The 55825-nt window shown below is 32.8% G+C and overlaps 1 protein-coding gene across 1 annotated transcript; it reads left to right on the forward strand.

The window, feature by feature from the left end:
- Nucleotides 1-5173: 5173 nt before the first annotated feature.
- Nucleotides 5174-50207, forward strand: LOC123657714. Its single transcript, XM_045593236.1, has 13 exons — nucleotides 5174-5416; nucleotides 12700-12969; nucleotides 13229-13380; nucleotides 31202-31454; nucleotides 32639-32754; nucleotides 33806-33938; nucleotides 34682-34855; nucleotides 43559-43692; nucleotides 44212-44380; nucleotides 46004-46111; nucleotides 47214-47322; nucleotides 47672-47826; nucleotides 49987-50207. The coding sequence occupies exons 1-13, from the start codon at nucleotides 5174-5176 to the stop codon at nucleotides 50050-50052; spliced, it is 2082 nt and encodes a 693-aa protein (XP_045449192.1). The 3' UTR covers nucleotides 50053-50207.
- The last annotated feature ends 5618 nt before the right edge of the window (nucleotides 50208-55825 follow it).

The raw sequence follows: 55825 nt of genomic DNA on the forward strand, positions 1-55825 counted from the left end.
TAGATGAGATCATGAAATTTGTTTTCCATGTGGCCCATTGCATAAATGTACATACATGTTTTTAAAACAAAGATCTTGTTCTAAACGCATAATTAATTAAACAGTACAGAGATTTTCAAATCAGAGTACCTCCTATTTTAACATAAAGCATTATACGAACAATAATAACGAACTTAATTCTAAAGTTTAATTATAAATATATACTTTTATTTCATTTTGATTTGATACGAAACGTTGAAAGAAAAATACACGTCCTTAAAGAGTTACTGGGGTTTTTCTACGTAAATACGAAGTGTGCAGGGAAGAAAATGGTCAACAATAATTTTAAAGCAGCAGGGCGACGACCTTAATTCCACATTCGTAACAATCTAGGGCTGGACATTTGGATAGTCAAAAATATAAAAATCGGCTTTATCTACATTTACGTACCTATGTATTTATATAATCTATACATATAATAAAATGGCTGGAAAGTCAAAACTGTACATTGAATATTTTTTTTAAAAGAATACTTGGGGTGTGATCTACAATCGATACCAAAGCTAAAAATATAGTTTTTAAAATTTTTGTCTGTTTGTCTGTATGTATGTCCGGGATAAACTCAAAAAGTACGGCATGGATTTACTTCAAATATTATTAAGCGCGAATATTATTAAGAAGTCGGGTCAACATATAGGCTACATATTATCATGCTATCACCTACGGGGAACGCGCAGTGAACCTTTATTTCTTCAACGCATTCTGTAACAACGTGTAATCTAACGACGCATATTTGAATGTTGTTGTTATTATGTTAATAACCATGCTATAAGCTAGCTTCACAGTATAAATAAAGACATTCTGTAGTATATTTAATATCAGCATTACACCCGTGCGAAGCCGGGGCGGGTCGCTAGTTATTTATAAAAAGGTTTGACAAATAAACTCTGAATTAAATTCTACAATCAGACAATACCAATATAAGACGTACCTATTATGCGGGTTTTACCTAGGAGATGTTTTAATTAGTTGGACGTGTTTACATAAAACTATTTTTTTTAACTGTAAAACCTTTAAAATAAAATCGTGAAAATGCAGATGAATGACACCCCTGTGTAAACCTCACGTGCTGAAACCTAATGTAATACATACCAACTAAACCTTTAATAGAACTTTTGATATTAAGAAACGAGGCACAGCTTGCTTGTTAATTAAAATTTTCGTTCTATTTGAAACTTTAACCGTTAATCACATTTAAAGCGCGTCTAATATCTCTTTACTCTGTCAAATAAGATATATTTGATAATTAGATTTCAATTTTGCCAAATATACAAAATTACAGTAATAAATGTATTCTCTTAAGAATCGTAAGATATTATCGTAGATATTATAAGTCATGTCTATAAAACTAATAATAATTCGACAAAATTTCTTGCTTAAGGACGCTATCACATTTTTCTACAAATATCAGTGTTTTTCACGTACCATTTTAATTAATTAGGAGTCACCCTGAGAGGATATCTTGGTTTCAAATGAAAGATAATATATTCATCTCCGAGTGAGACCATAAAAATTCTATAGCCCCATACAAACTTTTCACACAAATACAGTTTAACCATCACAGAAATCGCAAAAAATTAAAAAAAGACGGGTCTGAATTGGAACCATTATAGCCTAAATACACTGCACTAAGAAAAATAAATACACTAAGAAATTGTTGCTTATTTAGTCCTCTATGCGTAGCGCTAGATATTTTATATAAAAATAAATAATATTTCCATTTATGAGAAAAATAAGAAACGCTCTCAAATTTCTTCATACATTTTTTACAAGTGAACCATCGTCGTTCGTCATTCCGCGCCGAAACGCGCTCATGGAAGCACGCCTGTATCGCTTCAGCGCAAGTAATAATTACGTAAAAAATGAGTTCCTTGTGTGTACTGTGCTTGGACTAAATTGATACTTCACAATCGATTGTCTTTGCTATGCATCTGGTTTATATATAATAATCAATAATAATAAGTAATCTTCGCAATTTGTCTTCTTTTCAACCGACTTCAAAAAAAGGAGGAGGTTACTCAATTCGACCGTATATATATATATATATATTAATGTATGTTCGGAGATAACTTTTTCGTTTATGAACCGATTTTGATAATTCTTTTTTTGTTGGAAAGGAGATATCCCTAGTTTGGTACTATGATAAGGAAACTAGGATCTGATGATGGGATCCCAGAGAAATCGAGGGAAACTTTCAAAAATTGTACGGGTGACTAGTAAATTTAATCATGTTTTCATTAATTACTGTAAAGCACTACTATTTAATAAAGGTCTGGAGTCGATCTGATGATGAAGAAGAAAGATAGTCGAGGGAACTCTTCAACAATTTATAGCAATTACCTGCTTTTTGATCTTAATTCGTTTCTATTGGTGAGAACTTTGCACCTGTATTAGTTATAAGTGCCATTACAGTCTGATGATGGAGACAAAAGATAGTCGAGGGAACTCTTTAACGATTTATAGCAATTACCTGCTGTTTGAACTTAATTCGTTTCTATCGATGAGAACTTTGCACCTATATGAGTTACAAGTGCCATTACAGTCTGATGATGGAGACGAAAGATATTCGAGGAATTACCTGCTGTGTGGTCATCTGTGTCACAGGACCAGGTTTGATGATGGAGCCCATAAACACTCGAGGGAAGTTCTCAACAATTTACAGCAGTTACCTTTTGCTGTTTGACGACCGCTTTGATATAATGGTGCATGTGCCGCGTCGGCGGCGTCTAAACACTGACGGTCGCGGGTTCAATTCCCGCTTGGAGTGGATATTTATGTTTATATAAATATTTATTTTCAGTCTAGTTGTTAATCCTTGTGGTTCTCCCAACCTAGCCTCAGAGAACACGCTAGGCTGTCAGTCCCGGTTGTTATTACGTAGACCTGATAGCGAACTTTACTCATAGTATGTCAACGCGTTAGCGCAGCGGTCACAGAACTGGCTGTTGCGCTGGCGTTAGTGGGTTCAATCTCCGCGCAGGACAGATATTTGTATTGGCCATTTAAGATGTTTGTCATGATCTGGGTGCTTGTGCTTGTGTATTGTGTATGTTTCCGGACCCCCGACACAAGAGAAAAAGCATCCTTGTTAGGTCTACCCATCATTAAAAATTGTAAAATAAAATAATTTTTAACAAAAAAAAAACTGACTTCTAACAGGAAACTAAAAAGTGAAAAATAAACTTACTTAGTACAAAGTAATTCGTAATTTGATTTAGTTAATCAGAAATGATTAAATAAATATTTTATAATATTGAAGAAGTTTCCTGTTTGAAGTCGGTTTTTTTTTTTTGTTAAAAATTATTTTATTTTAAATTTACATTCATCATCATCATCATTGTTCCGTTTGCAGAGTTATAAAATAAATAAATTTCTAAAATAGAAGCAGCCTATGTTACTCCTTATTGCATAAGATATACCCGTTTCAGAGATTAGCCGGAACATACCGACAGACAAAAATTGGAAAAATGTTATTTTGGTATATGGACCGTGTATACATCCGTATGCATTTAGTAAAAAGCAGTATTTTAATATAACTAAAGGATACTCCAATTTTATTTATTTGTATAGATTGTTTACGTAAAATATGTTATGTTTATATTATTATAATGTTAAAACTATAATAATATAACTTAAAATTGTATGTGATTTTAAATTATAAAAATAAGCTTATTATTATCTATTATATTTTATTGTATAGTACGACGAACGAGTAGTAGATACCCTGACGCCTTAAGACATCGTCATAAACAGAGTAGGGGAGAGGTTCCGTGAATAGTAGGTACTTAGTAACAGTTACCAAGTTCGACTTTAAACTTACAACTAAATTTACTAATCAATACCAGTAAAATTAAAAATTAATACTTTCAAGTACCAAGATTAGTTACGTCGGTACAAAATCGAGCAGATAGCGGTATCAATGTGTGCGTACGCGTAAAGTTATTGTGTTGCGATTTAAATACCTAAACTTGAACGAGTGAAAAATGTGATAGCGTCCTTAAATGAAAAACCGATTCGCCTGCAATAAATAAACTAACAGTTATCACGGGTGTTTATTATGTGAAGAGAGGTCCAATTAAAAAAAAAAAATATATTGTTGTTAAGTGCAAATGTTAATCGCTGTTCATAGTATAAATACATTATTATGGGCTAGATTAGCTAATGTTGCCTTATCTTGAGGAGCTTCAACCTTTTTTATATTTCCATTATTTTATTCTTCAAGTTTGAGAAGTGTACGATCCACCTGATGGTAAACAGTTACCGTAACGTATGGACGCTGTAACACCAAAACCAGCCAACTCGTAATTACAAATCTAACTTTTTCATGAAGAGTTCCGTACCAATGGCATGTTCAATAATGCACAAAATTCAATATTTGTTAAGGTTGAGTCGTACATATGTTTCTTGTATGTTTGGGACCCATTTAATTTTTTACTTTGTTTTATCGTTTTTATCATTACAGCAGCCTGGTTTTAGGTTTTAAAAACCGTAATGTTTAATCATTGTAAAAGCTACTGTAACACAAAACTAGAGTGTGATTGTTTAGTATTGTTTCATTGAGAAACTAGCAGTTCAATCAAAATATGTTTACACAAAACAGAACACAAAGGTAGTAAAAATATTTGAACCTTAGACTGAAATACTCGTAAAGTCAATGGCGTCGATAATCTAGGAAACGTGTGTTAAAATTATATTCAGTAATTTAAAAACTGTTTTTGCTAAAATACGTTTACGTCTCTTATTCGTCAAAAGAGGTCGCATTAAATTGCTTTGCATGTGAATGCACGTGACACATTTTCGGTCCGTAGCTCGTTTGAGGAATAATGTTTGTACCAATACAATATTTTTCGTGCGAACATTTACGACAACCTTATGTATATAAGTTATATTATAATATATGTAATATTAGTCGTCTCTGCTCAGTAAGTATATTTTTATGTTTTTCACTACAAGGTAATATTTTATTGTCTACTTTGTAACCAGATTACAATTGAGTGAAAGCCAGCCGCATAGAAAACGATTAAAAATAAAATATCTGACAGTACAGTTAATCGAATGTCACCTGTCAAATTTTCAGTGTATTCCAACAAGCGTTAGGTATTGCAATTATTTTTGTACTATCTATTAAATCGCAATGTCGTCAGCTAAAACATCCGATCTCGAAGTAGATGACATAAGTGATATCGACATAACACTGCTGACTCTCAGGAAACCTACGGAATTGAAAAAAGTCATCGAGTCCATACCGAAACCCAATCGTGCTGTTCCGAAGAATGGATTGCCACTCTGGTATAGACTCGGACTCGAGTGTAAATTGCCAGTACCGAAAATGCCGGAAGGAAAAATCGTATTTTCTCGCGGGAAAATCGGCGAAGACGTAAGTTTAAATTTATTGCATATTACTGCTTTCTTTAGTGTTTTTATTTTTCTTTGGTTGTAGTTTGAAGAGCTAAACGGATTTATTTAATTAAGTATTAATTAAATTAACATTAAATAAAATCTAAAAACATTGTTTATAATATGTACAAAAACCACATGTAATATTTATTTCAATATAGTTATTTATTAGAATGTTTGTATAAAAAAATAGTAAATATAATTTACCTGGATACTATTTTCTTTAACAATTTCAAACACTGCAAAATAATATTTTTTGTTCAAATGAGATTAGTGGTAAAATAGACGTCGTCTCTTTTTCCAAATAAAATATTTTTTTTTTAATAAAAATGATCACGATAACATAAGTATTCCTGGAATTTGATATCGAAATGTTTATTCGCCGATCTATGCTATTTGTTATTTGCTATCAAGTTCCACGCGAATGATATTGTACTTATTCGGTCCAAATATTTACATTCATTACCATTTATTTTTCATTTACTTTCTATAAACATTTCTTTTCGTAATTTGAAGAGCTACTTTGTAATCACATAAATTTGTGACTACGAAATCGCTAATGGTGGTATGAAAGTAAGCACCTTACCTTTGATTATGTAAAAATATCATCGATCAACCTCATCTACATGCAATACCCAAACAAATTATTTTGATTTTTTTTTTTTTTTGTAAAAAGTTATTAATTACGTGTTTAGTCTTTATTTCAGTTTGAATTATTAGTTAAAAACAGAAGGCTGTGTAATAAATTTTCTACAGCCTTTTTTGAAAGAAATACGATATTTGATATGAAGGAATATAACATTTTTAATTTATTCTCTCCAAAATATCCCAAAGGTAATCAGAATATAATACTATAAGGTACCTAAGTCAACTCAAACGATGTCTTAGAAACAAACCGAGCAAATACTCTTATGTTGATATGGCATTTTACAGGTATTACGAGAATTAAAATTAACAATTGGCGGATTAACATTATTGTTCCAAATTTATTTTGCGCTACTGTTGTTTATTGCTTACTTTCCCAAAATACCTAAAACCAACATTTATTCTACGTTTATTGGAAGTGTTCCGTTTTCCATATTAGTACTTTATACACTTGACGTACGCCCTTGAAACGTGCTTGGAAAAGCTTAAGTATATTCATTTTAGAGCCTTTTTCGCTTATTATGTAGGTAACTAATTTATATATATACTTTTAATGATTACATTTGATATATTTAAATGAGAGGAAATTATATATTTGCATAATTAAATAATAAGAAAGCTGTACGTGATATGGCTGTTTTTGTTTAAACCTTAATTATTTACAAGGTTTAACCCTCAAGATTTGTATTATCTTTGGCTTTTAAAATTCATTTTTTTTTATATTTGCTCTTATACTAATTTCGGAATATGGAATGTTACCAATAAATTATTTAAAAATAATAATAACTAATAATCGGTGTAGTGATAGTGTCGTGTATGCGCTCAAAACACCAGCGATTCTGGGTTCGATTCCCGCTCGTGTCGGATATTTGTATTTGTATCGGATGTTACAAGCTAAAAAAATATGTCTCTGTATATGTGTATATGTTGCAGTCAGAACTCTTAACCAGTCAAAAGTACTATTGACTAGCGAAATCAGTCACAAGTACTTTTGACTGGACAAGTTGGTCAAAAGTGGTTTTGACTGAAAATTATTGGTTATTAGTACTTTTGACTGCAAATTCGCGGTTAAAAATACTTTTGACTGACGCTCTCCGTCAAAAGTAGTTTTAACTGCAAAAAAGCGTCAGTCAAAAGCACTATTAACTCGAATGTGAATAAATTTAGTCAAATGATCCTGATAAACCATAATAAATTTATGCCCGCGATCTTCTTGCGACTGCATGTCAATCAGATCGACTTGGCAGCGGCTGTTCATTTCAGTGTGCAGGGTCGGTTTCTAAACCTGACCCATCCTTTCTTGTTTTTCTTCCTTTGGCATACTTCGCACATTGATAAATATACATTAATCATTTCTTTTGTAACATTAGCGTACTTTTTTGCCGTTTCATTCTTAAGTCTATCGCGACCACCATGCCCTATAGAAATATGAGCAGCATCAATAATGTCGTAGATTTCCTCAGCCGGCAAAAATATTTGACAGGTTCTGTGTTTGTAACTAATTTTTTTATACCACAAACTTCAATGTGTTAAAGCGTTGTAGTCTCCTGTACTGTAATGGTGTTTCCTTTTCATTAAATTTCGCGTCTTCCACATCCATTGCAAACTTTTCAAATTTTTCTTTTGTCATCACATTGAAATGACTATCTTTCATATCTTCCATCGCTCCACTAATAACCACTAATAATGAGTAATATAAAAATTTTTATATGTGCGTTTGTCGTTATTTTTATTGACCACCTTAAATTTTTAAGAGTTTTGACTGATACAACCAGTCAAAACCACTTTTGACGGAATCATTTAGTCAAAAGTACTTTTAACCAGCTCCACTGGGCAAAAGTACTTTTAACTGTTATTTTAGTCAAAAGTATTATTGACTAAAGCAAACGGTCAAAAGTACTTCTGACTGATTTTGCTAGTCAATAGTGCTTTTGACTGGTTATGAGTTTTGACTGCAACATATATACTTATTTCTACGGTAAGTCCTTACCGCAATTGTTATTTTGAAACTACCAATATTTCGGCGACGTTTTAGGCGACATGGTCGCGGCTGAGTCACCCCCCGATAAAAAGTGTTATCTTAGTGTATATCGTAATTGGTAAAAATATATAGAAATTTTTTTTAGTCCAAACCGTTTTGTTCTAAGACTATACTTTATGTTAACCGTATATTTTATGATTTCCATTTCAGTCTTTTACAGTGTACCTTTGTAATTATTAATGGTCTAATGTTACACATTTTTAAAAGGAACCAGGTTAGGTTTACACAGGACTATGTCGTTCTACAATCAATCGCCATAACATTAAAATCATAATATAATTTTTTAAAATAAAAACACAATAATTATGTAGGTAATATAAAAAAAAGAAACTCCTGAATAGAATAGTGCGATGGATAACGCACATTGACGCAGTGTATTCTAAACATTTAAAAATGTATACGAACTGCTACAATTTCTTTAAAAAATGCTGTTAAGTTTATCTAGTTATATATGTCCGCTGGTAAGATTAGGTGAAACGTACCACTAATACTCAATATCACTTGACATTTTCAAGGATACCATAGGTACAGAGATATAGAAAAAGTTATGGACTTATTGAGGGGTGCAGAATTTCAGGGAATTATAGTAACAAATAGTAAATAACAAAAAGAAATAATGAAAAATATTGAGGCAATTCTACTGAACCCTTATTTTTACATTTTGTTTGTAATAAAAAAAAAAAAATTGAGTTTTTATGTATATTTTTTCTGAATTTGTTTATTTTCATTGTTATTTATTCTTCAATATTATTGTAAGTATTGAATTTGGTTGTTGCGCTGGTGGTTGCGGTTTCGATCCCCGCACATGACAAACATTTGTAGTAGCCATAAAGATTATTACCATGATCTGGGTGTTTGTGCAGTCCTTGTGGGTCTCTCCATCATGCTTCGGAGAGCAAGTTAAGCTGTCGGTCTCGGTTGTTAGCAGGTACCCCTGATAGCGATCATTACAAAAATCACTAAAAAAATCATTACTCATAGTATATATATCCGTCTACCCGCATTGGAGCAGCGTGGTGGATTAAGTTCTGATCCTTCTCCTACATGGGGAAAAGGTCTTTGCACAGCAGTGGGATATTACAGGCTGAAGCGTATTGAAATTGGTCCACATGTTTGATTGTAATTTGTAGTGTTTTGTAACAGTTGTTTCGTTGTTTCACACGATTTCATTCCCCATATATTTTCATACTGCGCCCCTCATACCGTTTCTTTAAGAGCAATCTCATCATCATCATCCGTCTGTGTATAACACGGGTTTTTGTTTGTAAGTAGGAACCACTAACACATCAATTTACATACGCAAACGGTTCCACATCGTCAACGTATGAATGTTTGATCGTATAAGCTATTTAAGCTACAAAATGTAATGCACACATACATCTGGCTTATACCCAAAGCCTGCGGTTAAACGTTAAGCTAAATTGTACCCTCAAATTCTGTGTCGACTTAAGTACATAATTCTCGTATTGTTAGAAATGAGAAATGTTTCTAAGGGAATTTCTAGGGACTAAAATGATAATTTTCTCTGCGAAAGTTTGTGAGGATTGATGGATGCTTATTCATGCTTCTTTCATATAAAAACTACTGAAATTATTTTAATAATACTTGCTACTTAAATATCGTGATATTCAAAATATACATGATATACATTTCATCCCGAAAATCTCACGGGATCGATAGTTGTGTGAGTTAATCCGCGAGGCGCATGTATTTTTAAAAAAAGTTTATTTTCTGTACACATATTTCAAATTTTGTTATCTGTATTACTAATTACTATACAGCTGCGACATTTGTTTGCGTAGACGCGCTAATAAGTAACCTCGGACTTAAAACTTTATTTTTTACTTTAAAGTAGTCGTAATCACGAGACACAAATTTACATAAAATTAGGTATAAGTTTAATTTAACGACAGTCTAGAATAATAAAATGTGAAATTAACTTAAAACGAAGTTCTAAAACCATAACATGCAAACCATTATTTTGGTCTTTTTTTTCTTCTTACCATTACTGTAATTTTATTAGGTTCTCACAATATTAGAACACGACATAGGTACCTAAGCTTTGATAATAACAGTAAAGTCAATTATGGCAAGGACATTTTATCTTTATTGAAACGTAAATGTAACTGATACTTTTAACGTTACTTAGTCTACTTCCGACGCAATTTCCTCTCACTTTTACTGTTTATGTATATATTTTTAAAGTATTTTTTCTTGCTTTTTTTACTATCATGGCCGAGAAGTTAGAAAGAAAGTTTATTAATAGTCTAAGATACGAACGTAATCGTCAATTCGTAAGTTCGTCTCTAGTTAGTATCTCCTACTATAAAATTATGATATATTTTTTTTCCAAATATGTTTTGTTGATGCTTAGTTGTTTAGTTCATGTTTTATTCGACGTTGACATTGGAGTTAAGACAATTAAGGTTGACAGATAGAATTACATTTTCATCCATATGCCATCACAATCATAGATTAATATTTCAATATTTCGACCCAACTAAACAATGCCAAGACGAGCATCCGTCTACAATGCATCCGCATAGAAATGTCATAGCACAAACGCAGAAATTAATTCAACTAGATGCACTGAAACTAATTAAATTCAGCAGAGCTTTGATTAATTATTGCTTTCCGATGTTACGAGTAACTGAGTTCGCCTTCCCGATGTTTCATTGTACTTACTAAGTAAATGTACTCGTTTTAATATCAAACCCTATGTTATAAAACAATGAAACTTGCCAAAAAATAAACACATCTTTGACATTACCTCATCACTGACCTTATTCAATTTTATATGTACGAAAATATGCAAACGGTATAAATACGACTGTCCCTACGTATAATATCGAAATTGAAAAAAGGCACTTTACATTTTTTACGCTGAATGATTTGTTACGTATCGATACTGAGTATAAAAGCTCATGAAAAATGTGATTTTATGTGTATTTTATAGCACTTTCTCTTTTTTCTTTGAAAATATACATAAAAAGTAGTTTTTTCATGCAATAAAAAAAATAGGAAATTTTCAGTTTTGATACTGTACGTAGGGGACAGTAGTATATATAATATTTTTGAAAGACATAAATATATTACTGCTTTGTTCAAGAGTCGATTTTAAGCAATATGAACTTGACAATAGAAGTGAATCTAGCATGAAGAATAATAATAATAGCACCATTATTTTCCTTTAATAAATAATAAAGTCATCTACGAATCTTACGGTAATGACCTAGATACGGAACCTCGGAGCAATGAAAGGGTGTCATTTCTACGTTTAATGAGGAACTTTATAAAAAAACTAGGTTTTTCACCTTTTAAGTTTTGACTCGCTCATTAAGTAATTATATTCCAAGTGTCGATGTTTAAAATGTTTTGTTTATACGCATTTATGCAGCTTTCATATTCCTTTTTAACCGACTTCCAAAAAAGGAGGAGGTTCTCAATTCGACTGTATTTTGTTTTTTGTATGTTACTTCAGAACTTTTGACTAGGTAGAGCGATTTCGACAAATTTTCTTTTAATCGAAAGGTGGTGTGTATCATTTAGTCCCATTTAAATTTATTTGAGATCTAACAACTACTTTTTGAGTTATATCTAATAATGCGTTTTTACTTGACGCTTTTTTTGTCGACTTACGTTGTATTATACCGCATAACTTTCTACTGGATATACCGATTTTGATAATTATTTTTTTGTTGGAAAGGGGATATCCCTAGTTTGGTATCATGATAAGGAAACCAGGATCTGATGATGGAATCCCAAAGAAATAGAGGAAAACTCTCGAAAATCCGCAATACCTTTTTACTGGGTGTACCGATTTTAATAATTTTTAATTTAATCAAAAGCTGATATTTGTCATGTGGTCACATATAAATTTTATTGAGATCTGATAACTACTTTTTGAGTAATCTTTGATAACGCGTAGTTACTTGACTATTTTTTCGTCGATCTACGTTGTATTACTCGTCGATGTAATTGAAGTCGGGGTTTTTTTTTCGTTTGCGAGCAATCACAATAATTTTATTACATGTTTCCAAAAAAAAAATCTTCTGGTTAAGTATAGTTATAATTGTTAAAATATTTTTAAGCCCCACGATGGTCTGATACTATTACGAAAAACTATATTTTTTGATTAAGTTTAAAGTAAAAACTTAGTTAAATCTATTGCTCTCCACTCGATCATTTGATTAATTTTGTGAAATTAATATAATCTAATATATAAAACTCCTCCTCTGAAACGGCTTGACCGATTCTCATGAATTTTTTTGTGCATATCGGGTAGGTTTGATAATCGAACATCTATTTTTCATACCTCTAAGTTATAAGGGAGGGGGGGGGGGGGTTAAGAGGGTTAGTAAAATATTATGAAATTTGTGTGCATATCGGGTAGGTCTGAGAATCGCCCAACATCTATTTTTTATTCTCCTAAGTTATAAGGGGGGGGAGGGATTGAGAAAATTAATAAAATATATGGCAAAAGAAAGTTTGCGGGGTCAGCTAGTTTTAATATAAAATAAGCAATTCTTATTGAAATTTCTTACATTAGTACTGACTAAAGTTTTTTTATTACCCAGGTACGTCGACTCGGCTTGGGCGGCGGACCGCGTCCTACATTTAATTTAGCGGACCCTTATTGTTACAATGTCTCGTACGATTATGTCCCTGAACACGACCCGCATTTAGCTCACCATTTCGCACAAAAGCCAGCCAGGAAAAGGATGAAAATATTAGGCTTTTGCACTAAAGATGGTAGGGCAGTCTGTTCCTTAAAAGAATTCAATCAGTATAGAAAATATTTGTACAATCAATTCATGGATCGGATTCATATGGAAATGAAAAAGTTGGTAGGTAAAACTTACTCTTTAAGGAAAGACGTGTATCTATTGGTCTATATCTATATCTGTGTCCCAATTATATTAAGTTTTATGCCTCGATACATTTAGGCTTAACTAACAGTATTAATTAAAGTTACCTATAAACTTGTATGATATTAATATTGTTTATCGATATTCTGCTCATTAGTTTCCAGAGAAGTAAGCAATAATTAAACCTAAATCTGCTTATACGATTACCAATGATAGGTAAATAAATTTATGTGACAAGGATGAGCGCGCTCGCGATGATCTTACCCTCAAACGCGTGGACGTGGATGTCGCTCGACGGCAGCAGATCTTCACAAAAGTGGAGCGAGCGAGGGAACACCTCGAAAAAGTCGCAAAGGAGCACGCTGATGAGTGGGCTGAGAAGAAGAGACTGTGAGTAAATGTATAGCTACTAGTTCTATTGCATTTGTAAAATCGTTCCAGGAAAATTTCAATTTTCAATTTTATTCAAATTTCATTTCAATTCCAGGAAAGTAGGTTCTTAACATTTATTAAGTCAGTGAAATTCAGAATATAGGAATGGAGGAAAGTATTCGTTACACCATCACAAAACATACACATAGAAACGCACACACGCACCCAAACATACACTTATGCATACGTATTTAAACAAAAATAGCACATTGTTTTATACTATTTAGTAAAAATGTAATTATTTATTGACGTACGTACATTTTTAAGGTACTAATATTTTTTTAAGGCAATCTCTCAGAATAATACGATTTTGTTATGTTAAGCAAGATAGTATTAATTATGTAATTACATTTAATTCAATAAATTGATATTGTTGTCAGTAATCACATTTGTTAAGCTAACAAAAACTTTGGAATAGTAATGTAGAATGATTGATTTAATACTATTAAGTTATCAATTATTCCTTTATTAAAAATACCAGGGTGTCCAAATGCCATTTCGAGGTGGATCAAACAAAACTCGCACTAGGCACTCAGATATCCTCCTATTGGCTTAGTAAATTTTCTGATCAAAAAGTGTTCTCAATCTTTTTTACTGCATAATATATCATAGCATATAAGGACATCAATATTTGAGTATTGCATGGTCTTTAGTTTTAAATTTTTTATTTTAAACATTCTGATAAGGTTACTTTTGTGTTACTACACAGACAAAAAAATTAATGACTTTTTTCACGTCTTCTACATCTTCCTTAATTTAGAAATTGTTTCTCTATATTATTCTATATATTTGTTTCTTCAATTTATCTATCATAATGACAAATTGACAACCGATCTGGTAAGTAATACGTGGAATGTCCTAAATACCGGTGCTGAAGTTTTCGATTTCCTCTTGCTATCGTAGGTGCGATCAATACATTAACATTAAATTAGTCGTAAATAAATACGAGTACATTTTTAACTGACTTCAAATATCAGTAAAAAAGTAAATATATATATATATATATATAAGTAAAATATATATATATATATATATATATATATATATATATATATATATATATATATATATATATATATATATTAATGTTTGGTCGGGGATACCTTCGTCGCTTATGAACCGATTTTGATTTTTTTTTGTTGGAAAGGAGATATCCCAAGTGTACCATGATAAAGAAACCTATTATTTATATATTATTAACTTTATAATTAGTTAACGTTTAAAATAATATAATAAAATTTTAAAATCAATTATATATTTCATAAAACGCGTTCTATAAAGTAGTTTAGCAATTATGGCAACATAATACATAAGGATACTGGAGCTATCCGTAACTACGTCCTGAACTCCTGAGGCAAATTATCAACGTGAATCAAATTCTGCCAGGCTTTCGCAAAGTTATGCTCGTCACTACTAATAGAACGGTCGCAAACCAACCGAACAAGATAACTCCTTAACACACTTAATAGTTAACTGTGTATATTATTTGTTCAAATGTACATGTAAAAGTAACCGATCGACAATAATATAAACGTAATGTAGTTTTTAAGTACACAAAGTAGGTAAGTTTTATTAAATAAAAATATAATATACATGAAAAATGTTAATCATCATAATGTTTTAACTGATAAATAATACAAAGTATTTATTGTCAATAATATTTCATTCAGGACCTAGTTGAAAGCTGAAAAAAGGCATGCTTTTGTGATTTTTTTGTCGGAAAACGATTGCTGGTACGTAGCTGTTATTTTTAATAAAATAATAAAAAGTGTTTAATTTCGACTACGTTATATATTTTTTTTTATTTTAAAAATTAAACTAATAAACGAGATATAATAAATATCTCGCGGAGCACTGTTCAAACAGGCCTTTTGTGGTGACCACTGCAATAATCATCTAAAATCAAAAACTAAATGAATAATACGGTTTTGTATGTAAGTTTCAGGTTAGCAATCCTGATACTGCCTATAAAAGTATAGCAAAATATGGTCTGACACTGGAATTTTTATACTAAGAGTGGTAAATAAAAATAAGACCCAGCTTAAAGCTACCTTACAGACGCCTGCAACACCGAAAGCATCGCAAGCGCGTTGCTGAACCTACCACTGACCCTCCATAAGAGCTCTAACTATCTTAGTAATCACTGGAATACAACACCACTTGAGAGGAGTATTATTTGGCTATCATCGTCTATATCTTCTATATTCTGTCTTATTATTTAGTTGCGTCATCTGTAAGGTTGAGATACTACCCCAGATGAAATTCTCCAGATTTTGAGTAGAATATATGAATGTTCCCCCCTCCCTGCTCCCTACCTCAATGTCCTATTTGTAGCTTACCTTCACACCCTCAGCTTGGACCGTGGTTACAAAGCCTCTCAAGCCACTTTATACCGACATATATTTTTTTAACGTGTCATATCGTTATTATATATGGCTGCCTCCATGTCATTGTGCTTCACCTTCAGCGATTTTTCGTTTCTTCGGTAGGTTTTTAACTGAGGTAGGGCACAGCAAGAATTTCCTGCTCAAAATATGGAGCAGCCCGACTGGGGTAGTACCTCGACCTTACAGAAGATCACAGCTAAATAATACTGTTTTCAAACAGTATTGTGTTCCTGTTGGTGAGTAAGGTAACCAGAGCTCCTGGGGGGCTTGGGGATTGAGTCGGTAACGCGCTTGCGATGCCTCTGGTGTTGCTGGCGTCTATAAGCTACGGTAATCTCTTACCATCAGGTGAGCCGTACACTTGTTTGCCGACCTAGTGATATAAAAAAAAATGTCATTTGGGCTTTTTTAGGCGGCCGTGTTATCTTTTCAACCAGAAAGTTAACGAATGCGTTTATAACATGGTCTAATTAGTTCAACGCCAATCTCAGTTTATTTGAAATAACTTGCACTTTGTGAGCTCTGATCCTAGCGGTCCTTGGTCTATACTTATTCCTTGGGAACCGTCAGTTTTCAATCCTTTCATGTCGAGCGTCTAGGACCAAGGCTAAGTAAGTTAGACGCCGTTTTGCAATTGCAAATCGATGTTTCCCTCGAGATTCTATGCACCACCTTTCTAATGTTAGGTCCTCGATATGTTATTTTTGTAATTTCAAGTACACTTTCATAGGTTTTATTTTTCAACGTCTTATTTTGGAACCTTTATATATATATATATTTTTTTTTCTGTATATATATAGAAAAAAATATAAATTATTTAAATAGAGCGATCTAAAGCTCCTTTCGAAGCGCGTATGTAAACAGATATATATGTACTTTATGCCCGGGTCGCGCGGCTTATGTTGACATGCTGGTAAAAACGAACGATTGAAAACGAACGGTTTGAAATCTTTAGAGAATATTTTTAAAATCTAATACTTTATCCGTTAAAATTATATAATAAAAATGTTAACATCAATGGAGCTTCAGTATCCTTGAATAAATTATTGCTCATACACGAGACTATGAGACTTTTGAGACAACCTTTAAAACAACAAAATGAAGGTATATAAGTTAACAGCTTATTATCTCTCATTCCGAAGTGGGATCGTTAAAATGACTTGACGAATAAAGAATAATAATAATAAGTAGAATAATTACAAATTTCAAAACCTCTTATTTAGATATTTGTATTTAAATATTATTTTCTGTTTCTTTCGTTTGCCATGAAAAAGATTCAGGCAGAGTGGCGGACTAAAATTGATTATAGAATATTCATTTCACTGTCTCATATCGTCCCAGCGCTGTCACTTTACATTTACTGAAACAGGAGCAGTAGGGGATTTTAAATTTTATACCAACCGAATCACAGTAGCCGTATCATTATCTAAATAAAGATGACTAGATGGGTTTTCTAATAAGTTATTTCCACCATAATATTTTCCACACGAAGTAAGGATAAGTGTGGAAATAGAAATAAGTTATAGAAAGTAATAAAACTTATAAACCGTCACAGTAAAAATGCTATATGCGGGAATCGAATCTGTATTTTTTTTTTGTCGAATAACCATTAAACAAAATAATTATCGTGCTGAAACAATTTAAAAAAGAGGTACTGGATTAGGTTTCCTAAAAGGATATTTAAAAAAAAATAATGTAGTGAAGTTCATTTAACTTTGTAGATTTCTCTCTTAAAATTTTCCTTTATAAAATAATAACAGATTGAATTTATTATTATTCCTTTACAAAGTGACCTTTCAAAAAAGGTTTCGATAACAATACAGCTTTGTAAAAAATTCACCTTCCTAAAAAGTCTTTCATAAAGCATTTTGTTCCATTTTGTTAAAAAAGAAAATTCAAACAACAAATTTCTTGTTTGTTCGTCTTTTTTTTCATAACTTTTTTGGAAATTTTTAGATTTACATTTTTTTTACTTTTTTTTTTCTTGATGATATAGTTTATTTTTGTAGTCTATATTACTGGTCTTGTAATTTTTTTTTCTATATGTACTTATTTATTAATTATTATTATTTCTATTTCACTGTATTTTTTTGTGTAAAAACTGTCTGCGATTTGTGTGATGTTCCGAATAAACGTGTTTCTTTTCTTTTTCCTTTCCTAAACACAGAGGGTCTTGTATCGGAAATATAGTTAACAAATAACACCAATTCAATTGATTATTAAAACGTAGTATGTAGGAAAACACTAACAGCTAACCTATAGATTTGTTTAGTTTTGTAATTTATTAAGGAACTAGCTGTACCTGCGCGCGTTGCTACGCCTTTTTTTATTTTTATTGTTTTGATCGTACCGACTCAGAAACCTTTGTGGACTCATGCACAACACTTTGCTGAAGATCATGATCAAATGCATAGTTTACGATTCTATAAATGACATACAGACAAACGTTCATTTTTATATGATCTGTTTCATAGTTCTAGAGATTTACCTCTATAAGCCCACAAACAAACTACCTAACACAGTTCACGTTTTTATAACAGCAGTATCGATCGATATTATCAAAGCTATTAAATATACGGATGAGCACGTTAGGATTAGTTAGAAATACGTTTTAAAAAACAATAAAAACAATACACGTTAAATTTTCCACCATTCCAATGTTATATATTCAAGTGTGTAAAATGAAAATTGTAATATTTAAGCAACATAACATGAGCGGCGTCCAAGTGATTAATAGCCCCAATTCGTTACTGTTCGCCTTTCAACGTGGGATTTGAATAATTATCTATTATTTTGAGCAATTAAGCACAAACTCGTGTTTGTGTTCTCTATTTACGTATTAAAAATGAATGTGAGTATAGAATTTGCAATAACGAGAGTAATAATTGGCATACGTATGCATTCAGTCTGTAACATCCCACAGTTGGGCCTCTCTAGCCCTCTTTCTCCATGTAGTAGAATGATTAGAGCTTAATCCACCACGCTGCTCCAGTGCGCGTTGGCGGATATATTACCTACTATGAGTAACGAATTAAGTATACATGATAAAAACCGGGACCGACGGCTTAACGTGTTCTCCGAGGCACGGTGGGGAGACCCACAAGGACAGACACCCAAACCGGAATGAAATATTTGTACAAATACAAATATCCATCCCGAGCGGGAATCGAACCCGCACCTTCGGTGTTTTAGGCGACTACTCGTACCACTACACCAGAGCGGTTGTTATATTGACATTATCATTTGTTAATCGTAGTACTCCTTGTGTACAAAAGTAAAAGATATTATATAGAAAAAAAATTGAAATGAAATTTACAAATCTATCGTATGGATGCGAATTAAACGATAAAATTGTTGAAACAGTTCGAAAAGGCAAATTTTAAACATATATATATATATATATATATATATATATATATATATATATATATATATATATATATATATATATATTATTTCTAGTGTTTTTAGTTCACGCGTTTAAAATACGCATAACATAACAACAAACACACTCAAAAAAAAAGTTTAAAAAAATCTGTAATAGAATTATAATAGTCAGAACATTTACTCGCCGGACTAGTTTCTTATATCATTTACATTATACCCGCACTTACCTAATCTGAGCGAAACGCTCAGCTAACACAAGTAGTTGAAAGGATTTTAGGTTAAGATTTCAGTCTAAGTAAAAACAAACGTTTGAAAGGAAACATTTGCTGGTGCGATTTTCGTTTCAAAAAGCAAAATGGTCTAACGACTGATATAAATTATGCAAAATAACTGCATTTAAAATGTATTATGAGTAGTCGTAATCGATAACGGTATGAGGGTACCAAGGCCGATTGCAAATTGGCACTGTCATGGGTACACGGCTTTACGTTTTTCTTGTTTTCTTTTTATTATATAGTTTTATATGCTTCTACCATATGACAATTTTTGTTCCGGAGATACCTAGTCTTTGGATGAATTGAGAATAATACTATATCAATAACTAATAATTTTTCAAAGTAGTTTAGCAATTATGGCAACATAATACATAAGGATACTGGAGCTATCCGTAACTACGTCCTGAACTCCTGAGGCAAATTATCAACGTGAATCAAATTCTGCCAGGCTTTCGCAAAGTTATGCTCGTCACTACTAATAGAACGGTCGCAAACCAACCGAACAAGATAACTCCTTAACACACTTAATAGTTAACTGTGTATATTATTTGTTCAAATGTACATGTAAAAGTAACCGATCGACAATAATATAAACGTAATGTAGTTTTTAAGTACACAAAGTAGGTAAGTTTTATTAAATAAAAATATAATATACATGAAAAATGTTAATCATCATAATGTTTTAACTGATAAATAATACAAAGTATTTATTGTCAATAATATTTCATTCAGGACCTAGTTGAAAGCTGAAAAAAGGCATGCTTTTGTGATTTTTTTGTCGGAAAACGATTGCTGGTACGTAGCTGTTATTTTTAATAAAATAATAAAAAGTGTTTAATTTCGACTACGTTATATATTTTTTTTTATTTTAAAAATTAAACTAATAAACGAGATATAATAAATATCTCGCGGAGCACTGTTCAAACAGGCCTTTTGTGGTGACCACTGCAATAATCATCTAAAATCAAAAACTAAATGAATAATACGGTTTTGTATGTAAGTTTCAGGTTAGCAATCCTGATACTGCCTATAAAAGTATAGCAAAATATGGTCTGACACTGGAATTTTTATACTAAGAGTGGTAAATAAAAATAAGACCCAGCTTAAAGCTACCTTACAGACGCCTGCAACACCGAAAGCATCGCAAGCGCGTTGCTGAACCTACCACTGACCCTCCATAAGAGCTCTAACTATCTTAGTAATCACTGGAATACAACACCACTTGAGAGGAGTATTATTTGGCTATCATCGTCTATATCTTCTATATTCTGTCTTATTATTTAGTTGCGTCATCTGTAAGGTTGAGATACTACCCCAGATGAAATTCTCCAGATTTTGAGTAGAATATATGAATGTTCCCCCCTCCCTGCTCCCTACCTCAATGTCCTATTTGTAGCTTACCTTCACACCCTCAGCTTGGACCGTGGTTACAAAGCCTCTCAAGCCACTTTATACCGACATATATTTTTTTAACGTGTCATATCGTTATTATATATGGCTGCCTCCATGTCATTGTGCTTCACCTTCAGCGATTTTTCGTTTCTTCGGTAGGTTTTTAACTGAGGTAGGGCACAGCAAGAATTTCCTGCTCAAAATATGGAGCAGCCCGACTGGGGTAGTACCTCGACCTTACAGAAGATCACAGCTAAATAATACTGTTTTCAAACAGTATTGTGTTCCTGTTGGTGAGTAAGGTAACCAGAGCTCCTGGGGGGCTTGGGGATTGAGTCGGTAACGCGCTTGCGATGCCTCTGGTGTTGCTGGCGTCTATAAGCTACGGTAATCTCTTACCATCAGGTGAGCCGTACACTTGTTTGCCGACCTAGTGATATAAAAAAAAATGTCATTTGGGCTTTTTTAGGCGGCCGTGTTATCTTTTCAACCAGAAAGTTAACGAATGCGTTTATAACATGGTCTAATTAGTTCAACGCCAATCTCAGTTTATTTGAAATAACTTGCACTTTGTGAGCTCTGATCCTAGCGGTCCTTGGTCTATACTTATTCCTTGGGAACCGTCAGTTTTCAATCCTTTCATGTCGAGCGTCTAGGACCAAGGCTAAGTAAGTTAGACGCCGTTTTGCAATTGCAAATCGATGTTTCCCTCGAGATTCTATGCACCACCTTTCTAATGTTAGGTCCTCGATATGTTATTTTTGTAATTTCAAGTACACTTTCATAGGTTTTATTTTTCAACGTCTTATTTTGGAACCTTTATATATATATATATATTTTTTTCTGTATATATATAGAAAAAAATATAAATTATTTAAATAGAGCGATCTAAAGCTCCTTTCGAAGCGCGTATGTAAACAGATATATATGTACTTTATGCCCGGGTCGCGCGGCTTATGTTGACATGCTGGTAAAAACGAACGATTGAAAACGAACGGTTTGAAATCTTTAGAGAATATTTTTAAAATCTAATACTTTATCCGTTAAAATTATATAATAAAAATGTTAACATCAATGGAGCTTCAGTATCCTTGAATAAATTATTGCTCATACACGAGACTATGAGACTTTTGAGACAACCTTTAAAACAACAAAATGAAGGTATATAAGTTAACAGCTTATTATCTCTCATTCCGAAGTGGGATCGTTAAAATGACTTGACGAATAAAGAATAATAATAATAAGTAGAATAATTACAAATTTCAAAACCTCTTATTTAGATATTTGTATTTAAATATTATTTTCTGTTTCTTTCGTTTGCCATGAAAAAGATTCAGGCAGAGTGGCGGACTAAAATTGATTATAGAATATTCATTTCACTGTCTCATATCGTCCCAGCGCTGTCACTTTACATTTACTGAAACAGGAGCAGTAGGGGATTTTAAATTTTATACCAACCGAATCACAGTAGCCGTATCATTATCTAAATAAAGATGACTAGATGGGTTTTCTAATAAGTTATTTCCACCATAATATTTTCCACACGAAGTAAGGATAAGTGTGGAAATAGAAATAAGTTATAGAAAGTAATAAAACTTATAAACCGTCACAGTAAAAATGCTATATGCGGGAATCGAATCTGTATTTTTTTTTTGTCGAATAACCATTAAACAAAATAATTATCGTGCTGAAACAATTTAAAAAAGAGGTACTGGATTAGGTTTCCTAAAAGGATATTTAAAAAAAAATAATGTAGTGAAGTTCATTTAACTTTGTAGATTTCTCTCTTAAAATTTTCCTTTATAAAATAATAACAGATTGAATTTATTATTATTCCTTTACAAAGTGACCTTTCAAAAAAGGTTTCGATAACAATACAGCTTTGTAAAAAATTCACCTTCCTAAAAAGTCTTTCATAAAGCATTTTGTTCCATTTTGTTAAAAAAGAAAATTCAAACAACAAATTTCTTGTTTGTTCGTCTTTTTTTTCATAACTTTTTTGGAAATTTTTAGATTTACATTTTTTTTACTTTTTTTTTCTTGATGATATAGTTTATTTTTGTAGTCTATATTACTGGTCTTGTAATTTTTTTTTCTATATGTACTTATTTATTAATTATTATTATTTCTATTTCACTGTATTTTTTTGTGTAAAAACTGTCTGCGATTTGTGTGATGTTCCGAATAAACGTGTTTCTTTTCTTTTTCCTTTCCTAAACACAGAGGGTCTTGTATCGGAAATATAGTTAACAAATAACACCAATTCAATTGATTATTAAAACGTAGTATGTAGGAAAACACTAACAGCTAACCTATAGATTTGTTTAGTTTTGTAATTTATTAAGGAACTAGCTGTACCTGCGCGCGTTGCTACGCCTTTTTTTATTTTTATTGTTTTGATCGTACCGACTCAGAAACCTTTGTGGACTCATGCACAACACTTTGCTGAAGATCATGATCAAATGCATAGTTTACGATTCTATAAATGACATACAGACAAACGTTCATTTTTATATGATCTGTTTCATAGTTCTAGAGATTTACCTCTATAAGCCCACAAACAAACTACCTAACACAGTTCACGTTTTTATAACAGCAGTATCGATCGATATTATCAAAGCTATTAAATATACGGATGAGCACGTTAGGATTAGTTAGAAATACGTTTTAAAAAACAATAAAAACAATACACGTTAAATTTTCCACCATTCCAATGTTATATATTCAAGTGTGTAAAATGAAAATTGTAATATTTAAGCAACATAACATGAGCGGCGTCCAAGTGATTAATAGCCCCAATTCGTTACTGTTCGCCTTTCAACGTGGGATTTGAATAATTATCTATTATTTTGAGCAATTAAGCACAAACTCGTGTTTGTGTTCTCTATTTACGTATTAAAAATGAATGTGAGTATAGAATTTGCAATAACGAGAGTAATAATTGGCATACGTATGCATTCAGTCTGTAACATCCCACAGTTGGGCCTCTCTAGCCCTCTTTCTCCATGTAGTAGAATGATTAGAGCTTAATCCACCACGCTGCTCCAGTGCGCGTTGGCGGATATATTACCTACTATGAGTAACGAATTAAGTATACATGATAAAAACCGGGACCGACGGCTTAACGTGTTCTCCGAGGCACGGTGGGGAGACCCACAAGGACAGACACCCAAACCGGAATGAAATATTTGTACAAATACAAATATCCATCCCGAGCGGGAATCGAACCCGCACCTTCGGTGTTTTAGGCGACTACTCGTACCACTACACCAGAGCGGTTGTTATATTGACATTATCATTTGTTAATCGTAGTACTCCTTGTGTACAAAAGTAAAAGATATTATATAGAAAAAAAATTGAAATGAAATTTACAAATCTATCGTATGGATGCGAATTAAACGATAAAATTGTTGAAACAGTTCGAAAAGGCAAATTTTAAACATATATATATATATATATATATATATATATATATATATATATATATATATATATATATATATATATATATATATATATATATATATATATATATATTAATTCTAGTGTTTTTAGTTCACGCGTTTAAAATACGCATAACATAACAACAAACACACTCAAAAAAAAAGTTTAAAAAAATCTGTAATAGAATTATAATAGTCAGAACATTTACTCGCCGGACTAGTTTCTTATATCATTTACATTATACCCGCACTTACCTAATCTGAGCGAAACGCTCAGCTAACACAAGTAGTTGAAAGGATTTTAGGTTAAGATTTCAGTCTAAGTAAAAACAAACGTTTGAAAGGAAACATTTGCTGGTGCGATTTTCGTTTCAAAAAGCAAAATGGTCTAACGACTGATATAAATTATGCAAAATAACTGCATTTAAAATGTATTATGAGTAGTCGTAATCGATAACGGTATGAGGGTACCAAGGCCGATTGCAAATTGGCACTGTCATGGGTACACGGCTTTACGTTTTTCTTGTTTTCTTTTTATTATATAGTTTTATATGCTTCTACCATATGACAATTTTTGTTCCGGAGATACCTAGTCTTTGGATGAATTGAGAATAATACTATATCAATAACTAATAATTTTTCAAATACTTGCCTATAAATGGTAAAGGCTATTGACCTGGTTAATATTATGGTTTGCTTAACCAATTGGTAACAATTCTACTTGCTGTATAAACGTATTGAACACATTAAAACTTCAGATATATGTTCTTTTTACTATCAGACTTCACTTAATCAGTCAATTCTCTGTATTCATAGGCTAAAAATTTGTAGATAATCAGCCGAGGTGAATTATCGTACTGATAAAAGTTTCGATAACTTATGTAGAGGTAAACTTCTATCAGTAAAGATGGCCTTTACGACATCGCGGTTTCGATTCCCACTCCAAGCGATTTGTATTTGTTCTAAAGCTTCTTTCGAAAACTTGGATCAAGGTTTTCGTCCTAGCCCATTTAAATAAGTGGTCGTAAACAGAATGTTAATGAGCAATTTACATACGATAATTATTATAAATCATGTAAGATATAGGTTTTCTGATTGATTCTTACCATATAAGTTCTTATATATAAGATCATATGTCAGCCACTCTATATATTCAATAACCTGTCAGATTCAGACTCAAATAATTTGCAGACGCTGGTCTATCGGCAAAATGCCTACCTTTTCCGTCTCTTTTATCGTATAAAAATATCTATTTCGTTTGACCTTGCTAACCTTTTTTATTATTATTTTACATATTCATCATTACAGCCTATACAGTCCACTGCTGGACATAGGCCTCCACAAGTTTACGTCAAAAATAACGTGAACTTATGTGTTTTGCCCATAGTCACCGCGCTGGGCAGGCGAGTTGGTGACCGCAGTACGGGCTTTGTCGCACCGAAGACGCTGCTGCCCGTCTTCGGCCTGTGTATTTCAAAGCCAGCAGTTGGATGGTTATCCCGCCATCGGTCGGCTTTTTAAGTTCCAAGGTGGTTGTGGAACCTTGTTATCCCTTAGTCGCCTCTTACGACACCCACGGGAAGAGAGGGGGTGGCTAAATTCTTTAGTGCCGTAGCCACACAGCACATTACGAGTATTAAAAATTACACATGAGCGATAAGCGACGTGTTTTACGTTTTTGCTTTCTACAAGCTATTAGGGTCTTTTAAAACGTAACAAGTTACTACTGCATACATCATAGTATAATATTATTATTTTTTATTAATAAACTAGCTTTGCTCTGCGGTACCACCAGCGTTAATTTCAGGACAATAAATAGCAATTCGAACGAGTAGACCCTGAGGTTAGCACGTTTATACAAATAAACAAACTGTTCAGTTTTATAATATTAGTATAGATGTATAGATTTTCTCGCAAGAATTATCGTATTTAGTTAATAGAAAACGTTTGACTATTTCATATCTAACTGGGTTTTAACTCGGGCGCGGTAAACACGGTTTTTCCAGCGTAATAAGTAACCTATATGTTTCTCCACAACCTCCTCTATCTTCTAGTGAAAGTCTCATAAAGATCGATAAGCCGTTCCATAGATTAGCCTGGACAAAGAGAAAGACAGACAGACAGACAGAAAGACAAAAATTTTAAAACCGTTTGTTTGTGTTTTCGTATTGCGTAAATAACTATATGCACTTAAAAAAAACACAGTTATTTTAAAATCACAAATAGACAATTCAATTTTATTTATAAGTATATATAGATTTTATGCAATTTTACGTACTTTAAGTACATAATACCTTTATTTATTCGATATAAAACTTTCTTAACATAGTTTTACAACATAAAGAAAACAGGAAAAATCCCCGTTTAGAATTTTATGATTTAATAGCAAAATGCAGTATTCAATAACTTGAATTATCGAAGCATTGATCGGACAGTCTCGTGATATCGAATTAATGCTCGTTCGAGTCTTATCGTAATAACCTTAAGTTATTTACTCGATAGATGATACTGTCGCTTCGTAAAGAAGAATTGTTAAAAATATTTGATTCTTTACAAAATAATTTTGGCAATCTTGTTTTAAAATTTTAATGAATCTTTTTTTTTGAGATTAACGTTTTATTTGTATTGGTATTATAAAGGAGACTATCAAAATATAATACAGATATTAAGTGTTGAGAATTTTGAAGTCAACTTTGACTGAAATATTTCGACAGATAACTACATCATTTACAATTATGTTTGGTTACCTTTATATATATTGTGTACTATACTTATATTCTACTTTTTGTATTTCATATTTTCATCACCACTAAGCGCGAATTAAAATTTAAATACAAATTCAGTAGGTACCTTAAAACTCAACGATATTACCTGGTACATGAAACCGCGTCCTGTGACGTATGCAATAACTATTTGAAAATGGAATAATTACCATCAAATAATGACTGGAGAAACTTTTAACATAATTTCAACAATAAACAGATTTAAAAAACGAGTGTCCTTTAGACCACACGACAAGTAAAACTTACGAAACGTAACTCTCTCTTCCTATCTTCACTAACTTTTATATCCCTTTCAAGTTCTGTTCGCCTCTCGCGATCACATTTTTCGTAACGCTCTCATAACGCATTCAACAGCTTACTCCCCAATTCAAGCGTGCATAAAGAAGGTTACTTCAAAAAAACTACGGGCCATATGTATGTATATATATATTACTATATATATTCGCTGATAAGTATACTCAGGACCGGCTTTAAACAAACGTTAGCTGGCATGTAGCCAGATTTTTTTTTCCACAAAAGTCTGCTGTTGGTCGGAAGCGTTAATTTATATGCTGGAAACTAATCTTACGCCGTATAAATAGCTAGTTAGGTACATTGCGTTCTACCTGTTGTGTTTTGGTCTATCTTCGCATCAGGTAAACTCATGTAACATTAAATATTTACAATATTGGAGTTATCAGGGAAGTGGGTATAAGATGCCAATCAAAATACCAATTGTAAATTCATGCGACATTTAAATCTTATATTAAATCTTCTTCAGGCACCTTTACATGTAGTGTTTAATTGGCATCTTTATAATTCTATTGTTAACATGCATAATCATATAAAAAATTTCAAATACACGGTACATATACCTTAATAACATTTTTTTTACAATTTTTGTCTGTCTGTCTGTCTGTTTGTTCCGGCTAATCTCTGAAACGGCTGGACCGATTTTGACTTGACTTTGATTGGCAGATAGCTGTTGTTATGATGAGTAACTTAGGCTACTTTTATTTTAGACATTTATTTAATTTTATAACTGCGAACTGAACAAAAACTTTTTTTTTAATTCCACGCGGATGTAATCGCGGTTACAGCTAGTTAACAAATAAATGACTACATCCATTCAAATTTAAATACATACGTCAATTGAATTTAATAAACAAATCGATCCTCATGATCTGAAAATAAATAAATTTTGTGAGTAATTAGCCTTATCGGGTTAGATAAAATTTTCGCTTAAAATTTTATAATACGTTAATATTAACCCAGTAAGACCCATTCGTATAGGGTTTATATTCTCTAATATCTATAGTCTTAGATACGAACTACACATGACCTTCAACCATCTGCTTAATAGAAAAAAATAAAATGATTAATTTCTTTAATATGTTAAAGATAAATCACGAAAAAGTTGACTGGAAATTTCCTGGCCAGACTATATTATTTTAATTATTTTTCTAATACACTAAAATAATCTCCTTTTTCCTGAGGTTGTCTGGAAGAGATTGCTTAAAGCAATAAGACCGCCTTTGCATGCTGTCATTGTAACTACTTTTTGTTTAATTTTATTTCTGTACTGTTGTTTTTTTCCTTTTTTTTTACTACGTAAAAGTGTTTGATTATATTTATGCATGAAGTAATAAATAAAATAAATAAATAAATATTAAGAAATTTTCATCCATTAAGTAGATGGTTGAAGGTGGTCTCTAGTTCGTATCTCGTACTATATATTTATTTCTATAGTTGAAAGTAAAATTAAAATTCGTAAAATACGTAACAAGAACGCAATTCAAAGGGCATTACGTCAAAGACAAAGAGCCTTTGTCTCTTCCTTCCTTACAAGCTTATAGCTGAAGCTGTTTCTAAAGAAGAAAATGAAAGAAAAAAATTGGAGTAAAAATGTCAATTCTGTTACGAGCTATCTATATTTTACGAAATATTTTATAAAAAAAATAATAATAAATGCTCGACGCTTAACGGATCATAGGAATAGGATAAAATACTTCTATCAGGGATCTGAAAACATGCAGAACATAAACACAAACGCCTATATCGTGGAAACTTTAGTGTGACCCATACTAATTTATAAAAATAAGTTTTTTACTATTCTGGCTATTAAATTATGGAATAGTCTGCTCTTACCCATAAGGGAGGCTAAATCACTGTTGACTTAGAAACGCGTTAAGGATTACTATGTTATGATGGAGACGATTTAGTGTAATATGATGTAAATTCTTTTCTTTTTTTTCTCTTTTTATTTATAATATATGTATTATTTGCGTTTTTATCATTTCACTTAATTGTTATCTTCAATTTACGTTCATTGTTCACATACTTTATTAGTTTATGATAGAATATATATTATATTTTTATTCTTCTTTTTATTTTTTTATGTATTTTCTATAAGTATTAGAATGTAGACATTTGTATGTAAGTTTATTATATATTTCACCTACCCAATTTAGATAATAAGATTCCTTTTTATGTCTGGATTGTCTTGAAAAAATGGCTAATTAGCCATAAGTCCGCCCATTGTACTTCACTGTCTGTAACTATATTTATGCTTTGTTTGTAATATATTTGTGGTGTACAATAAAGTATAAAATAAATAAATAATAATATTTAGTAGTAGTTGTTAGTACAAGTATAATAACCATTGCGCACATACACGTGTACTTATACGCATGCACGCATCTAGAATATACACATGTTAAATGTACATTTTATACCTCAAGAAAAATAAAATTTTCGATAAGTTGGTACCACTTTTCCTAAGAGATTAATATTCAAATGTTAGATAGCCCCAACTTGTGTTGCGCAATCTAGGCTTAAAGCTTTCACGAAACTTGTAAACTTGGTTCACATTTGCATAACCCATTTAACTGAGTCATTCGTCAAGCGACGTCGGCACTACAATCAAGTATAGTTTCTGTGTGTATCGCTATGTGTTACTGTGTGTATTATTACCGTGTGTACGTTGGGTACAATGTTTGACAATTTACATCCAATGCTTGACAATTTGCATCCAATGTTTGCTGTTGCTGAAACGTAAATTCACTGATTGTTGATGTCTTGTTGACAAACAGATTGATTGTAGGCCCAACATTCAGTATTACGAGCCGTCTTTATTATTTCGTTCTTATGATAATTTATTCTACATGACTTATTTGGTACATTATATATATTTTTTGTTTATAAAAGAGATTCTTCAGTTTTTAGACGAATACATATTGACATATATATTATCACAATTACAATGTTTTGTTGTTTCAAACTTTATTAATATACTAGCCGACCCCGCAAACGTTGTTTTGACATATTATATGTACTTCTCCCTTATAACTTAGGGGAATGAAAAATAGATGTTGGCCAATTCTCAGACCTACCCAATTTCATAAAAATCGGTCCATTCGTTTCGGAGGACTATGGTAACTAACATTTTGATACGCGAATTTTATATATAAGATGCATGTTACCCAATCATGTCAAAGTCAAACAGATTTAGATAAAATTTGAAACAGACATAGTTTAGTCCAGGTCGGATAAGCCTAAGACTACTACTATATATTTTAAAGCCCGCAAAGCAGATAAATGAAAATCCGACCTTACTTGGAATCTTTAGACTAAAATTATTACTAAAATACTCAACACTAAATTCTTAATAAAATACCTTGCTTCTGAAAAAAAGTGTAAAACTGGAGTTAAATAATCCCCTAACTGCAGTTTTATCGCGTTTTAGAGCTTTTAAATGTGAATAACATACGTAAATCAAAGTGACTGAGCTACCGAGATTTATTTAAAAGGAGGCAACGGAATGAGACGAAGCTAAGAGAGAAATTGTACCTAAGCTTTGAAAGTGAGCTATAATATTATAGGCAGGTCGTAATTAGAATGAATTTCTAAAATATTGTCCTAGATACTTATTAATCGATCTATTTATCCTATCTATCCTACACATAAATTAAGGGTTAGATGTTTATTTGCTATGAACCAGATTGTCAATTTTAATATTGTGAGATTTCAAAATGAATCCTGGAAGCTAATTAAAAAATGAAACTTTTTTGTGTTTTTTTTTAAATCTTGATTTACTTAATACAATAAAATATAAATTGATTAATTACTTTCAGAGCGAAAGAACAAGAAAAGAAAATTCAAGCCAGAATGAAATATTTGGCAGAATTTAATGAAAAACAACGCAAGGAACGTGCTGCACGAGCGCACGAAAAAGAAAATCGTATCAAACAAAGAGTACAGGCAGCGGCTGAAATGGAACTCCGAAGAAAGATAACAATGGTACGGCAGTGGAGGGCCAACGAGAAGAAAAGGTTGAATAGGTTAAAGCAAGAAAGAGAAGCAAAACAAAAGCGCTTAGAAGATGAGGTATTATGTTTTTTTCTTACAATAATAAAGAAAATAATATATAATTATAATAACATACTCGGTTTATTTAAATAAATAAATTCTTTATTTTGAACTAAACACTTACAATTTCAACGTTAAAAAAAAAAACAATTTCTTAAACTGCCACACTGCGTGACGTTTATTGGCGAAATTAGTGCTAATCACATATTTTTAAAACCTTTTATTTATTTATTTTTTTGTCAATTCGTAATAAGCCTAAAATATAAATGAAATAATTTAACAATAATTGATAAGACACATAAAAAAAGTCGAAATGAGACCGACTTCCTTTTTCTGAAGTCGTTTAAAAATTAAAAAATAAAATAAAAACTAACGCTTTAGCTCTAGCTTTTAATTATGTTACCTTTACTGGCATCGTTTAATATGTAGCGTGTAATTACGAGCAAACGTATTTACCCGAACCGACATCGGCAGACGCTCGTATTTCTCCAGTATTGCTATCGAGACGTTTTGTAGCAATGTGACCGAGCTATTTGAACTCATTTACCTTGTTCAAGGATGTCTAATTGTTGATGCCTTAGTATTTTATTAAAAAAAGAAAGAAAGAAGAAACTTAGAAAAACAATATGTCCGTATTAATAAAATTGTTTATCACTGTTCTATATATAGCATGGCCTATGTATTTAATACAGAGATAGAGCACAGGTAGTGCCGCTCAATCAACTGCGGTTTTTATACAGATTAAAAAGCTTTGACGACGTCAATTTTTCCTGTCAAATTCAAAAATGTAATATATTGGGGGAAATTACGCAATATTTTATTTCTACTCGTATACCTTAGCGTTAAATTTATTTAATACTAGCTGTACCTACCCTGCGCACGTTGCTACGATTTTTTTTTGTCGAACCAACTCAGAAACCTTTGTGGACTTATGCACAACACTTTGCTGAAGGCCATGACATGATCAAATGCATAGTTTACGATTCTCGAAAGGACATATAGACAAACATTCGGATATATATATATATATATATATATATATATATATATATATATATATATATATATATATATATATATATATACACACAGCGTTATCTGTAAAATTTTAGTTTAATATTATTAAATACCTTTCTGTTTTTTTTTTACACCAAGTTTTCACAAATAATTAAAACATCTATTGAAATGAACATTTTATTTAGGCTAACAATAAATGGCAAGCACGAGTCAGTGCTCAAAACCAAAAAATTCAAGAAGAAGCAATTCTTTTGAAATTGTACACAGATGACATGAACGCAGCTGCAATGAGGAGAGCCAAGTAAAACTAAAATATAATTTTATGATAGTTTCTATTTGTAAATGAGTTACTAGTTTTCTGTAGCATATACCTAGATGAGAATATTATTACTCTATCTATCAAACAATGCCCGTCCGTTAGACGTATGTGTCCAAATATAAAATGTATTCTAGATATCTAGAGTGATATATATTCAATATATATTTAATCTATAATATAAAAATGAGTCGCTGAATGTGTTACTAAGCGCAAAACTCGAGAACGGTTGGACCGATTTCGCTAATTCTTTTTTTAAAATATTCCTTGAAGTACAAGGATGGTTCTTACGGAGAGAAAAATTCTAAAAAAAAAAAAATAATAAAATTAAAGAATCGACTGTTAGGCGATACGAAGTTCGCCGGGTCAGCTAGTGTTATACTAAAACTTTAAAGTATCTGTATAACTTCGTCTTCACATATAAATAATATAGTAAGTCTTTACATATAGTGAGTGAATATTTGCTTAGTGGGGAACTTTAAATATATTTTTATTTTTTATTTTATTTATTTATTGGGAAACAAACAGTACACAACAATACAATTATTTTACAAAACGTCTCGTAGTTTCCAATTTTACATTCACAAAAAGCTTTTTATCTAAACGAAAGTAATAAAAATTCGCATAAATGTAGATATATTTATGTCTTAACAATAAGTTAAATAGGGTATAATTATATTACTACATTTCTAATTGCGGGTTTATTGTGAAACGTCAAAGACCTGGCGTCGTCGCATATAAGCAAACGCATTTATGACGTAATAACACTATACAACTACACATGGAGATGATGCGGTTACCCGCTCAATTCGGTCAATAAAACGTTGCGGCACCGCCTACATGCACTCTAATAGTTATTGTTAAAGTTCGTGATAAAAGCGAGATAAATACTTAATACGCTTTCCGAGTCGTAGTATAAAATATACAGCTCTTCTTGATTTTTCCTTGAATATTTTTTGAGCAGTTACTTGGCTCAGAATGGTTTTAATTTTACTCAATATTAATTGGTTAGTGTCTTTTTTATATAAATTTACAGAAAAGCAGAGATATACGCATACAATACAGACTTGGAGCTACAGCGTATCAGACTCGCGAACTTCAAACTGATGCACGGCGGCACGGCGAAAGCGGCTCAGCTCGTTAGGAAAATGGGCATTGAATTCGAAAAGGTATAATTGTGTTTTCTCGCAAACAAAAAAAAATCCGACTTAAATTACATCAAACCAAGTAATACAACGTAGGTAGACGAAAAAATAGTCAAGTAAATATGCATTATTAGAGATAACTATATATATATATATATAATTCGTATCACGATGTATGTGGGCGATAAACTCCGAAACTAGTGAACTAATTTTTATAAAATTTCGTAAGCATCTGTAATTTGGTACAACTTGGTAGATAGGGTATTTTTTATCTCAATTGGACACCTAACGATTAAACTTTAATAATTGTGTTTGCAGGCAAACAAAGAAAAACCGACTTCAATTATATCGACAAGTAATACAACGTTGGTAGACGAAAAAATAGTCAAGTAAATACGCATTATCAAAGATTACTCCAAAAGTTGTTATCAGATTTTTGATGAAATTTAAATGTGACCACATAATAAACATTGGCTTTCGATTAAATTAAAAATCATTAAACTCGGTACACCCAGTAAAAAGTTATGCGGATTTTCGAGAGTTTTCCTCTATTTCTCTGGGATCCCATCATCATCAGATCTTGGTTTCTTTATCATGGTGCCAAACTAGGGATATCTTCTTTCCAACAAAAAAAATAATTATCAAAATCGGTTTATAAACGACGAAGTTATCCCCGAACATACATAAAAAAATATATATATACGATGGTCGAATTGAGTAACCTCCTCCTTTTTTGAGTTCCGTATTATTTTAATTCGATTTTATAGTCGAAACGTGGAGCAAAAGGCATGAGCCCCGAGCTAGCACAGCGGCTGGCGGTGGAGGCGATGACGTCAGCGGTGTCCGCGCAAGGCGACGCGCTCATGACGCTCGGGCAGGCACGCGCGCGCATGGACATGGAGACCGTTCTACCGACTGCGCCTATCAAACTGCTGGATGAGGTGCGTGTAGTCTTTGTTATTCGTTTATATGTGTATGTATGTATGACATCAATAGATTATTTATTTATTTATTTATTTACATAGGAAGCCAACGTAGTATACAGTGGTTTCTATCATAATTATATAGTTAAACAGAATATCTTACACTATACACCACACTTATAGGCTAACTCAGCATGCAATACACTTTAAACAGTTGCTTCGAAACTTATACTAACAATAAATATCTATCTTATGAAAAATTAACTCATCAATAAAAGTATAAAACCAACTATAAAAAAAAAAAAATTACAACAATTAAAACCCGTGCTAAAACAGTAAAAAATATTTAAAAGAAAAAAGTTAAAATATGTAGGTATATGTAAAAAAAAAACAACGTAATACAACAATTAATATGATAATACATCGGGAATTCTATGAATAAATATAAAAATTATAAATGTAATATATCTATAAGTAAACGGTTTGAGGTACAAGAAATCAGCTAATTTAAAGTATAATATGGAAATAATGTTCATAACTTCATACAGTAGGTAACTAATTTGAGTTCAAATGTAAAAAAAGCATCTTAACTTTTCTCTTGAATGCTTTCCCAGAATATCTAAAAATATCAATATCTGCATCCTCTTTTAAAATTGAATTATACAAGTTTATGATTCTATTTAAGCATGTATTCATGCCCAAATTGGTTCTAGCAAATCTGCTCACGAATGTTTGTTTTGATCTGGTAGTCCTCATAGGTTTTCTAGGGATTGCCAGTTTTAATCTTCGGACCAAATCAGGACAGTCAATATCTCCTCTAATAATTTTATTTAAAAAGCAAAGATCCAAAACATCTCTTCGTGTAGACAATGACAATACTTTATAGTGTTTCAACATTTTATTGTAGTTATATTCTAAATTGTCTTTATAAGATAATGCACGTAATAATTTTTTTTGTATTCTTTCTAATCTATTTTTGTGAATTTGGTAGTATGGGTTCCAGACAATTGAACAATATTCGATTTTACTCCTGATATATGAATTAAAAAGTACTATTTTTGTATATGATTTTTTGAAATCCTTTGTATTTCTAAAGATAAATCCCAGCATTTTAAGGGACTTTTTAACAATATCTTCTATATGTGGGATAAAACTTAGCTTCGAATCCATTAAGATTCCCAGATCATATATTTCATTAACACATACCAAGTTATTACCCCCAATATTATAATCATAATAAAAATTTCGAATTTTTCGACTATATGTAATTTTATAACACTTTTGGTGATTTAATGTTAAGTGATTCCGTTCACACCACGATACAAGTCTTTCTAAATCTGCTTGCATTTTTATGGAATCATCTGTTGTTGATATTTGTTTAAACATTTTTAGATCATCCGCATATAAATATATTTTAGAATGCTCGAAACACGTTAGCACGTCGTTTATAAAAATTCCAAAGAGTATTGGACCAAGATGCGATCCCTGCGGTACACCGGATGCAGCAATAAAAGTATCAGATTGATTTCCACCAATTACAACGTTCATTTCTCGATTATGCAAATACGACGTAATCCAATCAATAAATTTTCCACAGATACCGTAATTCATTAACTTTTGTAGTAAAATATTGTGGTCAACCACGTCAAAAGCCTTGGCCAAATCTGTGTAGATACAGTCTATTTGCCCGTTACTGTCCAGTACTTCAGATATATCCGTTACAAATGAGGCTAAATTAGACATTGTGGATCTATTTTTTAAAAATCCATGTTGATTATCAATCATAACAGGTTTAATGTGCCAACTAAGCGATTTACATATAATGATTTCAAAAATCTTTGAGAAAACAGATAGTATACAAATGGGCCTATACTTAGTTATGTCCTTTCTATCTCCACTTTTAAAAATAGGTACAATTCTGGCTTTCTTCCAAACATCCGGAAATATACCATCTGCTAGGGATACTTTATATAAAATACTTAATGGATTTGCTAATGCCTGCGAGCAATTTTTTACAAAAACGGGTGGTATGTTGTCTGGACCTGCGCCCTTGTGTATATCAAGTTTATTTAATTGATCTATTACTTCCTGCTTTTCTATACCTACATTAGGGAGTTGTAAATTCAAGTTAGATTGAAGATTCGGGTGTTGATTTAAGTCTAGTTTACTGTCGTAAGTTACATATGCACTTGAAAAATGCAGAGCAAATTGATTACAAATATCTCTCGTATCAGTAAATTCACAGTCATTAAATGTCATTAACGCAGGATAGTCACATTTATTATTTCTCATTCTTTTTATGTATGAATGAAAATATTTAGGATTTATTTTAATATTATCTTCCACTGTCTGCAAATAATGACTATATTCTAACTTTATAATGAGTTGACATCTTTTTCTAAGTAGGTGGAATTCTATGTTATCAAGTGGATTCTTATATTTTTTATACAAAATTCTATATTTATTCTTCTCTGCTAATCTTCTAATTAGATTTTTTGAGTACCAGACAGGATATTTGTTTTTAATCTTTGATTTAGTTTTTGGTATCATTGTCTCTATTACCTTACGCAACTCCATATAAAATATATCTACCATTTTATTTATATCATCGCAATTTTGAAATAATTCGGTCCAGGGTATTATTTTAAGTTTTTCATTAATAGCACTATAATCTGCTTTCATGTAGTTATATCGTATTGTTGATTCCGGCTTCGATGATAGTTGAAGACTATCATAATTACAGATAACTTCCAGAGACAGTGGTGGATGATGTTTGTCAACCTTACATGCTGAAAAATCGCTAATATCAACTTCAATATTACTTACGTTACTAAATACTAAGTCTAATTTTTTATTAAAAGCATTACTAGTACTATTATTTTGTTTTAACCCTGACACGGATATAAAATCATTTATCAATGTGCTAATTGTATTGAGGTTACTAGGGATCAAACTTTGTCCATAATCATTTTCTTTGTTCCATTTAATTACTGGTAAGTTAAAATCTCCAACTATCAACGTCAACCTTTGCCTATATATAATTTTTTCCACATTTTGTATGAATCCCTCTATTCTTTCATAGTTCAATGGTGGGGGCAAATAAACTCCACATATTGAGATAGTCTTTGCACCTAAAATTACACTAACCCAAAGATCTTCGTTACTCGTTTCCCACGAGTTTACTCTGTGACATTTATGCCGCTTGGAAACAGCTATTAGAACTCCTCCACCGTCCAGGCGAGTAGAATTTGTAGTTTCACGATCTCTACGAAATACGTAATATCTATCATCTATAAACTCATTACTACTTATATTACTATTTAGCCACGTTTCCGTAAATACCAATATGTCGAAATCTGAATTTAGTATTGATTGATAAACTTCAACCGTTTTCGTTCTTATACCTCTCACATTTTGATAAAAAAATCTTATAGTATCTGACATAAAAAATATATTTACATAAATGACTATATAAATAATTCAATACTATGTAGAATCTAAAAAAATAAAATAAAAAAATTATAACCAATGAGGTCCAATATCAATAATTTTATGGAATACAAAATAATAATAAAAAAGTACTTCTAATACAAAGTTATTCTAATGATTGCAATTGTTCCTTGGTCTTAACTACTATTAAATCACTAGATATAGATTTTCGTAAGAAAATTCTTCCGTTGCGAGTCCATAGAAAACGATATCCTTTTTCTCTTGCAAAAATGCGTGTCGCACTGTGAATCTCTTTGGCCACTGCAGTCAAATTTTCCTGGACATAAATCGGAGCTTTTTCTCCTGATATTCCGATGTGTGATGTATTTAATTTGTTATCTGAATTAGATTTATTAAACTTAGCAACACCAGCCAGAAAACGGTCCCTCAGAAACTGATTCGCGAATTTGACAAGAACGGATCTAGGACGTGAGGAATTTTTGTTAAACTTAGCTATTCTTGTACACTTAGTTATTTGTCCTTCTTGTATTGGGACCTTTATTACGTTACCAATATTTTCAACTACGTTTACTAGATTTTCACTTCTAAATTCTGGGACACAATGTAGTTCAATATTATTTGATCTTAATTCTTTTTCTAGTAAGTCAATAGTGCTACTGTTAGCTGCAACGATTTCTCTGAGGTTGTTGTTCTCCTTTTTAAGCTCAACTATCTCTGTCCTAGCCTCTTTCAGTTCTTGTTTCACACTATCAAACAAGTTTGACAGATAATCTAGCGACACTTTTATGTCATGTAAGCCACTTAGTTCATTACGAATTATAGAAAGTTCACTTCCAATAGTGCCTGATACGACTTCATTAACCTCGTTCCTTATTGCCAATAGCAGAGGAGAATTTTTATCCAGGTGTTGCTCCTCTGTTGAAGTACTCGGAGTTGATAGTACCTGTGTATTATTTTCAATTTCTTTAATTTTACTCTCACTGCTTGGCGATTTAATATTTTTTTCTCCCTTATTCGCCGTCAACGCACAAGGAGGACATAACCATTTTCCGCGAGGTCCTACGGATTTGTTACTGTCCGTTGGACTTATACAGTCCAAGTGACATTGAGTATGACATTTTATACATTTAGTTCTCTTTTGCGTAACTAACACAGCAACTTTACAAATGTAGCATTCGTTTATCATTTTGCTGTTACTACGATGTGTATAAAAACCAGTACAGCGAAAAAAAATTCTAAAGAATCGATATCAGAACAAGAATAAAAAATATATAATTAATAGTTTTAAGAATACGCTTATTGCACTGTTTACCCGATTAGTGGCAATATAAATTATAAATATAATTGGAGGTAGTCTTATTTTCTCACATCCACTAACAGTCTGTATTCCTGTATTACTAAAGTTCACCTTCGAAATATCCATGCACTTATATTGTAAACTATTTCAAAAGTTCCAAAGTTCACTAATTTTAGTTTTCACAGATTGTTACGCGGGTTAAACTGCTATAAACAGAATTAAAACGTGAAAAAGTTACGAAACGACTTATCCGGATGACAGTCAGATGACAGATTATAAATAAATACTAATTAAAAATAGCATGGTGTCGTCTCCTGTCAAAGATTTTCATTGTAATATGAAACTTTGAATAGTTACGGATTTTCTGTAAAATAATTGTGTTTGCTCGCAAACGAAAAAAAAACCGACTTCAATTACATCGACAAGTAATACAACGTAGATCGACGAAAAAATAGTCGAGCAACTACGCGTTATCAAAGATTACTCAAAAAGTAGTTATCAGATCTCGATAAAATTTATATGTGACCACATGATAAACATCAGCTTTCGATTAAATTAAAAATTATCAAAATCGGTACAACCAGTAAAAAGTTATTGCGGATTTTCGAGAGTTTCCCTCGATTTCTCTGGGATCCCATCATCAGATCCTGGTTTTCTTATCATGGTACTAAACCACGGATATCTCCTTTCCAACAAAAAAAGAATTATCAAAATCGGTACATTCAGTAGAAAGTTATGCGGTATAATACAACGTAGGTCGACGAAAAAAGCGTCAAGTAAAAACGCATTATTAGATATAACTCGAAAAGTAGTTGTTAGATCTCAAATAAATTTAAATGGGACCAATTGGCACACACCACCTTTCGATTAAAACAAAATTTGTCGAATTCGGTCTACCCGGTCAAAAGTTCTGATGTTACATACATAAAAAAAAAAAAACAGTCGAATTGAGAACCTCCTTCTTTTTTGGAAGTCGGTTAAAAACTCACTATAGACGGCGCCACAGTCGCTTAAGCCGAATATAAAATCATCATATCAAAAATTTCGATCAACCGGATAGGTACATCGTTCCATAGCTTAATTGGCTAGAGCACCGACACGGTCAGTCGGAGATGCAGGTTCGATCCCCGCTGGAACGGTCGATTTTTGATACGATATTAAAAATGTTTACAAAATGTATAGTTAAAATAAAACTAAGAAATTGTAAAATAATAGTTAGTTTTTTTTAAGCAACACCATTTAAATGATGTACCTCTCCATGACAGCACTAACCGCCAACGGATATTATTGAAAACTTTCTTTAGTATTGCTGATGATGTAATTACTGCCATTTCACCACGGATATTCCCCTTGAACTGATCGATGTTTCTCGCATTATTACTAGACTTTAGGTTTCGATAGTGTTTGTAGGCTTCATTTCCTCGTATACACCTGTAGAACTGTGATAAATTGAACATACGTTTCTCTATATTATTAACCGACTTCAAAAAAAAAGGAGGAGGTTACTCAATTCGACCGTATATATATATTTTTTTTTAATGTATGTTCGGAGATAACTTCTTCGTTTATGAACCGATTTTGATAATTCTTTTTTTGTTGGAAAGGAGATATTCATAGTTTGGTACCATGATAAGGAAACCAGGATTTGATGATGGGATCCCAGAGAAATCGAGGGAAACTTTCAAATATCGTAAATTTAATCATGTTTTCATTAAGTACTATAAAGCACTACTATTTAATAAAGGTCTGGAGTCGATCTGATGATGGAGAAGAAAGATAGTCGAAGGAACTCTTCAACAATTTATAGCAGTTACCTTCTTTTTGAACTTAATTCGTTTCTATTGATGAGAACTTTGCACCTGTATGAGTTATAAGTGCCATTACAGTCTGATGATGGAGACAAAAGTTAATCGAGGGAACTCTTTAACGATTTATAGCAATTACCTGCTGTTTGAACTTAATTCGTTTCTATTGATGAGAACTTTGCATATATATGAGTTATAAGTGCCATTTCAGTCTGATGATGGAGACGAAAGATAGTCGAGGGTACTCTTCAACGACTTATAGCAATTACCTGCTGTTTGAACTTAATTCGTTTCTATTGATGAGAACTTTGCATATATATGAGTTATAAGTGCCATTTCAGTCTGATGATGGAGACGAAAGATAGTCGAGGGAACTCTTCAACGACTTATACCAATTAACTGCTGTTTGAACTTAATTCGTTTCTATTGATGAGAACTTTGCACCTATATGAGTTACAAGTGCCATTACACTCTGATGATGGAGACGAAAGATAGTCGAGGGAACTTTTCAACGATTTATAGCAATTACCTGCTGTGTGATCATCTGTGTCGCAGGACCAGGTTTGATGATGGAGCCCATAAACAATCGAGGGAATTTTTGAACAATTTACAGCAGTTACCTTTTGCTGTTTGACGACCGCTTTGATATAATGGTGCATGTGCCGTGTCGGCGGCGCCTAAACAACGACGGTCGCGGGTTCTATTCCCGCTCGGAGTGGATATTTATGTTTATACAAATATTTATTTTCGGTCTAGTTGTTAATCCTTGTGGTTCTCCCAACCTAGCCTCGGAGAACACGCTAGGCTGTCAGTCCCGGTTGTTATTACGTACACCTGATAGCGAACTTTACTCATAGTATGTCGACGCGTTAGCGCAGCGGTCACAGCACCGGCTGTTGCGCTGGCGTTAGTAGGTTCAATCCCCGCGCACGACAGACATTTATATTGGCCATATAGATGTTTGTCATGATCTGGGTGTTTGTGCTTGTGTATTGTGTGTTTCCGAACCCCCGACATAAGAGAAAAAGCATCCTTGTTAGGTCTACCCATCACTAAAAATTGTAAAATAAAATAATTTTTAACAAAAAAAACCGACATCAATAAGGAAACTAAAAAGTGAAAAATAAATTTACTTAGTACAAAGTAATTCGTATTTTAATTTAGTTAATCAGAAATGATTAAATAAATATTTTATAATTTTGAAGTTGGTGCCAAGTAAATACTACAACCTGGCTACAATAACAAATATATTATTTGATATGTCAAAACAATAACAGAATAATAACGGTATTCAACCTAATAGTCAATGAAACAAATTATGAAAGAAAACTGAATACAAATTACGAGTAGATACTAGAGTAGTTATTGTTTTACTTGGCACCGACTTCAAAATTATAAAATATTTATTTAATCATTTCTGATTAACTAAATCAAAATACGAATTACTTTGTACTAAGTAAATTTATTTTTCACTTTTTAGTTTCCTTATTGAAGTCGGTTTTTTTTTTTGTTAAAATTATTTAATGTGCCAATTGTGTGAAGTAAACATGATTTGGTTTTTTATCCAACTGTGGTTTAAAGAAAGGGTTGTGCTTTGTCGTACTTTATTGTGACTAACTTTCTACTTTTTATATAAACTTTATAAATAAGAAACGCTTTAGTTTTAATATATTAGTTTAAAATTTTCAGATTCCATATTAAAAAGGTTAAAGACGCCATCACCGACGCTTCTGTATTTTGATACAATTCTGAGCGAAAGTATTTCCGGATATATTCGTTTTTCGTTTTTTATTTTATCCTTCAGTTTTCTTCAAGTTCTCAAGAAGTATTAAGTTATTGAATGATTTTACAAACTTAAAAATTATTGTTAAAGTTGGAGGAAATTAATTAAACTTTATAACTATAGGCACTATAACTAGCTTACATCAGTGTAAGAATATTAGGTGTAAAAAAATAGCAACCTATTATTTAGATCAAGTAGAATTCTCAAAAAGGTCGAACTGAATTTCTCTGCAGAATCAATAAACACGTAACTAACAATGTAGGTACAATTTATTATTTTTTTTTATTGATTCCTTCAATATAATGGCCTATATATCATAGATTTCAGCAATGTCAAGTAGAATGGACAAGACATGAATCATATTTTTTAATTCACATTTTACTCAGGTTCTTGAAACCGCTATAACGGAGTTTGCAAGAAGACACGTTAATCAACTGTTGCGAGATATCCAACACTCTGTGCACTCAAGAGCTGCTCTCATATTCTTCCAAAGCATACGCCCAAGTCCTGTTAAAAAGAAGTAAGTATACACACAACAAATATTAAAAACAGTCACGAAAATAAAAAAGGGGATTAAATAAATTTTTACTATATTATCCATTTTTTTATAACACAACATACACCCTGTAAAGATGCAGTGTAAGTAATTTGTGCAGAGTAAATAGCGCGTTTTCAGTGCAAAGATAAAAGTTTGTCTGTAAATGATCTTTAACTGCATTTACTAAAATATGGTTATAATAATATATTCTCGACAAATTGAACGTTATGGAGCTCACAATCATTTCATACTCTTACATGCGTTATTAATTTATAAAAACAACAAAACAAAAGAGTTAGTTTTCTTGAATACACTAATATTGTGGTATATTCATCGGAACGGTTTCTCGAAATCACAGTCATTGTTTTTGATCAGACAATATATAATATATTGAAATTATTTCTAAATAAAATAATAAAAAAGTATCTGTTTTTCTATTTATAAAGTATGTCTGTCTGTATTTGTCGAAAAATGTCACAAATATGTTTTCGAAAAATATAGGACATCTAAGCCGCCGCGCTGGTCGCTTCAAGTAGCAGCAGAGATGGAACGACAACAAGTCCGAGCACGTGGAGCTTCCATTGTGTTTGGGGAGATCGTCAGCCATGCCGCTGAAGAGTACACCGAGTTTGATCTGAAGAGTGTTAAGGATAGACCACCAACGCCTGTGGTATGAATGTTTTAAGACCTTTTTTAATATGAAATATTACTCCTGATGGTGCTGATTTTACTGCTGCTGCTGTTTTTAATTCAAATTTAAATCAAAGAACATAAAATGTAGCTTATATGCCGCTGCTGGTTTAAGCGCTGTACTTATTTATTTTTCACTGTACTTTTTAATTTAAATTACATAGCGTACTTAACAGGCTTTTGTAATCCAAATTTTTGAGATTATTTTTATAAATCACAAAATTCTAAGAAGTTAGCATTGATGTTTTAATTTCATTAAGCTGTGAATACCAAGACATGCAGCAAGCGGTAAATTTATGGTTACCTTATAATCCCTAAATTTATGGTTCCTGTAATCCGTATTTAATACCTTCATGAATATATATTTTCTAATTGATATTGCGTAAAATAATTGCGATCTTTATTGAAGGGAAAAATATCTAGAAAGAAATAGATTTTTTTTATATATTTAGCAATGATATACCCGACTAGAAAAAAGGTCAGGCACAACAAGATCATGTATCTGGACCGGATCAGAATAGAATGAGGTATGACAGATCCGGCAAGCTCTATCAGGACTAGGTCTGGTCCAGACAAGGATAGCCTGATGTAAAATATAATCAAGTATGGGAAGGCATACTGCATCAGGACCCGGTCTGGTCCAGATCAGGATAGTCTGAAAGAAATTACGTGAACTGAGCCTGATTCGCGCTATTAATATTTTTAAGCGCACTTAGTATATAATATACAGTTATCAGGACAGTCTAGCAGGGAGTCCATTTCTACACAGTGGAGAAGTCGTAAGTAATAGGAAATAGTTAATTAGTAGTTAATTATTAAAAGTTAATAAATAAAATTTAATTAATAATAATAATTAATTAGTAACATAAAAATAAATAAAAATAATTAATATTTAAAGTAAAAACATAAATAAATAATACATTGGAAAAAATAAACTGAAATAAATATCATAATAATTATGTTTAGTAACATATTTATAATATCAATTCGCTTTTTTTTTTGTTAAACAATTTTTTCAAGATTATACATTCGTGTTTTTTAAAAGGACAGGACCGAACCCTGGTCCGGTCCTTCTAAGGATGACGAAAAAATTTCTACTCGGGTATATATTAAAACGTCACAGGGTTTTTTCAACAGTTTTGAATAAAGTTTATCCTGTACATAAGTTATGAATAGGCTTTCACAGAAGGAGGTAAAATAGGCCATTAGGACCTGTTTCTCCTCAACTAACTACTCTCCTCAATTAATAAACTACAATATTTAGATTCAAATTTTGTGAAAAGAAATGTCGAATAATGGAATTCGATTGTAAAAAGAAATAATATATCAAAAAAACTTTTATCTGTTGTATACCGTCATCCGTCAAATAGCGTTATCCGCAACCAGTAAACAGACCCATAGTATCTTGATCTTCTATGATATAAATGAATGTTTGTCTGTATGTCTTTTATAGAATCGTAAACTATGCATTTGATAATGTCATAATCTTCAGCAAAGTGTTGTGCATGAGCTTACAAAGGTTTCTGAGTTGGTACGACCAAAAAATAAAAAAAGCGTAGCAACGCGCGCAGGGTACAGCTAGTTACTCAATAAACTTTTCCAGCCGTCCAAGACGAAGCTCGCTGAAGTAACATTCTCGGATCGCGTCGAAGACCTCCCCGACCCTGTGTCGGTGGCGTCGTACTTGCCCGAGAGAAGGAAATTGCTCGAGGTATTTTGTTTTGAACAGAATTTTAAACAGGAATTAATGTTTAGTTATTCAACACGTCGTGTTCCTTCAGTCGAAATATTAATCTTCTCAATTTGTTTCGTGGATGTTGTCATAGAAATTCAATAATTGTTTTTTTTTTCAAAACTGGGTAAACTTTAGCTTTGGAGAATTTAACCGTTCTTGTTTAGTTCTATTGAAATAATTAACTCGATACCAGTTAAATCAGTACAAACTGAATCTAATTATATTTCTTCTAAAATTCTACAAATATTCAAAATTACACAAGGTTACGTAATTTTAAAACGTACTTATTTCACTAATTTTACAGTCAATAAATTTTAGCTATAGAACTAAGTAATTTAAATTAGGAGTAGAATTCACTCGAATGAAAACGCGCTCAGGTATGAGTTACAAATTTAATAGTCTATTACAGCTCCTTCGGAATTCCATTTTTCCTTACAAAGCTTTGTAGCTCGTGGCCTCGTGAAGCATTGAACTGAAGAAAACACTACAGACTGCTGTAGTTCTATGAATCAATTTCTTTTCACTGCTATGCTTGAGAAATTAAAATTAAATGAATTTACAAATATTTTAACCTAGAGTTCATTACACTACTTCGTGTATACACGAATTCGTGTCATAGGTTAAAAAGATTATTAAATTCCCTATAAACAGAGATATATTAAATTTCCTATAAACAGAGGTTTGTTCACTTGAAGCACTATGTTAATAGGTTTTATTTGTGTTTTTTTTTTTTTGTATACCTGCATGCTTATAATAAGCAGAGATATTCATTTATATGAAACGTAACGAAAACAACTGCTTTATTGAAGTAAAACTTCTTTACGCACGCTTAACTTGGGGAGCAAGCCGATAACTGCGTGTCGAGAATGTTACAAAAAGTGTGATCGGGTGAAGCGAACGGCGCAAGAGAGAAATTTCTTAAAACACTCATATTATAACGTATATATAATAACAATTTATCTATTTGAGTTTTATTTATCAGAAAATTTTAAAACTGCTTTACGAGGCTTTATTCATTGAATATACAATAAACACTATGTATACATTTGTAATAAAAATTAATTGTTTGTGTACTTAGATGGTAAACGTGGCAGCTAGACTCATGTCTCGCTCCGTAGCGCAACGGGTTATGAAGGGCATGGACGTAACTGTGGGCAAAGTTACTTTACCGAACATGAGGCATCCGAGTTAGTAAAGTTAAATATATTACATTAGTTGTATAATAAATGGCAATTTCACTTTTGATCTTCATCGGCTTAGTTACTTATATTGCGTGCTTTTTATAGTGTGAAGCTAGCTTATATAGCATGGTTATTAACATAATAACAACAACATTCAAATATGCGTCAAAAATTCTAAAAACTATATTTTTGGCTTCGGTATCGATTGTAGATCACACCCCAAGTATTCTTTTAAAAAAATATTCAATGTACAGTTTTAGACTTTCCTACCATTTTATTATATGTATAGATAATTATAAAAAATATTGTTTTTGTGATTGTATTGCTACAATTCTGAACGTTTCCTGTATCGTAGTGGATTGGGGCGAGGCGGTGGAGGGGCTGGCGGGCGCGGTGGTTGACAACCGCGTGCGCGCCGACAGCGCCGACGTGCGCCGCGCGAGCGAGTTCCTGGCGCACCGCGTGCTGCGGGCGCTGCTGCTGGAGATGAGGCGGGAGAAGATGAGACGGGTAACGCTACTCATAATATGTAAAAACAACTGAGGTAGGGCACAGCAGGAACTTCCTGCTCAAAATATGGAGCAGCCCGACTGGGGTAGTACCTCGACCTTACAGAAGATCACAGCAAAATAATACTGTTTTCAAGCAGTATTGTGTTCCTGTTGGTGAGTAAGGTGACCAGAGCTCCTGGGGGGATTGGGGATTGCGATGCTTCTGGCGTTGCAGGTGTCTATAAGCTACGGTAATCGCTTACCATCAGGTGAGCTGTACACTTGTTTGCCGAACTAGTGACATAAAAAAAATGGAACTCCCGACTTCTGTCGAACCTGTCGCCATCCCGGTGAGTCACTCCGCGTCAGTTCCGCGCTTGCTGGGTACTTGCACTAGAGCTTAGTCTTATGTACGGTCTCCTGGAACAGATGATGCCGTATTATCAGTTCTCACTGGTGCCAGCTCTCAAACACGATCTAGTCCAGCTCTATTGGGACCTGCATAACGCCACGGACAGAACGATACTGGCGAACTAGCCTGATATCGTGGTGTTGGAGCTGGGCACATTCGAAGTTGTTTTTAGTTGCATGACGAGAACCTCGTGAAAGCCGAAACAGACAAAAAAACGTAAATATCTGGATCTCGTGCACGAAATTGTCGATATGTGGCGTGTGAGGTCCGCTGAAATCATCCCTTTCATAATATCTGCCAACGGTTTAATCCCAGTTAGCCTCGCTCACCATCTGAGACAACTGGGGATCCGGGGTGGTTTGCTCGCAGCCAGGATGCAGAAGGCGGTATTACTCGACTCGCCTAGGGTTGTCCTCCGGTTTCTCAGCCTACACCCCCCTAACCCCCGGCCGTTTCATCTCCCTGCCGGAGCGTAATCCTCCACTCACTTATATTTATCTATGTCAATTTATTATATAATTTGTGTAAGTATTTATAATAATGTATATACCTATGTATTATATATTAAACGAGTAGAGTGAAAACTAGCATAATAATTTTTTATCATCATAGGTTTGATGTTAATTTTTGTGGTGATTTATTTTAATACCTTAAGATTTTTTTTCAATAAGGGATGAAAGAAATTGTTCCAATTTTACAACTGTTGGCAATCGATCTTACCAATTTTGTAAAGTGAAATTCGGTTAAGTAAACTTTTTTGGCTTCCAAAACGTGATTAAAACTCAAACAATTTGTAAACGTTTACGAACTTAAAATATTTCAAAAAAGCAACGAGGAATCGACGTTATTCAAACACATTTACATACCCTTATTTAATTCATTAGCGAAGTTGGGAATGTTATTGAGAGGTAGCTGTAGCACTCGTTCTCAAAGTTAACCAAAAGTTTATCCAACAAGGTTTTAACGTGTAGCAATTACGAAATAAAACTACTTACTAGAAAATTCAATGTCTGAAAGTCATTGATAAAAAACACATTTATGAATAAACAAGAAACATTTTAATATAATATCACTACATAATAAATGTAGTATTATTTTCATTTGTTCTTAAAACACTATCAGTTACTAATTGAATCGATTTTGATTTTACTAAAATAGAGAACATCCTGCTCAAAATCTGGAGCAGCACGATGTGGGAAAGCACCTCAACCTTACTAAAGATCACAGCTAAATAATACTACTTTCAAGCAGTGTTGTGCTCTTGTGGTGAGTAAGGTGACCAGAGCTCCTTGGGAAGATTGGAGGTAAGGTCGGTAACGCGTTTGCGATACTTATGTTGCTGCGGACGTCTGTCTATAAGCTACGATAGTCGCTTACCAACAGGTGAGCCGTACGTTTGTTTGCACATCCTACTTATATAAAATAACGTAACGAAAGATTTAATCCCCACTCGTGATTAAAATTTCTATAGGTCATACAGATATGTCTCTTGGTCTTTTAGTATGTAAGTTACGTTACATATAAATAATAACGAATAGATCTTAGATTGTTATCACGAAGAATATCGTGCTCCATCTAAAAGCAGCCGAAAACTGTAGCCATAATATTAAAGCATGTGAAATTGCAAAAACAATCTACGTTTTCCTAAAGAATAAAATTTGTCACCGTCGATTCTCAACGTCGTTTTTTTTTTTTTTTTTTTTTTTTTTTTCAACATCGTTATCCGAAACTGATTCAATTTCATAATATATTTACTATTTTCTCCAGAAATTAAGCTTTTCGACCGAAGAACAAAAGGACTTCTATGTTCCTGATAAGGTGGTGGCAGGATGAAAGTTTTTTTAACTTTTATTGGTACTTTGTTTTCTTTTCTTTTTCTACTTATGTTATACGTTTGTTTGGATACCTTTACCTAAACGTTTTTAAATTTACATTTTTTCAAATTGATTCGTTTGTTACTACAATTTTTTTCGTAATACAAATTACTTTTAAAAACTTTGTTTTATTATATACCCTATAAAATAATAAAATTCCATAAGATTATGTGTGGCCGTATGTTTTAATTACGCTTTTTGGGTTCAATTTTTAATATTCGAGATGTAGAGTCATACATATGATGCATCGTGTAATCGCATATAATTAATTATTGTAATCCCAAGACAAGCGCTACCTACGTCGATTTTTTTAGGGTTTCCAAACATCATTTTTAAAGGAAGCTTTCAAAAGTACATAGCTGTATGAAAAACTTTCAAAACAAACCAATGTAGGTATTACAAAATTATTTATTTTAATTTTAATAAATGCTTAAAATTAATGCTTGCTAAAATGTTCTATTGCAAACTATTGATAATAACTTAATGATAGTAATATAAACCCTAGTTACTTTGTTTCAAGTCTACATAATATACACAACTACTACAATAATTGAAATATAAAAACTTACTCGAGTACGTAACGTACGTAACTTGTGTCCTCAATCAACTGCGCATCGGAAAAAAACGGGGATTTTACTTATGTTTTTATCAATTCGAATAATCTATATTGTTTGAAATTAAATATCTAGTTTCGAAAATCATTTTTATTTATATCTTAGCCCACCGAGATGACCCACTGAATATAAAGAAGGTCAGTTAGTCAGTCAGTAAGTACAGCCTATTGCAGTCCACTATTGGACATAGGTCTCTCCAAGTTCGCGCCAGACATCCCGGTTTTCCGCAATCCTCATCCAGCCTACACCGGCAATCTTACGTAGATCGTCGGTCCAACGGGCCGGAGGACGTCCCATACTGCGTTTGCCAAGACGGTAGGTATTACGGTAAGTCATCATCATCATCATTACAGCCTATACAGTCCACCGCTGGACATAGGCCTCCACAAGTTTACGCCAAAAATAACGTGAACTTATGTGTTTTGCCCATAGTCATCACGCTGGGCAGGCGGGTTGGTGACCGCAGTACTGGCTTTGTCGCACCGAAGACGCTGCTGCCCGTCTTCGGCCTGTGTATTTGAAAGCCAGCAGTTGGATGGTTATCCCGCCATCGGTCGGCTTCTTAAGTTCCAAGGTGGTTGTGGAACCTTGTTATCCCTTAGTCGCCTCTTACGACACCCACGGGAAGAGAGGGGGTGGCTAAATTATTTAGTGCCGTAGCCACACAGCACGGTAAGTATTGCAAGTTAAAGCCAAACAATTATAAGCAGATTCTAATAACTATTTTGATAAGCCTTTCATTACTATGAAGTATAAATTATATACAACGGTTGACCTTGTGACATTTATTAGAAAAGCATTTTTATCCGCTCAAACTATATCTGAAACAAAATAAAGGCCAAAGTTCAAGTTACGGACGTTGTCTGCAAAGTCTAAAAATTCATCTCATAGGTTTAGAATATTTGCCATTTCCCAATAGAATAGTGCATATTTAGCTTAAATTTTGCGGAAAAGGCACGTAGGCCTGGCAGAAGAACATTTATAGCCTTTATAATGAAACAACTTTTTCGAATTTTATCGCGGTTATTAGGTTTTTAACATGACCGACATTTCGGATACTTTACAGTAACCATGGTCATGGGAGGACTGAACCAAACGTCGGGCAAGTAAAAAGCATTATAAACCGCGATAAGATTCGAAAAATTTGCTTCATTATAATGAGTGAAATTCGCTTATACATTAGAAAACATTTATAGTATGTTAAATAATAGTGCAGTAATATTTATCGAGATTATAAAAAGTTCGTGTTGTAGTTTTTGCAGTCGCACTCCTCTGAAACGTGTCCATTATTTAGATATATATACTTTTTTTTTTTAATTTTGCTAGGTATAAGATTAGGCTGTAAAGTTTATTATGTAATCGATTTTTTTTTATTTATTTAAACTTTAGGCGTTTAACAGTTCCCAAGACATGACAATATCTGTTAGGTCAACTCGTTATAATATATATAAATCTCGTGTCACAATGTTTGTCCTCAATGGACTCCTAAACTACTTAACCGATTTTAGTCAAATTTGCACACCGTGTGCAGTTTGATCCAACTTAAAAGATAGGCTATATTTTATTTTGATATAAGTAATTATTATATTTATGAAGAAAAAAAAAATAACGCGGTACGAAGTTCGCCAGGTCAGCTAGTAGGTATATAAAAATATAGACAATGAGAGTTCTACGTAATTGAATATGCTTAATGGAATTTTAGATAATAATTGAAAGATGATATACTGTTTATCTTTCTGTTACGTTGTTTACGACCGCTTTGGTTACTGCATAATATAATAATAAGTAACTCAAGGAATTACTAGCTAATGAATAATTAAAACTAATGTAAATTATTTCTGTTTCCATTACGTTTCTCTTTTAAATGATACATTTAAATACTCAGCAAATAGGTAGGAAACGTTATTATTATAAATTGTATCTATCCATCATGTGTTTATTTATCTTTAACTAGCTGTACCCTGCGCGCATTGCTACGCTTTTATTTATATATTTATTAATTTTTGATCGTACCAACTCTGAAACCTTTGTGGGCTCATGCTAACCTTTGTGCACTTTGCTGATGATCGTGACATGATCAGATGTATAGTTTATGATTCTATAAAGGAAATATAGACAAATATTCATATTTATTTATGTAGATAACATTGGTTTTTCATATGACGCTTGATAGAAAGACGTTATTCAAATTTGAACAAGGCTAATGAAATGAAAATATTTATTTTAACGGTGATTACACAAATTTACTAACGTCAAATAATTCTATATTTAAAGAATACTAATAAAAGAATCATAGTAGCAAATCCAAATTGCTACAAACGGTAAAATTAGGTACAGTACAAACTTGATAATGTATCATAGCTACCCAGTGTTATGCAATAAAGAACAATAATTTTTTTAATATGCTCTAATCTATAGTGTCTCGGAAGACATCGGCGTTGTTAAATATTGCAAAAATTACTCTGGAGCCGAAAGCCATCCCTAGAGAAAAAAAGCCGCTGGAAAAAAACTCCCAGTAGGTACTCAATTCCAAATTTAAGGTCGTTATCAAAAAAAAAAAAAAAACAGTACGATTCTGAAATGACCAGGGAAAACACGACAGCCAATCGTGTCTGCCGAAATCGTCACATTCCACCTACTCAATCTTAATTCTCTCCCTTCAAGCTTAATTCAATCCCATTTTTTTTTTTTTTTTTAACCCAGAGGAAATCCCTAACGGATGCCTACAGCCCGGGGGAGCTGGAGGGTATGTCCGAGTCGCACGGACTAAAACCTCTGGGGTGTTCCTTCGACACGCCTGAACGGAATCACAGGGACACAGTTGCACTTCCGCGATACCGCTAGCGGTTGCCTTTCAAGCTCGACGCGATTCTTAACTCCTGAGAGGCTCCCTCGAACACTAAGGTCGCCTCCCTCCTCAGGACCGTGCAATAAGGACGATGTATACCCCGATCTATCGCCCACTGGTCCGGCGTTACGGCGGCAGATTGGCCAGGTAGGCCCGGCGTCGCCGACCGCACCTTCCGCGACGAATCAGGAGCGAGTTTGGATCTTGTTCTCGCTCCCGTTCTGCCGCTTCCTTCTGCAGCATAATGGAATTGCAGAAGGAGGAAACTGCTATCCATTTTTCCTCACTGTCGACCATAGCCCTGATTAAAGCCGACAGCGAGAGATCCAGCCCAACAACTGCCGATAAGGTGGCACGCTCTTCACTCCACGCTGGACAGTCCGCGCGCGTGATCTCCGCCGTGTCCTCGGCGCCGACGTCGCAGTGATGACACTCCGTCGTTGGCTCCCGCCCCAGCACTCGGAAAGTTAATTCAATCCCATGCTTTTTCATCATTAAGATATCATCATGATCATGAAACAACAAAACAAATCAACAAGCAGGCCAAAACATGTTTTTATAATTTATGTCTACGTATTTTACAATCAAATACGTTAGTATCTAGAAAAGTAATTTATTTTAATACTATAACATGGATGAAAAATATGTGTAGACTTAGTGAAACTGTACACAGTTTAAATATTACTTTTAAAAGAGGAACTGTGGAGTTTTTTGCCGATTATTCTCTGCAGAATCTACATTCCGAATAGTTATAGCTTCACTTTTAAAAATAATTACCTGGGTGACCGAGCTTAGCCTCATATTTTTAGTAAATCGTGTTTTGTGGAAATCATATTTAAATACGAATTACACACTGATAAAATATGAATAATATTTTTTGATTTTACCGACATAATAATAATAAAATGAACTAGTTTTTTAAATAAAAAAATTATGACTGCAATTAGAAAAAAAAAGGAAAAAATAATCGATCCATGGGGATTTGAAGCACGGTCTAATCGGACGATTCCGACTGGCCGATTTCCCACCTGAGCTATTACAACTATATTAACAAATGCGAAATTTAACTTCGTATTATAACTATATTGTAGCCATTTTTTCATTGCCCAAAAACAGGGATAGGGGCCCTCCCCTAGGGGATAAAACGACCTTTTCTAAAAATGAATCCTAGCCAGACAGACAGAGAAAATGAGGAGCAATAGGTTAGCGTGGTATGGGCATGTAATGAGGAGGGATGACCGCTATTTTTTTTTTTTTTTATGTCACTAGGTCGGCAAACAAGCGTACGGCTCACCTGATGGTAAGCGATTACCGTAGCTTATAGACGCCTGCAACACCAGAAGCATCGCAAGCGCGTTGCCGGCCCAATTCCCAATCCCCCCAGGAGCTCTGGTCACCTTACTCACCAACAGGAACACAATACTGCTTGAAAACAGTATTATTTTGCTGTGATCTTCTGCAAGGTCGAGGTACTACCCCAGTCGGGCTGCTGAATATTTTGAACAGGAAATTCCTGCTGTGCCCTACCTCAGTTAAAATGTCGCTATGTCGGTAAAAGAATGTTAGGGATGAATGTCGAAGGACGAAAAGCGATCGGCAGACCGAAAAAGCGATGGATGGATTGTGTGAGTGAGGATATGAGAAAGAAAGGAGTAAGCACTGAAGTGACGAATAATAGAGAGGAATGGAAGAGAAAAACATGTTGTGCCGACCCTACATAAGTGGGATAAGGGCAGGAAGATGATGAATCCTAGCCATGTCGATTTAGCGCCCCCGAAATCCCCTGCATACTAAATTTCATGAAAATCTTAATATATATACAAGATTTGCTCGTTTATATATATTAGATATATAGTATTAAATAGTCAAATTGAAATTTTAATTTGTATATAAGAATAGTATAAAACGAAGCCGCTTTCTCTGTCCCTATGTCCCTATGTATGTACATATGCTTAAATTTTTAAAACTACGCAACGGATTTTGATGCGGTTTTTTTAAATGGATAGAGTAATTGAAGAGGAAGGTCTATATGTATAATAACATCCATTAAATAGTGGAGAAATACTGTTATTTTTGAGGTTTCTAATGTGATGTCGTAAATAATTACATTTTTTCCGCTTATATTGCAAACGCAGCCTGAACCCTACGAGATTTATCAAAATAATGTACTAAGTATTGTACACATTGAAAAGGTCTACAGAAAACTCCGCGATGGTATATACCTATCTCTTATGGATATCCCACAATAACATTTTTACTTTTTACGACCA

This window comes from Melitaea cinxia, chromosome 1, assembly GCF_905220565.1.
Source record: "Melitaea cinxia chromosome 1, ilMelCinx1.1, whole genome shotgun sequence".
Taxonomy (NCBI): Eukaryota; Metazoa; Arthropoda; class Insecta; order Lepidoptera; family Nymphalidae; genus Melitaea; species Melitaea cinxia.

Excerpts from the sequence above, each read along its gene's own strand:
- LOC123657714 (XM_045593236.1), top strand. The coding sequence starts at position 5,174 with ATGTCGTCAGCTAAAACATCCGATCTCGAAGTAGATGACATAAGTGAT. Across the intron at positions 33,939-34,681 it reads TGGGCATTGAATTCGAAAAG|TCGAAACGTGGAGCAAAAGG; the intron begins GTATAATTGTGT and ends TCGATTTTATAG. Across the intron at positions 34,856-43,558 it reads CTATCAAACTGCTGGATGAG|GTTCTTGAAACCGCTATAAC; the intron begins GTGCGTGTAGTC and ends CATTTTACTCAG.